We start from the raw sequence: 72,089 nt of genomic DNA, 5'->3' as shown, positions 1-72,089 counted from the left end.
ATTTGAAATATTATCATCATATTTATTTATAAAATACTATTACAACTAGAGAAGAGCTTCAAAACTCCAGAAACTAAACTTCAGAACCTCTTAACAATCCAAATTAGCTGTAATGTAATTATTGAGAAAAGAAAAAATGTAAAGTCACTTTGCTTTAGGGAATTAGGATGTTGACGCTTTCCATTTGTACAGTGTCTCATTGATCTCTCTACAAAAGAACCAGCAGTAGTCATCATTGAAGGGTCCTAGCATCCTTGATAGCGATTCTCCATTGTCAGACTATCTTGGTGAAAATGTTCCTCCTGTTCATCACTTACACTACCCAGTTTATCAGGGAAAAGTCTAGATGAGAATATAATAAGTGATTTGTAAGTGACCTTCTATAACCCATATTCTTGTAGTTGTCCAATAGTTCATTCACAATGGACATGTAGTTGGCTTTTTTCTGTTCTCTAAGAATACATGCACAGCAGCCTCGTAGGAGGACTCAATTTCCGTCAATTTAGCATTAAATATTTTATAAGTAAGTAGTCTTTTTGATTTGCTTCTCTTAACTTTGTAAACTTTTCCTTTAGATAACTGAAAACCCTGAGCTTTCACAAAATTATTCATTAGGCCCAACTTAATGTGACGCCAAAAGTAAAATGATTTTATGCGGCTCAACCAATGGATTGTACTTGACATTTTTCTCTCCAGCAAATTAAGTTTCTCTCTGGGCACTTCTTTGTTATACAGGAAACAGACAGCAATTCTGCCGCAAAGACCTATCTCGGCAATCCCGCCGCATAGACCTGTCTAAACCACTGGCTCAATCAATACCCTCCAGCTCCGCCCGGGACCGCTCGTCCTAGATGTATACACGGTAAATCATCTCGGCCAGCTCTCATCCACGATTGCGGTGCAGCGTCCCTGCAATGTCTTCTGACACAAGGGTGCTGCAACCGCTCTAACGTGGACAGCAGTACGGCCACCTTTACTTTTTTCTACAGACGATCCCTGATCTGCCCCTGTACACTCGTTCACCGTCCGCTGTATTGGTCCTGAGACCCCAATCCATGACGGGAAAGCGGCTGTTACGGAGTGGTTAGGTTGCTGTAACTACAGTCTATTCTCCCTCGCTAACACGAGTTCTTACAAACAACTTTTCTAATTGTTTAAAACCTTGTTATTTAGATTAGATAGAACTATAAAAATCATCATATTAACACTGCAACAAGGTTACAAGCAGGAACCTAGCTTTAATATGATATGATTCACACTTATTGGTTTCAATTAAAACAGTTTAAACAATTTACTGTGATTTAACGGCTTTCTTTAATAGAGATTGATGAAGAGTGTAGTCCTGTATACCAAGGATTTTATCCTATACTGCAATGTTATGGTATAATGTTCTATGAATTTTCTATACTATCAGGAATAAGAATTGTTTATGCAAATTATGCTAATCAATAGATCCAATTAATGGTACACTAATCAGCAATTACTGTGATTCAATATTCTTTCGGTCAACACTCATTCCTGAATCATGGCATAATGTTCTGCAATGTCTTTTGATATCAGGACACTGTGAACATCCTAACGGGAAAAGCAGTACGGCTTCTGTCTTTCTTCCAATCAGCTAAAAACTCAGACCGCTGCTCTCTCATCTACCGGCCGCTGTGTCGACAATTTTGTCCTAACTCATGACGGATAGACAGCAGAAGTAATTGTTTATGAGCTGCTGATTTTTCCTTTTAATCCTTACTTATTATATCTACGGAAAAGGATTAATATATAGGCACACAGTGTTTTATTGTTTGTTTGTTTAATTAGTGTGTAGAACTCGCCATGCAATACTGTTAGCAGAGTTATATTGCCTGTGTATACTGAGACGATAATTCCTTAAATTTAACCTTATTTTAGGTACAGTGCGGAACAAACCTTTATCACATTAATCCTGGGTGCAACCACAATTGTGATTTTCACAACAAATTATATGGTAGTGGTATACCCACAGAGGGTATTGATTTATTGATTTAATAATAAAAACCAAAGTGCTTGGTAATCAACACACAGACAAGTTGTGTTGCATCAATAATAGTTTTATATCAGTGTGTAGTTCTTTATGTTATGTATGTTATATTTTCATATTTTAATGGATAAATAAAAGTTATGTTTTATGACGACTTAGGACAATAATAACCCTGTCTTGGATTTCTAAGAGTGCCCCCAAAATAGAGTCTTCTTTTCTTTCTATTTGCACTTCTTTGTTATGTAGTGTTTTTTAGTGTCTCTGCTGTCACAATAACACAGAAAATAGGATTTTAATATACTTACCGGTAAATCATTTTCTCGTAGTACGTAGAGGATGCTGGGGTCCATTTAGTACCATGGGGTATAGACATGTCCGCAGGAGCCTTCGGCACTTTAAGACTTTTTTACAGTGTGAACTGGCTCCTCCCTCTATGCCCCTCCTCCAGACCTCAGTATAGGAACTGTGCCCGAGGAGACAGACACATTTGAGAGAAGGATTTACTTTAAGCTTGTGGCGAGATTCACACCAGCTCACACTGTTCAACCATGCCGCACAACATGGCATACAACTCAAAACATTCCAACGAGCATTAATATCTTTACAGCAACTGCTGAATAACAACTTAACATGTGATAACTTGTGTAAGAAGAAAAAATATAATGCAGGAAAAAAAAGAGCACTGGTGGGTGCCAAGCATCCTCTACAGACTACGAGAAAAGGATTTACCGGTAGGTATATTAAAATCCTATTTTCTCTAACGTCCCAGAGGATGCTGGGGTCCATTTAGTACCATGGGGATGTACCAAAGCTCCCAGTATGGGCGTGGAGAGTGCGAATGTTCCTGCAGAACTGACTGACCAAATTTAAGGTCGTCAGCAGCGAAGGTGTCAAACTTGTAAAACTTAGTGTTAGGCGCGGCGGTCTTCAGCCGTGCCCTGACTGAGCAGCGGTCAAGGCCGCCGCGCCTCTCTCCTTCCCTGTCACCCGCACGGCGCCTAGCAACGCCAGGACGCTGTGCGCACGATAGCCGCCGGGTCCCTGGCAACACAGGACGCCATGCGTGCAGGGCCGCCGGGTGCATAGCAACGGGGACGCCACAGGTGTACCTCGTTCCCCGTTGCTAAGAATAGTTAATTAGGTTGCTCGTGCAGCAGGGCAGCTGCACGGCAACTAGTAATTAGGGTCTGGGGGCTGGTCCTGCTGGCCCTCCTGTTATTGGCCAGCAGGGCCTTTTTATGTGAGCCAGCACACTGCAGCCCCGCCGGTGATAGCTTCTTGTATGCTGTTCCTGCCTTGCAGAACTCTGTTCCTGTCAGCCGTGTTTGGTGGATCTTGCTCCCTGCCCTTTGGTACTTTGGAGGTCCGAAGCCCGTCCTGGGAATCCTTCTAGTCCTTGCGAACCTGTTTGTCATCTGGGGTTCTCGCCCGGTTTCGTGAGTAGCGGCTTCTGCCGCGTGTTGCGGCCTATGCCGCTTAGTGTTTACTTTACTGTGAATTGGTGCATTTGCGGAGGTTTCCGCTTTCACTGTCCTCCCCGGAACTCGGCGGTGCCGTGTAGGGGAGTGGACAGTGGTTTCTTTGTAGTTCTTTTCCTTTGGCGGCGTGCCACACATACGTTTAGTTTTTAGGTAGTTTATAGTCCCTAGCGTGGTTGTTTCAGTTAGAGGTCCCCTTGTTATTACCCTGTCTCAGTTCACGCCTTGTCTCTCTTTAAGACCTGAGGGGGCATCGGAGTTGGGCAGACCTAATCCGCCCTTCAAACGCGGCTGCCATGGGCCCAAGAAACCATAGTCGTTCAGGCGTGAATTGATAACACGGGTAAGACAACGGAGGTAGGGTGCTAGGGGCTATTTCCTTCCCATTTCCCAATCCCAGCATTCCGTCTTGGTGCTCAAGACTCACTACATAAGATCTCCCGTGTCCTGAGCATCAGGATCATAACATTATCACCGGCCCACAAAAAAAAAAAAAAAAGGGGGTTTAATTTTTTCCGTTATATTGGTGGGCCTAGAAATTCGGCTTCATGAATCCGGCAGGTTTAGGGCCAAACCCCAGTCAGCTTTTGGTTAACCAAATACAGGAATTAACTCAGATGGTTCAGGACCTTACTCTTCGGGTGAGATCGCAGGAAGATCTTTTGCGAGCCTCCCCGAGTATGGTTCCAGAACCAAAGATGCATTTACCTGACCGTTTTTCGGGTAACCGAAAATATTTTTTTAATTGTAAGGAAGCTTGTAAGCTTTATTTTCGTTTAAGGCCCCGTTCCTCTGGTACTGAGTCTCAGCGGGTCGGGATTGTGATGTCTCTACTTCAGGGTGATCCACAGACCTGGGCATTTGGGCTAAGATGATGCTGCTTTGTTATCAGTAGACGCCTTTTTTAAATCCTTAGGCCTCTTATATGACGACCCAGATAGAGAAGCATCAGCTGAGAGTCACCTACGTGCCCTTAAGCAAGGGAAAAATCCAGCAGAGGTGTATTGTACCGAATTTCGCCGTTGGTCGAACGACTGTGGCTGGAATTACCCGGCCCTGCGCAGTCAGTTTCGCCTCGGTCTGTCGGAAGTGATTAAAGACAGTCTCCTTCAGTACCCCGCTCCTGAGACTCTAGACAAACTCATGGAGCTCGCTATTAAAATTGATCGTCGTCTCCGAGAGCGGAGGGCTGAAAGAGGAACAACTTTTAGGCCTAATCCATGTGTATATACTTTTCCTGAGGACGTCGAGGAGCCCATGCAAATGGGTCTCTCCCGGCTGTCCCCAGATGAAAAAACCAGAAGATTAAGTTCTGTACTTTGTTTGTATTGTGGTGGTAAGGGACATATTGCACGTAACTGCCCGAACAAGCCAGGAAACGCTCTGACCAAGTGAATTGTGAGGGGGTTCACTTGGGTCTGCAGTTAATCTCTTCTAATAATTCTCTATTAGTTCCGGTAAAGATTTCCTTTGGCAGCCTCAGTTCGTTGGTGTCGGCCTTCGTTGACAGTGGAGCTGCAGGAAATTTTATGGATTTAGCTTGGGCTAAGGCTTTAGGCGTTCCACTGATACCCTTAGATAGACGTATCACCATGCACGGCTTGGATGGGGGTCAGCTTTCCAATGGGGTTATTACTCACCACACACCTTCAGTATTGCTGACAGTGGGGGCCCTACATTCAGAAGAAATAGAATTTTACCTTACACATTGTCCGGCAGTTCCAGTAGTTTTGGGTCACCCCTGGCTTGGCTTTCATAATCCCATCATAGATTGGTGGTCTGGGGAGATTTCCCAATGGGGTCCTTTTTGTGTTAAGGAGTGTATTTCCCATCCTGTCCGGGTTGCGGCACTTACCCCAGAACTTATTCCTCTGGAATATCAGGATTTTGCTGATGTGTTCTCCAATGAAAAAAGGCTTCATTAGGCCTTCGAAATCTCCTTTGAGTGCAGGATTCTTTTTTGTTGAGAAAAAAGATGGGTCGCTCAGACCATGTATTGATTTTCGGGCTCTGAATAAAATTTCTGTTAAAAACACCTACCCTTTGCCTTTGATTTCAGTACTTTTTGATCAGTTACGCTCTGCCGTTATCTTCTCAAAAATCGATCTTAGAGGAGCTTACAATCTCATCCGAATAAGATCTGGGGATGAGTGGAAGACGGCTTTCAGCACACAGTCGGGTCATTATGAATACCTGGTGATGCCCTTTGGGCTGTCAAATGCTCCTGCGGTATTTCAAGACCTCATCAATGATGTTCTTTGTGACTTTCTTGGAAAGTTCGTTGTCGTTTATTTAGACGACATTTTGATTTATTCTGAGTCTATGGAACAACATATTACCCATGTGCATCTGGTTCTTCAAAAACTACGGGAGAATCATTTATACGCAAAACTAGAGAAATGTGATTTTCACATCACGGAAGTGTCCTTCTTGGGGTATATTATTTCTCCCCAGGGATTTTTCATGGAACCGAAAAAACTCCAGGCCATCCTTAATTGGGCGCAACCCACAAATTTAAAAGCAATTCAGCGCTTTTTAGGGTTTGCAAACTATTATAGGTGGTTCATTCATACCTTTTCTGATTTGGTCGCTCCTATAGTAGCATTGATTAAAAAAGGAGCGGACCCTTCCAATTGGTCGCCTGCAGCCGAGTCTGCCTTTCGGGCCTTAAAGCAGGCCTTTGTCTCGGCTCCTGTTCTCAGGCACCCTAACCCGGAGCTCCCCTTTGTAGTCGAGGTAGATGCCTCAGAGGTTGGAGTGGGGGCTATCCTATCTCAGGAAGATCCGGAGTCTCAGGAATTACACCCTTGTGCCTTCATGTCCAGGAAATTCTCCTCTGCAGAATCCAACTATGACGTTGGTAATCGAGAATTGCTGGCAGTTAAATGAGCTTTCGAGGAGTGGAGGCATTGGCTGGAGGGAGCTAGGCATACTATTACAGTGTTTACTGACCATAAGAACCTGCAATATATTGAGTCAGCTAAACGGCTTAATGCTCGGCAGGCATGTTGGGCATTGTTTTTTACTCGTTTCAGGTTTATTATCACTTTCAGGCCCGGTTCCAAAAATACTAAAGCTGATGCCCTGTCACGTTGTTTTCTTTCGGTTCACAATAACCATCCTGCTACTACCCCCATAGTTCCATCATCTGTCATCCGGGCAGGCCTCACACAGGATTTATTTACTCAGTTAGTCCAGCTTCAACAGCAGGCTCCTAAACCGACTCTTGCTGATCGTCTCTTTGTCCCTGAATTTCTGAGAGGCACTGTTTTAGCTGAGTTTCATGACAACAAAGTCTTTGGTCATCCAGGTATCACTAAGACCTTGGAGTTAGTGTCTCGCTCGGTGTGGTGGCCTAGTCTTTCTAAAGATGTAAGGGAATTTGTCCATTCCTGTCAGGTTTGTGCACGGCATTTGGTTCCTCGTTCATTGCCGATCGGGCAACTCGTACCTTTAGCCGTTCCTCTCAGGCCATGGTCACATATATCCATGGATCTCGTGGTGGACCTTCCTCTTTCAGCCGGATTTCGAGTCATTTGGGTGGTAGTAGATCGTTTTAGTAAGATGGCTCATTTCATTGCTCTTCCCCGATTACCCTCTGCTCAAGGGTTGGCAGTCTTGTTTCTCCGTCATGTGTTCAGGCTCCATGGGTTGCCCAGGGATATTGTCTCTGATCGGGGTACGCAATTCATTGCTCGTTTCTGGAAACGTTTTTGTGCCTCATTAAATATGAAACTCTCTTTAACATCTGGGTACCATCCACAATCTAACGGACAAACCGAACGAGTTAACCAGTCATTAAAACAGTATTTACGGTTGTATTCGGACAAACTCCAGAATGATTGGTCTGAATTTCTTCCGTTAGCCGAATTTGCTTATAATAACTCTTGTCATTCTTCCACCAAGGAGTCCCCATTCTTTTCAGTCTTTGGCTTTCATCCTAGAGCCAACTTTTTTTTCCTTCATTCTCCAGTCTCCTCGTTGACCTTAACCTCCCATCTCAGAACAATTTGGAGAAAGGTGCACCTTGCCTTGAGAAAAGCTGCCTTCCGAGAAAAGAAATTTTCTGATAGGCTCCGACGTCCTTGCACTTTTAAGGTGGGGGATAAGGTATGGTTGTCAACTCGCAGCATCAAGCTCAGACAACCTTCGGCTAGACTGGGACCCAAATTTATTGGACCATTCCTTATCATTAAGAAGGTCAACCCAGTTGCTTTCCGGCTACGCTTGCCGAGATCTCTCAAAATTGGCAATACTTTTCACTGTTCTCTTTTGAAACAGTATTTTTCTTCCAGGAGATTTCCTCGGAGGACTTCCCAGGGTAGATCTCCGGTGGGTGTTCAGGGGCAACAAGAGTTCTTGGTGGAGAAGGTTTTAGATTCTAAGCTTTCTCGGGGTCGGCTCTATTTTTTGGTCCACTGGAAAGGTTATGGCCCTGAAGAAAGATCTTGGGTGTTGGATAAAGATTTACATGCTCCCAAGCTGAAGAGGATTTTGTTTCAGGAGTTTCCAAAGAAACCTGGCTCTAGGGGTTCTTTAACCCCTCCTCAAGGGGGGGGGTACTGTTAGGCGCCGCGGTCTTCGGCCGTGCCCTGACTGAGCAGCGGTCACGGCCGCCGCGCCTCTCTCCTTCCCTGCCCCCCGCACGGTACCTAGCAACGCCAGGACGCCGTGCGCACTATAGCCGCCGGGTCCCTGGCAACGCAGGATGCCGTGCGTGCAGGGCCGCCGGGTGCATAGCAACGGGGACGCCACAGGTGGACCGCGTTCCCCGTTGCTAAGAATAGTTACTTAGGTTGCTCGTGCAGCAGGGCAGCTGCACGGCAACTAGTAATTAGGGTCTGGGGGCTGGTCCTGCTGGCCCTCCTGTTATTGGCCAACAGGGCCTTTTTATGTGAGCCAGCACACTGCAGCCCCGCCGGTGATAGCTTCTTGTATGCTGTTCCTGCCTTGCAGAACTCTGTTCCTGTCAGCCGTGTTTGGAGGATCTTGCTCCCTGCCCTTTGGTACTTTGGAGGTCCGAAGCCGGTCCTGGGAATCCTTCTAGTCCTTGCGAACCTGTTTGTCATCTGGGGTTCTCGCCTGGCTTCGTGAGTAGCGGCTTCTGCCGCGTGTTGCGGCCTATGCCGCTTAGTGTTTACTTTACTGTGAATTGGTGCATTTGCGGAGGTTTCCGCTTTCACTGTCCTCCCCGGAACTCGGCAGTGCCGTGTAGGGGAGTGGACAGTGGTTTCTTTGTAGTTCTTTTCCTTTGGCGGCGTGCCACACATACGTTTAGTTTTTAGGTAGTTTATAGCCCCTAGCTTGGTTGTTTCAGTTAGAGGTCCCCTTGTTATTACCCTGTCTCAGTTCACACCTTATCTCTCTTTAAGACCTGAGGGGGCATCGGAGTTGGGCAGACCTAATCCGCCCTTCAAACGCGGCTGCCATGGGCCCAAGAAACCATAGTCGTTCAGGCGTGAATTGATAACACGGGTAAGACAACGGAGGTAGGGTGCTAGGGGCTATTTCCTTCCCATTTCCCAATCCCAGCATTCCGTCTTGGTGCTCAGGACTCACTACATAAGATCTCCCCTGTCCTGAGCATCAGGATCATAACACTTAGCAAACGTGTTTGCCCCTGACCAAGTAGCTGCTCTGCAAAGCTGTAAAGCTGAGACACCCCGGGCAGCCGCCCAGGAAGAACCCACTTTCCTCGTAGAGTGGGCCTTGACCGAACTCGGCATCGGCAATCCTGCTGTGGAATGAGCATGCTGAATCGTACATCTGATCCAGCGTGCAATCGTCTGCTTAGAAGCAGGACACCCAATCTTGTTGGGATCATACAGGAGAAACAATGCTTCTGTTTTCCTTATATGAGCTGTTCTCGTGACATAAGTCTTCAAAGCTTTGACCACATCCAAGAACTTTGAAACAGCTGAGTTGTCAGTAGGCACTGGCACCAGAAATAGGTTGGTTCATATGGAAAGGAGACACAACCTTTGGAAGAAATTGCTGACGCATTCTTAGTTCAGCCCTATCTTCATGAAAGATCAAATAAGGGCTCTTGCGAGACAAGGCCCCTAACTCAGACACCCGCTTTGCAGATGCCAAGGCCAACAGCATGACCACTTTCCAAGTGAGAAACTTTAACTAAACCTCTTGCAGAGGTTCAAACCAATCTGATTGAAGGTACTGCAACATCACGTTAAGATCCCATGGTGCCGTTGGAGGCACAAATGGTGGTTGTATGCACAGAACCCCATTTACGAACGTTTGACCCTCAGGAAGGGAATCCAACTGTTTCTGAAAGAAAATGGACAAGGCCGAAATTTGGACCTTGATAGATCCCAATCGACAAGCCTGCATCCACACCAGCCTGTAGAAATAGGAGAAGACGTCCTAATTGAAACTCCACCATTGGAGAATTCTTGGATTCACACCAAGATACATATTTTCTCCAAATATCTTGGTAATGTCTAGACGTTACTCCTTTCCTGGCCTGAATAAGTGTGGGAATGACTTTGTTGGGAATACCCTTTTGGGCTAGGATCTGGCGCTCAACAGCCATGCCGTCAAACATAGCTGCGGTAAGTCTTGATAAACAAACGGCCCCTGCTGAAGCAGATCCTCGCGAAGAGGAAGAAGCCGAGGATCTTCTATCAGTAACTCCTGAAGATCTGGATACCAAGCCCTCCTTGGCCAGTCTGGGACAATGAGGATCATCCAAACTTTTGCTCTTCTTATGATCTTGAGAATTTTTGGTATTAGTGGAAATGGAGGGAACACATACACCGACTGAAACTCCCAGTGGGTCACCAGTGCATCCACTGCTATTGCTTGTGGGTCTCTCGACCTGGAACAATATTTCTGAAGCTTCTTGTCGAGACGAGATGCCATCATGTCTACTTGAGGAACGCCCCAACGACTTTCTACCTCTGCAAAGACTTCTTGGTGGAGGCCCCATTCTCCTGGATGGAGATCGTGTCTGCTGAGGAAGTCCGCTTCCCAGTTGTCCACTCCCGGAATGAAGATTGCTGACAGAGCTCTTGCATGTCTTTCTGCCCAGAGGGGTATTTTTGTCACCTCTGCCATTGCCACTCTGCTTTTCATTCTGCCCTGATGGTTTATGTAAGCTACTGCTGTTACATTGTCTGACTGGATCTGTATGGGACGATCTTGAAGAAGATGTGCCGCTTGTAGAAGGCTGTTGTAAACGGCTCTCAACTTCAGAATGTTTATGTGAAGAAGTGTTTCTTTACTTGACCATCTTCCTTTGAAGGTTTCCCCTTCCATGACTGCTCCCCAACCTCGGAGACTTGCATCTGTGGTCACTAGGATCCAGGCTTGAATCCCGAATCTGCGTCCCTCTAGGAGGTGAGAACTGCCTAGCCACCACAGGAGCGAGATTCTGGCTTTTGTCGACAGGAGTATCCTCTGGTGCATGTGTAGATGTGATCCAGACCACTTGTCCAGTAGATCCCACTGGAGCACCCTGGCATGGAATCGTCCATATGGTAGAGCCTCGTAGGCTGCTATCATCTTCCCCAGCAGGCAAATGCACTGATGAATAGACACACGTGCTGGTTTCAAATTTTGTTTGACCATCTTCTGAATTTACAGAGCCTTCTCCACTGGTATCTCGGTGTCCAGTATCATTCCCAGAAATGATAATCTCATCATCGGTTCCAACTGTGATTTTGGAAAGTTTATGATCCAACCGTGCTGTTAAAGCACCGTCAGGGATAGTGCCATGTTCTGCATTAATTCTCCCTGGATCTCGCTTTTATCAGGAGATCGTCCAGGTAAGGAATTATGTTGACTCCTTTCTTGCGAAGGAGAACCATCATCTATGCCATCACCTTGGTGAATCCTCTTGGTGCTGTGGAGAGCCCAAATGACAATGTCTGGAACTGGTAGTGGCAGTCCTGAAACGCAAACCTCAGGTATGCTTGATGTGGAGGGTAAATGGGAACATGCAAGTAAGCATCCTTGATGTCCACCGACACCATAAATTCCTTCTCCTCCAAGCTGGAGATTACTGCCATCTTGAATTTGAACCTTTTTAGGTAAAGATTCAACGATTTTAGGTTTAAAATCGGTCTGACCAAGCCGTCCGGCTACGGTACGACAAACAGGCTTGAATAAAATCCTTTTTCCTGTTGTAGCCAAGGGACTAAGGTAATTACCTCGTCTTGACATAATTTCTGTTTTGCTTTCATTATATTTCTTCTGTCTTGAACAGAAACTGGTAAGGCTGATTTGAAAAATCGGCATGGGGGAGATCTTGAAACTCTAACTTGTAACCTTGGGATACTATTTGTAGTATCCAAGGTTCCAGATCTGATTGTACTCAGATCTGGCTGAAGAGTTTTAGACGCGACCCCACCTGAACGGACTCCCACAGGGGAGCCCCAGCGTCATGCTGTAGTTTTAGCAGAAGCAGCGGCTGACTTCTGCTCCTGCGATTCTGATGCTGTTGTAGGTTTCCTACCTCTTCCCCACCCTCTTCCTGTGAAGAAGGGGGTACCTTTGGCTTTTTTGTGTTTGTTGGGCCGAAAGGACTGCATCGGATGCGAATGATATGCTTTCTTTGCAGGTGCCGCTGCATAAGGAAGAAATGCTAATTTACCTGAGGTAGTCATTGAAATCATGGCATCCAGCTGGTCCCCAAATAGCGCCTCACCCTTGTAGGGGAGTGCTTCAATATTCCTTTTTGATTCTGCATCTACATTCCATTGGTGAATCCACAGTGCTCTGCGAGCTGAAATCTCCATAGCTGAAGATTTTGATCCTAATAAACCAATATCCTTCATAGCTTCCACCAAGTATCCTGCAGAATCCTTTATGTGACCGAGAGTTAAGACCATATCATCCTTATCAACTGTGTCTATATTTGCTAGTAAGTTGACCATTATTCAATAGCGTTACCTACCCATACACAAGCAATGGTGGGCCGGAGTAACGTTCCAGTAGCCATATAAAGGGATTTTGAGGTCGTCTCTAACTTACGGTCAGCAGGCTCCTTTAATGAAGCCGACCATGGGGCAGGTAAAATTATTTTCTTAGACAACCTAGAAATTGAGGTGTCTACCATGGGGGTGGCTCTCATATTTTCCTGTCTTCTTCAGGAAAGGGGTATGCTAAACGTATTCTTCTAGGAATATGACATTTATTTTCTGGGTTAGACCAGGATATTTCAAAGAATGTATTCAATTGCTTTGAAGGAGGAAAAGTTATCAGTGGTTTCTTATTTAAATGAAAATAAGCCTTTTCCTCAGGTTCAGGTGTTGTTTCTGTAATCTATAACACCTCCCTAATAGCAATTATCATACATTGAATGCTTTTTGCTAACTTGGGGTCCACCCCTCTCAAATCCCCAGTGTTGACACCCGTGTCGGAATCTGTGTCTGCGTTACCTTGCATAATCTGCGCAAGTGACCTCTTTTGGGAACTTGAGGGGTCCCGTGTGGATGATGTGGAGGGATCAGTAAATAGTACATCCTCCACTGACTTTCTCCAGTATTTTGTCTGTTGTTCAGACTCAGAGAATTTTCTAGAAAGCTTTGACATATTACTTTAGAATTTTCTCACCCACTCTGGCTCTTTCTGTGAGGGAAGGGCCACCACATTACACTCCTGCGTATCTAAAATGGCTTCCTCAGGGGAAGAGCTCTCTCCATTGTCTGACATGTCACAAATGTGCACTTTCACACCACGATCACACAGGGGAGCTATCGGTGATAGACCCACACTAAAATCTGTCAGAGAAACGCAGATATATTTGCCAGTTCACACACTGCACCCTATATGAAGAGAATTGTATATGTATATTTATTATACAAAACCTTCAGTGCTTTATTTCAATATTAGGCATGCTCACCTAATGTAATAAACACTCCCCCCCCTCTCTATAACACCCTGGTACTTGTTTCAGCGTTGTTATGAGGAGGAAACAGTGTCTGTCAGCTTCTCTCTGTGATCTGCAGGAGAAAATGGCGCTGAGTGAGTGTATGGCAAGTCTGAGGAGAAGCCCTGCCCCCTGTAATGGCGTGATCCTGCCTCAGCAACAATGATTTTTATACTGGCTGGGGTTTGTAAATCAGAGGCTATACATGTATTTACCATTTTGCCAGTGAGAGTAAGGATTTTCCATGCAGCTCAGGGCGCCCCCCCTCTGCGCCCTTCACCCTGTGTTGTTAAGGGCTGTGTGTTTTGAGATGCATGCTCACGCAGCGTCCCGCCGCTGCGCTGTACCTTTTTGCCACCAACGATGACCGGAGGGCCCCTCTCTTGTAGGTCTCCGGTGATATACTCACCTCTTTTCCAGTAGAACTCTGTAGAGCTCCACTAGCGTGCGTCCAGTCTCACGGGCTCATTTTCTAAACTGAGGTCTGGAGGAGGGGCATAGAGGGAGGAGCCAGTTCACACTGTAAAAAAGTCTTAAAGTGCCAAAGGCTCCTGCGGACCCATCTATACCCCATGGTACTAAATGGACCCCAGCATCCTCTAGGACGTTAGAGAAAACAGCAGTACCTTGCGAACTACCTTTAAGGCACAATAAAGATTCTATTCATGACCCTCTACAGCAACACAGCCATACTTTCATATGTTTCTATCATGTCCACTACATAGACCAGAGACATTAAAGGAAGTTCGTTCCTATTATTGAGTAACTCTGCTTTCAGACTACTCTTCGAGGACCCAGTTAATGGTCGCCAATCACTAGTACTGTGCTGAGCACCAAATCCAAATGAAACTGTTAACATCAGTACGCATACTGTACATTGAATTTTCTTTTCAAAAAATGTGGCCAGAGAAAATTTTCGTGTTCTAAAACTTGAAATTGTCGTACCTTGAGATTTCCACTCAAATGTTTGGCTTGTTGTTTTGACAGTTTCAAGTCACAAGCCAAATCATTTAATTCTTCCTGTTCAATTATATAAGGTTATTTATCTTGAGTTTTGGGGTGATACTCTGCTGTAATTTCTGTATCTGCTGACTCGCTGTCCTCCAATTCACTGGTATACACACAAGGTACAGGAACAGGCAGCTCGTCTCCATGAGGCACAGGTTTTAGCACTGAAGACACTTTGGGATATTTGATAGTGTGCTCAGTTCTACTGGACTAACAGTTAGACTAAAATAACAGTCAGTACAGTGGTCCTAAGGCTCATGCCATACTATTGGGACAGCAAATGGTATCATACTGTGATTTCCTTTCAACCATTCTGTCAGGTTATGCAAGAAATATGAGATGCCAAGATATGATCCTGGTCACCAAGAGCACAGTCAAAGTATATTTTATAAGCTTTCCTTACCAAGGCGTTAATAGACTCTCTTTGACTTTTTTGTGTGAACTTACCGCATACATAGCAAAAGTTATCAGGATGGTTTACACACCCACAAATTTTAGCAGCTGCTATTACTTTGTATGTACTTACAAACAGCATAAAAATGTGCTCACCAATATATGAAATAATGAACACAAAAAGAAAATAACATTTAAAATATAGAAATGAAAACAACAGTAAAATCATCACTTGCACTGGTCACTTGCAGTGTCACTGTGTGGGGGCCATATATCTCCTTATAGTGATCAGCCATCAGGCAGAGTACTGGGACTCAGAGAGGGAGGTTCCATCATGAAGCAGCCCACTGTGAGAACACCCCTCAGTTACATATGGTCATGGTACAGTCCGGGAATAGTCCTGCTTACTTCCCCCTATGCACACCGGCCGGGAGCTGGCACAGGAGCCAGCAAGTAACATGGCATCCAGCACCAAGAGGAGGGTTCTTCCCCAGGACCAGCACATGGAGAATGAGGAAGATGAGGAAGGGGATTCTGATGACATAGAGGATGAGGAGTCTGGGCAGCAGGCTGAAGGCAATCTTGCCAAGCACTTACTGTGATCAAATACTTTAATTTTCAAATTTCAATATTTCAAACTATCTCATATTTTTGATGGTGTATTTCGATTCTATGTACAAAATTACATGGAGGTTGATATATATATTATATCAGATGAAAAATAACTGTTGAGTAGTGTTATTAATTACAGCTCGAATTTCAGGGCTGTCATTTATTTTGGAGAGACATGGAGAATAAATGTTCCTGTGATAGTTGATTCCAAGAAGTAAGCAAATAGAAGCATACAGTAGATTAGAAAGATTCAATATTGTTTGTAATTATTAAAGACTTTACTTTGATAACCTCTGATAGTGATTCAATGGAGTAACCTTTTGTTCTTGATCTTTAATACTATTTATTTTCCCTGATTGCCTTCCAAGTCCTCAAAAACACTGTACCTACTGTAATGCCTGATCAATCATCATCATAGCGCTTAGAATAAAAATAAGATAAGGAACTCATTACACATCTAGCTAATTATTCAGATGGTGTTACCTATACAATAAGATAGTCAGTTACTTCTATGTTGTTTGTGTAAAAGAAGTAAAGCAATTCAACTTCACTAATATTTTTGGTATTTGATAATTCAACATAATCACTGACAGAATAGGTTCTCATACACAGAGGAGGATTTACCACAAGGCAACCAAGGCGGCTGCTTAGGGCCCTGTGGGTCTCAGGGTGCCCTGTGGGTCCGAGGAGGGCCTGCTGATATGGCTGTATGGAGGGAATTTCCGGTAGACAAAGACTTCCGCTGACTGATGATACTGTATATTATCAATATGCCATTATACTCTATTTTCAGTACTACTGTGTATTGACGATGGGGGCCTGCCTGTTAAAGTCAGTGGCACTGATATTTAATCAATACAGTCACACTGACTGAAGAGGGTAATAATGGGTATTTTAAAATGCAGTCAGCGAGTGGACATGGTGCACTCAGTGTAGGGGGAAAGTAATATACTGTAATAGAGGTGGAAAAACAACAAATAATGTAAGAGGCATAAATCAGGAAGGGAAATATAGTGCTGTGGATTGTTTGGGGGTCGGGGTCCCCAAATCTGTATCTTGCTTATGGCCCCATGAGGTCTAAGTCCATCTCTGCTCATACTGTAAGCCTACCACTGAGAAAAGTGATGGCCCTGGTATAACCATTTGAATAGGTACACTGACCCCATATAAATTAATGTTAAAACTTCCCAAATACGGAGAGTTTATCAACTGCTGATAATATCATAACTTTTGGCAACAATTTTTAATTAGTTCTCAAACAATAAAGATTGATTTCTCTTGGAGGAGTTAGTTACATAGCTTATATCTACTACTGTATGGGGTCAGTTATTTAAAACAGTGGAAGAACAGGATAAACTGACCAAGAGCTGCAGTTCCACTGCTCTTTTGTCTTACTGGGCAAGAATGTGTCAATAAGAGCCATTTACAAAGTGTGAACTTAGAATGCTTCTTTAAATGCGCAAATGAATTGACTTGTTTTCATGGTCTTTGGAGATGCTCTTGAAAAGCAAGGGGGGAAAAGAATGGAAAAGCCACATCAAAAGGCCAACCTATAATCATTGTGGGATGACTCCACATGTTCATTTTGATTAGAATTAGGTTTAGAGTTAGTGTTAGGCTACGATTAGGATTAGAGTTAGTGTAAATCTGAAATTAGGGTTAGTTAGGCTGTGATTAGGTTTAATGTTAGAGTTAGTGTTAGGCTGCGATTAGGATTAGAGTTAGTGTAAGGCTGCAATTAGGGTTACAGTTAGTGTTAGGCTGCAGTTAGGTATAAGGTTAGAGATAGGCTGCTATTAGGGTTAAAGTTAGTGTTAGGTTGCGGTTAGGGTTAGTGTTGGTGTTAGGCTGTAATTAGGGTTAGTGTTAGAGTTAGTCTGTGATTAGGTTTAAGGCTAGAGTTAACCTGCAATTATGGTTAGAGTTAGTGTTAGGCTGCAATTAGGGTTAGAGTTAGTCTGCAATTAGGTTTAAAACTAAAGTTAAGCTGTAATTAGGGTTAGAGTTAGTGTTAGATTGCGATTAGGGTTAGAGTTAGGCTGCAATTAGGGTTAAAGTTAGGGTTAGTCTGTGATTAGGTTTAAGGCTAGAGTTAAGCTGCAATTAGGGTTAGAGTTAGTGTTAGGCTGCAATTAGGGTTAGAGTTAGTCTGCGATTAGGTTTAAAACTAAAGTTAAGCTGTAATTAGGGTTAGAGTTAGTGCTAGACTGCGATTAGGGTTAGAGTTAGGCTGCAATTAGGGTCAGAGTTAGGGTTAGTCTGTGATTAGGTTTAAGGTTAGAGTTAAGCTGCAATTAGGGTTAGAGTTAGTGTTAGGCTGTGATTAGGGTTAGAGTTAGGCTGCAATTAGGGTTAGAGTTAGTCTGTGATTAGGTTTAAAACTAAAGTTAAGATGTAATTAGGGTTAGAGTTAGTGTTAGACTGCAATTAGGGTTAGAGTTAGGCTGCAATTAGGGTTAGAGTTAGGGTTAGTCTGTGATTAGGTTTAGGCTAGAGTTAAGCTGCAATTAGGGTTAGAGTTAGTGTTAGGCTGTGATTAGGGTTAGAGTTAGGCTGCAATTAGGGTTAGAGTTAGTCTGTGATTAGGTTTAAAACTAAAGTTAAGATGTAATTAGGGTTAGAGTTAGTGTTAGACTGCAATTAGGGTTAGAGTTAGGCTGCAATTAGGGTTAGAGTTAGGGTTAGTCTGTGATTAGTTTAGGCTAGAGTTAAGCTGCAATTAAGGTTAGAGTTAGTGTTAGTCTGCGATTAGGGTTAGAGTTAGCCTGCAATTAGGGTTAGCGTTAGTGTTAGTCTGTGATTAGGTTTAAGCATAGAGTTAAAATGCAATTAGGATTAGAGTTAGTGTTAGACTGCGATTAAGGCTACAGTTAAACAGCAATTAGGGTTAGAGTTAGTGTTAGGCTGCGATTAGGGAGAGAGTAAGTGTTAGTCTGTGATTAGGTTTAGAGTTATGGTTAGGGGTATGATTAGGCATACTCACCTCCTGAATTATGCCAATATCGATATTGTAAATGGCAACATGTCAACCTCCCATCTATGTTGACATAATGCATCTACACCCAGCAATGCAGCAATGGGTTCCTTTTTCTCACATAAATGCCACAGATGTCAGGAAGATAATGCAGACATTTACCATTGTCTATGGTCTTGTCCAAGAGTTAGGCCCTTTTGGCTTAGATGTCCTTCTTCACAATAACAGATAATTTGTGATATCAGTCTCTGCTGAGTGTAATTATTCCAATTCTTTACTCAATATACGCTTAAGATGAAGGGATACGACAAGGAAACAACTGGGGTTCTCCTAAGTGAAAATTGTTGTGACACTGACCTCTAGTTAATGCCCTATGGGCACTCAAAGGTTTCTTTATGTATATGGACCATGACAGAGTCTTGACCAAACCCAAGATGACACACAGAACAAGTAATTAAAATCGAATTGACCTTAGTATACGTCCCTATGTTCCCATAACAGTTTCTTTGAACTTGTACTCATAGATCAAATTATTTAAATCTCCACCTTTATATAGGACCACGTCCATGTAGTTAAAAAAACGATTTTATTGGTTGTAACAGCCACAAGAATTCATAAAAGGTAGCACTACATATAAAAAATATACAAAATATATACAAGAGGAATAAAAGTAAATTCCTCAGCCAGGGGCATTTAGCTCAGAGGTTGGTTACAGGAAGTAAACTGGTGGTAATTAACCTCCTAGGTCTGGAACTAGAGGTGATGGTAAATACCACAAAGTTTTACAAAAATAAGATCTTACGTATCCTGGTCAACCAGAGAGGAGCCCGCAGCTATATCTCCACCACTGACGCATTTCGTGTATAGATTCTTCCAAGTGTGGAGCTTCCCTTCACCAGAGGCCATATTTATACCCCTTAAGGTCACATGATTACTGACCCAACATGATTGACAGCTGACATTCAATAACATGTTTAAAAACATATAATAGAACCTATCGCTTATACAATACAGAACTATTCTACTTACCATCCTTAGAGGAGCTTAAATACCCACTTTGAGTAATATACACAATCGATAGTATTGACAATGATGTCATCAAGGGGCGGGGAACATCACATCCTCATTTTTTACACGGGTCTGAGGCGGCTCGAATGTTCCCTCCTGACTCAGAAAACCCGAACGAGGCAAAACGGCATCATCCCGCTGTGAGATTCTCGTGAGATTCGGATTTCATATAAAGAGCCGCGCATCGCTGCCATTTTCACTCGTGCATTGTAGAGAGAGCAGAGAGGACGTGGCTTTGTTCTCTCAGTGGAAAGCTCAATATCAGTGCTTACTTATTGCTGCTCAGTAATATTGTAGTGTGTCTCTCCTGCTCAGTGTCAGTTCTAGTATCCTCAGCAGTGCTCAGTATCACTGCTCATTGTCTTGTGCTGCACTGTGGTGACCAGTATAATACAGTACAATAGTCCAGTGCTGCATCTTGCTGCCCAGTGTGAGTTCTAGTATCCTCATCAGTGCTCAGTATCACTGCTCATTGTCTTGTGCTGCATTGTGGTGACCAGTATACTACTCAGTTCTGGACGTGTCTGGACGTGTCTGCAGGAGCTCCTGGGCTCCATCTGGTTACCTGAGGGATCCCGCCCCCTCTCCCAGCTGTGGGAGCTTGGGAGCGGGCAGCTGTGCTAGGGGATTCCCCTGCCTGGAAGGGCCGGCTGGGGTCTCTATCTCTAATTATTAGGGGGTGCCTGGAGGTACCCTTTTACCATGAGGAGATCCCGGAGGATTTTACAGGCTTCCCCAGTAAAAGTTAAAAAGAAAATAAATGAAAAAACATCTGGAAGGACTGCAATGGCGGCTGCCGCAAAGGAGCAGAAGGGAAAGCAGCTGGAGTCAAGATCGGATTGCCCAGGACCTGAGGGGGCTAGAGGTATGCAATATAACCCCTCCGTGCAAAGGGGGGGTACCTCGGAACAAGCAGCGCTGAATGCGGAGATCCCCAAAGTCAAAGCCGCAAAAGGTCCTCTTGCTGAAGGGGAAATTGTGCCTGCAGGTCCGTCTAAAGAAGGGGAGCGGCGAACGGAGCCGCAAGGAGCGGAGAAAACCCAAGAAGGGTCCCTGTCCGTGGTAGCCCCCCTTCCAGTGCTAATAGCAGGTACTCCTGGAGGTGGTGTAGCCTCTGGGGGGTATGCTGTGGTGGCCGGGAGTCCCTGTAAAGGGGGATGGGGGAAGCTGCAGAACGGAGGAGAGCGGCTGGTGCCGCTGGTTGAAAAAATAAAATAAAAATAAATGGAAAAAGTATCCTGGTATGAAGCCTCCCCCGAGCCTCCTGAGCAGGCAGATAGTACCTTTGGGGGCAAGCTAGCTCCTAGGGGGGGATCTGCGGATGCTGGGGGATTAGGGGTTAAAGAAAAGGAGGAGTGCAGTATGGAGGAGAGTTCGGCATCGGAGGGGTTAAACTCAGAATCGGAGGAAGATTCAAGTACAGAAGAGATCCTGGCAGGAATGTCATTACAAGAGTTAATATATGAATCCAAGAAAGTTAATAACCACATCACAGAGGCAAGGAAGAAAAGGAACAAGTGTCAGGTATGGGAAAGACAACGGTACAGGGACCAAATAGAAGATCTTACCCTGTATCAGGCACGTATAAAGGAGAAAATGGTGGCTGCCCAGGAAGACTTTAGCAAGAAGGGAAATGAAGAAAATCCTCCGGCACGGCAAGGGTTAACAGCATTGCCAGCTGCTAAGGATTTCCCTGTAGTGATGCAAGGTCCAGCGGAGAAGGGGGAGCGGCCCCAGAACGGAGTCCCGGGTGACGGGGAAGTGGAGGAGGAGCCAGCAGTAGCACAGTACCAAGGGAGTAGAGGGAACCCTGATGACGCGGCCAGTGGAAAGGAGAGTCCAGTTTCTATGGAGGCAGAGGGGAAGTCTGTGGCAGAAGTTGAAACTACTCCGGCTGGCGGAAAAAAAAATGAGACGGAGCGCCCAGCACAGCGGCAGCAGGGGGATCCTGGAGATGTGGCAGGTAAAGGAAAGAGTGGAAAGGTGAATGGAGCTGCAAGTGCCAGGACCAAGGTATCAGAGAGGAGTGGTGCGGGGATCCTGGTGGTAAAGCAGAAGATGTCAGAGGATGGCCCGACCAGAATGAGTAGTGGCAAAACAGCTGCGCAGAATGGAAAGGAGCTTACAGGAGACAGTAAGCTGGAGGTGAGTGACCTTAGCAAAGAAAGAAAGGAGGCAACTGGGGGAGCACCAGAATTTTTTCTGGGTGGAGGGGGCCAGTTGGGCTTTTCAGGGGGGAGGGGGGCCAAGGTGGAAGCAAAGAGAACTTAAAAGAAAGTATAAAAATTAAGAAAAATGAAAGTGAGAAGTCTAGCAAAGTCCAAGGTCAACCAAGGCTGGACAAAAGACTACTTTCAGAACATGAAAGGGAAGTTGTGGAAACTGTGTATGGAAATTTGCAGGCACCTGAGAGGATGCGGGCCGCTGCAAAGCTGATAAGTGCAGTAACTCTGAAACATAAAGTCAAAAGCAAGAACTTGGTGCCTGGTAAAGAAAAAATAAATGTGATACCTATTCTTGTTCCACCCCCAGGCCCTACCCCTGTCTTTGGTGCTGCTACAGGTACTGATGGTGTATTGAGGGAAGTGGAAACTTCTTATGCCAAGGTACTGAGCAATCCAATTGTTTCAGGGCAGGGTGGAGATGCGGGGGGAGGTAATGCAGAAGCGGGAGGGTTCGGTAGAAGAAAAATAATACATTTTAAGTGGGTGGGTGAAGGGGGCGCCCCTTCAAAAGTAGATTTCTTAAGGAATTTTTTGATTTGGGTTTTGTGGCCAGGCAGTTGTACTCCTGCATTCACCCTGTGAACTCAAATGAGTTTGATGTGGCCTGTCACGATCCGGGTATCTGGACGCCATTTCTTACCCATCAGATGCCTCCTAAGGCTGGCTCAGCGCTCCAGGACCGGATTCCATCTGTTATCCTGATGTGTACATTCCTGTATCCTCTCCTGTCACTCTGGGACGCTGTCACAGTAAACGCCATATTACACCTGGCATGGCGTCTCCCGCGGCCTCCGCCGCCGTCCCTGAACTTCTGCATGCAGAGTGTCTGAGTGGCGATTACGTCAGCCGCGGCCTCCGCTGTGTCCGCGTGGTTGGATGTGCATCTGTCAGCCTGGCGCCTCCTGTCTCCGGTGGCCGGCGCCGCCATTACTGTTTTCATTACCATATGGATTACAAACCAAACTTCCCTCCAAGTGTCTGCATGGGCGCAGCCATCTTGGATTCTGTCAGCTGATCATTTTCCACCAATCTGTTGTCTGTATTAATTATTTGCATAATTGCCTAGCCAATCCCTTCCTTGCTGCAGGTATAAATACACTGTGCCTGAGCAAGGAAGGCGTCAGTGCTTTGGTTGTCAAACCTAGTTCCTGTTTGTCTCTCTCCTGTGATTGTCTTCCAGGTTCCAGCTCCTGTCTCAAGACTTCCACCATAGAGACCCGCACCAGCATTCCACCTGCGGTGTAGCCTGACTCTCCGATCCATTTTGGATTCATCTGTTTCCAGCTACAACTTTACCTGCTTCCAGCCCAGCTTCCAGCAGAGTACAGCTTCTCTTAAAGGGCCGGTGTCCTTTCTACAGTTTACCACTCCCCACCGGTATTATAATTTCACCGCTCTCAAACTCCTAACTTTAGCTCATATTTCATCGCTCCCAAGTTCATTTATTATTTAACTGGTTCCAGCCAGTATCCACTCCGTGCCAACAACAGTCTGGTTCCAGCCAGTATCCACAGCAGCCGTTTTATCTACAGCAGCCCAGCTTTTCCTGGAACACCAGCTGGTACAATCCTGGGTTATCTCCATTTCTACAGTCGGGCCTGGTAAGGACTTTCCATCTAGAAGATTATAAGAACTATCTCACACTACCAGTGCCCTGTGGCTCCTGCCACCCTGTAGTCCCCAGGAACTGTATTTATTCTTTGCTGACTTTTATGTTTCTTTTACTGCTACTGTGATGCATGGAGTTTGTCATAAATAAACATCATTGACTTTTATTCAAGTTGTCGTGGTCACGCCTTCGGGCGGTTATTCTTCATGTTACTTACATGTCCAGGGGTCTGATACAACCTCCCAGGTTCCGGTACATCTCAGCCCCTACAACTGAGGCTGCCTCCCGTCAGCTCAGGCCCTCAGTTGTGACAGTAAGCACTGACCTAATGAATCCAGCCGGAGACCAGGATCAAGCGGCCAGGCCGATGCAAGAACTGGCAGCCCGACTAGAACATCAGGAGGCTGCACAGGGCCACATCATCCGCTATCTCCAGGATCTCTCTACTCGGCTGGATGGGATTCAGACAACTCTCCGTGGATCAGGCGCGTCTGGTGCGTCAACCACAGTGACTCCAGCTATAACCCCACCCACCTTACCCATTTCTGCTCCACGTCTTCATCTTCCAACGCCAGCAAAATTTGACGGATCTCCAAGATTCTGCAGGGGATTTCTCAACCAGTGTGAGATTCAGTTTGAGCTACAACCTGGCAATTTTCCCAGTGACCGTACAAAAATTGCCTACATTATTTCTCTTCTCAGTGGCTCAGCCCTTGATTGGGCATCACCGTTATGGGAGAGGTCCGACACCCTGCTATCTTCTTACACTGCATTCGTCTCAACATTCAGGCGCATCTTCGACGAGCCAGGCCGGGTAACCTCAGCTTCATCCGAGATTCTCCGTTTACGCCAGGGGTCATGTACTGTAGGACAATATCTGATACAGTTCCAGATCCTGGCATCCGAACTGGCATGGAACGACGAGGCCCTGTATGCTGCATTCTGGCATGGCTTATCTGAGCGTATTAAAGATGAGTTAGCTACCAGAGACTTACCCTCTAAGTTAGATGAGCTAATCTCACTCTGCACGAAAGTTGATTTACGTTTCAGAGAGAGAGCAACTGAGCGTGGAAGATCATCTGCTCCAAAATCTTCTGCTCCTCCTCCTCGCCAACTGTCACCATCTGAAGACGAGCCCATGCAAATTGGCCGTTCCCGTTTAACTCCTGCTGAGCGCCGAAGATGTCTCTCTGAGTCTCTTTGTCTTTACTGTGCAGCTCCGTCTCACACCATCAATGCCTGTCCCGAACGTCCGGGAAAACTCCAAACCCTAGCTCGCCCAGGAGAGGGCCGGCTAGGAGTAATGATCTCCTCTCCATCTCCTCATGATTGTAATCTCCCAGTGTCGCTCCAAATTGCTCAACGTTATCGGAACGTCATTGCCCTCCTTGATTCCGGAGCAGCTGGGAACTTTATTACCGAAGCCTATGTTAAACGGTGGTCCCTACCCACCGAGAGACTTCCTTCGTCCATCTCCTTAACTGCCGTGGATGGCAGCAAGATTTTTGATGCAGTTATTTCCCTAAGGACTCTACCAGTTCGTCTGAGAGTGGGAGTTCTTCATTCCGAATTTATTTCTTTTTTAGTGATTCCAAGAGCCACACATCCTGTGGTCCTGGGCCTTCCATGGCTCCATCTTCACAATCCTACAATTGATTGGACGACTACGCAAATCCTGGCATGGGGTTCCTCCTGTGCTGAGACATGTTTGTTTAAAGTATTGCCTGTCTGTTCTTCCTCCCCCAGGTCGTCTGATGTTCCACCTCCTCCATATCAAGATTTCACGGATGTGTTCAGTAAAGCTTCTGCTGATATCCTTCCTCCTCATAGAGAATGGGACTGCCCGATTGATCTCGTTCCAGGGAAGGTTCCACCTCGAGGCCGAACTTATCCGTTGTCTCTGCCTGAGACGCATTCTATGGAGGAATACATTAAAGAGAACCTAGCAAAGGGGTTCATTCGACCTTCTTCTTCTCCAGCCGGCGCAGGCTTCTTTTTTGTAAAAAAGAAAGATGGTGGTCTGCGGCCGTGCATCGACTACAGAGGTTTGAACGACATTACCATCAAGAACCGTTATCCTTTACCCCTGATTACTGAGCTCTTTGACAGAGTTAGCGGAGCTACCATCTTTACAAAGCTGGACTTGAGAGGTGCATACAATCTGATCCGGATCCGTGAGGGTGACGAGTGGAAGACCGCCTTTAACACCCGTGACGGACATTATGAGTACCTCGTCATGCCCTTCGGATTGAGCAATGCTCCAGCTGTCTTCCAGCATTTTGTCAATGAGATCTTCAGAGACATTCTATACCGTCATGTCGTGGTCTATCTAGACGATATCCTCATTTTTGCCAACGATTTAGAGGAACATCGTTTTTGGGTTAAAGAGGTTCTGTCCCGTCTCCGTGTCAATCATCTCTATTGCAAATTAGAGAAATGCGTCTTTGAAGTCAAGTCCATTCCGTTTCTAGGGTACATTGTGTCCGGTTCCGGACTAGAGATGGATCCTGAGAAACTACAAACAATCCAAAATTGGCCGGTACCCTTAACCCTCAAAGGGGTCCAGAGGTTCTTAGGGTTCGCCAACTATTACCGAAAGTTTATACGAGACTTTTCCACCATTGTGGCGCCTATTACTGCTTTCACTAAGAAGGGTGCTAACCCGTCCAAGTGGTCTGAAGAAGCCATGCAAGCATTTCATCTTTTAAAACAAAGGTTCATCTCTGCGCCTGTTCTGAAACAGCCTGACATCGACTCTCCTTTCATCTTAGAGGTGGATGCCTCCTCCGTTGGAGTAGGAGCGGTGTTATCTCAGAGGGCTAAAGATGGCCATTTACACCCTTGCAGTTTCTTCTCCCGGAAGTTCTCCCCAGCTGAGCGCAACTATGCCATTGGCGACCAGGAGTTGCTAGCCATCAAGCTCACTCTAGAAGAGTGGAGGTATCTGTTGGAGGGAGCTTCTCATTCAATCACCATACTTACAGACCACAAGAACCTTTTATATCTGAAAGGCGCACAATGTCTCAACCCTCGTCAGGCCAGATGGGCACTTTTCTTTTCTAGGTTCGACTTTAAACTCCAGTTCTGTCCGGGCTCTCAGAATCGCAAGGCCGATGCCCTTTCCCGCTCATGGGAGCAAGAAAATGACTCAGAGTCTTCAGACAAGCATCCTATTATAAATCCGTTGGCATTCTCCACGGTAGGGATGGACTCTACGCCCCCATCAGGGAAAAGTTTTGTGAAACCGATGCTAAGGAAGAAGCTCATGCATTGGGCCCATGCTTCCCGTTTTGCCGGACATACAGGTATCCAAAAAACCCTGGAGTTTATCTCTAGGTCCTATTGGTGGCCAACTCTGAAAAAGGACGTCTTGGAGTTTATTGCATCTTGCCCAAAGTGTGCTCAACATAAGGTATCCCGCCAGTCGCCTGCGGGACAACTGGTTCCACTATCTGTTCCCCGTCGACCTTGGACCCATTTGTCGATGGATTTTATTACAGATTTACCCATGTGCAACAAGTTCAATACCATCTGGGTGGTAGTTGACCGGTTCACCAAGATGGCACACTTCATTCCTCTCACCGGTCTTCCGTCAGCTTCCAAGTTGGCTCTAGTATTCATACAAGAGATCTTCCGACTCCACGGTCTTCCTGAAGAAATTATCTCAGATCGAGGAGTTCAATTCACAGCCAAATTCTGGCGAAGTTTATGTCAAGTCCTCCAAGTCAAGCTAAAGTTTTCCACGGCTTACCATCCTCAGACCAATGGTCAAACCAAGAGGGTGAATCAGGACTTGGAGGCCTTCCTCCGCATCTATGTGTCCTCCTCTCAAGATGACTGGGTTCAATTACTTCCCTGGGCCGAGTTCTGTCATAACAACCAGTATGATTCTTCATCTGCTTCAACACCATTCTTCACTAACTTTGGATTCCACCCTAAAGTCCCTGAGTTCCAACCGCTTCCAGCAACTTCTGTTCCCGCAGTGGATATCACCTTGCATCAGTTTGCCAATATCTGGAAGAGCGTACGATCAGCTCTGCTCAAGGCATCGTTCAGGTACAAGAAGTTTGCGGATAAGAAGCGTCGAGCAGTTCCTGCTCTCAAGGTGGGTGATCGGGTATGGTTATCCACGAAGAATTTGAAGTTAAGAGTTCCCAGTATGAAGTTTGCACCTCGCTATATCGGTCCTTTCAAGATTGAACAAGTCATCAATCCTGTTGCTTACAGACTCCAGTTGCCTCCCTTCTTAAAAATACCCAGGACATTCCATGTTTCCCTGTTGAAACCGCTGATCTTGAATCGGTTTCATTCCTCACTTCCTCCAACTCCGAAAGTCCAAACTCAACGAGGCGTTGAGTATGAAGTGGCCAAGATCCTGGACTCACGTCACCGTTACGGTCAACTACAATATCTTATTGACTGGAAGGGTTATGGTCCTGAGGAACGTTCATGGACCAATGCTTCTGATGTCCATGCTCCTGCCTTGGTCCGGAGATTCCATTCCAAGTTTCCTCAAAAGCCAAAGAAGTGTCCTGGGGCCACTCCTAAAGGGGGGGGGGGGTGCTGTCACGATCCGGGTATCTGGACGCCATTTCTTACCCATCAGATGCCTCCTAAGGCTGGCTCAGCGCTCCAGGACCGGATTCCATCTGTTATCCTGATGTGTACATTCCTGTATCCTCTCCTGTCACTCTGGGACGCTGTCACAGTAAACGCCATATTACACCTGGCATGGCGTCTCCCGCGGCCTCCGCCGCCGTCCCTGAACTTCTGCATGCAGAGTGTCTGAGTGGCGATTACGTCAGCCGCGGCCTCCGCTGTGTCCGCGTGGTTGGATGTGCATCTGTCAGCCTGGCGCCTCCTGTCTCCGGTGGCCGGCGCCGCCATTACTGTTTTCATTACCATATGGATTACAAACCAAACTTCCCTCCAAGTGTCTGCATGGGCGCAGCCATCTTGGATTCTGTCAGCTGATCATTTTCCACCAATCTGTTGTCTGTATTAATTATTTGCATAATTGCCTAGCCAATCCCTTCCTTGCTGCAGGTATAAATACACTGTGCCTGAGCAAGGAAGGCGTCAGTGCTTTGGTTGTCAAACCTAGTTCCTGTTTGTCTCTCTCCTGTGATTGTCTTCCAGGTTCCAGCTCCTGTCTCAAGACTTCCACCATAGAGACCCGCACCAGCATTCCACCTGCGGTGTAGCCTGACTCTCCGATCCATTTTGGATTCATCTGTTTCCAGCTACAACTTTACCTGCTTCCAGCCCAGCTTCCAGCAGAGTACAGCTTCTCTTAAAGGGCCGGTGTCCTTTCTACAGTTTACCACTCTCCACCGGTATTATAATTTCACCGCTCTCAAACTCCTAACTTCAGCTCATATTTCATCGCTCCCAAGTTCATTTATTATTTAACTGGTTCCAGCCAGTATCCACTCCGTGCCAACAACAGTCTGGTTCCAGCCAGTATCCACAGCAGCCGTTTTATCTACAGCAGCCCAGCTTTTCCTGGAACACCAGCTGGTACAATCCTGGGTTATCTCCATTTCTACAGTCGGGCCTGGTAAGGACTTTCCATCTAGAAGATTATAAGAACTATCTCACACTACCAGTGCCCTGTGGCTCCTGCCACCCTGTAGTCCCCAGGAACTGTATTTATTCTTTGCTGACTTTTATGTTTCTTTTACTGCTACTGTGATGCATGGAGTTTGTCATAAATAAACATCATTGACTTTTATTCAAGTTGTCGTGGTCACGCCTTCGGGCGGTTATTCTTCATGTTACTTACATGTCCAGGGGTCTGATACAACCTCCCAGGTTCCGGTACATCTCAGCCCCTACAACTGAGGCTGCCTCCCGTCAGCTCAGGCCCTCAGTTGTGACATGGCCTTTATGGCAAACAGGGTGATGCAGGAGTGTTTCTCAAAGTTGTCTGATCTGGAAGAGGGGAGTTTTTTTCAATAATTTTACTTTCTTCATGACGGGGAAGGTGGATAGCACAAGAGTGTCTATTCTTGTGCAAAATGAGACAATTCCAGAGAACGACATAAAATATTGGTTGAGCAGGCATTGTGAGAAAATACTAAGCCTTGAGAAGTCGGACTATACGTTGGGGGTGTGGGGTGGAGCATGGTCTGCAAATGTGTGTTTGACGAAAAGCTGTGAGGGGGTGAAACATCTGCCGTCCGCCGCGTATATTGGCCGCGATCGCATTCAGGTGTTCTACCAGGGCCAGCCGAAGACTTGCTTCAAGTGTGGTGGCCCTGGGCATTTGAGCCATGAATGCGACGCGGTTAAATGCAATTTATGCGGTGGAATGGGCCACACCTCAAGGTAATGCAATAATATTTGTTGTAATTTATGTGGTCGTGAAGGGCACCCTTACAGTAGGTGTCCGGAGGCGGAAAAAACAAAGGAATGGAGAAGTAGGAGGGAGAGTATTGAAGAATTAGGGACGAAGAATAAGGCAAGAGTGGTGGAAGAAAGGGGAAAAGAAGTGTGAAGAGGGTCAGTGAAACTGAGGGAAGGAAAGACGGAGTGGAGTTTGGCGGGAGGAAGGGTGAAGGGGAAAGAAGATGAGGAAGAAGGTTTTCAGCTAGTGATAAAAGGTGGGAAAAGCAAGAAAACAGTAATTAAGGAGGACTTATTATTATTTAATAGGTTTGAGGGAGTTCCCACTGATGAAGAGGAGGGGGAGGTGGTAAAGGAAAAGGGTGGGTTGGTGCTGAGGAGAAAGAAGGTAAGGAAAAGTAGGCAGAGAGAGAGGGGAAGTGGGGAAGGAGGAAAGAAGAAGAAGGAGAGGAAGGACAGTTGTAGGGAAAGTTCAGGCAGGGAATCAGAAAGTGAACTAGAATGGGACCCAGCAGGTTCATCCCTAGTGGGAAAAGAAAAAGTAGAATCAGAGATAGAGGAACTGAAGATGGAAGAAACAGAGGAGTCGCAAGAGGGGAATGGACAGCAGGTCTTGATAGAAAAGGAACCTCCTGTAAAGGATTCTATCCGGAAACCCCCGGATCCTGGTTCGGGTGTGGAGGGAGCCGGGATGAAAGAAGGAGAGGCTGTTGTAAGAATGGAATGTGGTGTTGGTGGTGGTGATGGTGATGGTGGTGGAGGGGAGAAGTGAATAAGGATAATGGGTAGTGAAACTCAATCACCAAAGAAACATGGATCTCCACCCTATACGATGTGCCACGATTAATGTAGCTTCCGTTCTTTCCGATAAGGCTCGATTTATGGCTTTTGATTTTTTTAACAACCAGGATTTTGATATTTTGTTTTTGCAGGAGACCCGGGTTAACAGGTTGGCGGCTCTCCACAAAGCCAAAAAAGAGTGGAGAGGTGGGCCCTCCTATTGGTCTCTTGCGGCTGAGCCTTATGGTGGGGTGGCGGTACTTTTTGCCGGCATAGTAACTGTGCACAAGGTTATTGAGTTACAAATTGGTAGGTGTATGATCTTAGATGTCACCTTGAGAGGGCATGACCTGAGGCTGATCAATATTTATGGGCCCCAGAATGCCTGGGATAGGAAATGCCTTTTCAAGAGGATCAAGCCATTTCTTTTTACGGCCCAGCAGGTTGTTTTTGGTGGCGATTTTAACGCCGTAGTTAGGCCAAAAGACAGGGGAGGAGCCAAAAAAGCCATGGGCTATGATTCAAATTATTTAGTATCAATGGTTAGACAGGTTGGTTTGGTTGATGTCCATATTCGGCACCATCCAGACCTCACGGGTTACACATATTTTAGTGGTCAGAGTAGGACTAGAATAGATAGATTTTTTGTTAAAGAAACTTCCAAGACTTTGCCTTCACAGGTAAGGTTGGTAGAATTTTCGGATCACGGGTTCTTGACTTTTTCTTTGAATGCCTCACAGTCGATCTCGAAAGGAAGGGGCCTATGGAGGCTGAACTCAGAGCTCTTAAAGGAAGAGAAGGTAAGACAATCTTTTAGGGAATTCTTCCAAGCACAGGAAACACTGTTGGAGGCAGGATGGAGTAGATCGGAGTGGTGGGAGGAGGTCAAAGAGAGGACCCGAAGGTTTTTCAAGTTGCTGGTAGTAAGGAAAAACTTGGTAAAAAAAAAATGCCTACTATGCTCTGAGGAGGAAATTAGAATTCCTGATCTCTGAAAGAGGAGATGATGGGGAAATCTCCCGGGTGAAATCTCAGATGCAGCAGTTGCAGTATAGTCGACTTTCGTCTTTGATTCAGGAGAGGGATTATGGCAAGTACCACTCCCCGGATCCCTACCAGAATTGTAGGCGAAAGATCGAGTTAAAAGAAATCAGAGGTCTGATTGATGGAAAGGGTGTCGTGCAGGAGGGAAGAGAGTGCATCCTGGAAGTCATTAGAACCTATTACACTGATCTGCTGTCTGAGAAGGCACTTAGCAGAGAGAGGATGGAGGAATTTCTGGGGAGGATACCAGGGCTTGTGGAACCGGATGCCTCAATTGATTGCTTAGAGAGTGAGATATCTGTGGAGGAGGTCAGAGAAGCAATTGGCGGTTTAACATCAAAAAAGACACCTGGGCCAGATGGTTTGACAGCTGAATTCTATAAAGAATTCTCAGACGTCCTGGCACCTCGTCTCGTGGAGGTTTTTAACAGTGGCCTGGCAGAGGGAGAACTCCCTCCCTCCATGAGGCTTTCTGCGCTTATTTTACTCTCTAAGGGAAAGGACCCGGCTCGCATTGAGAATTGGCGCCCCATAGCACTTCTCAATACGGATAGGAAGGTGTTGGCAAAAATCATATTTAATAGGCTGATGGAATTTTCCGGGCAGTTGCTCTCGACTTCTCAGCATTGTACTGTGAAAGGTCGAAGCACATTTAGTGCTGTCCTTGGTGTCCGGGAGGCCATAGAGCGGTGCAGGGTTGAGAAGTGGGGGAAATACTTACTGGCATTGGATCAGTCCAAAGCTTTTGACCGAGTCAACCATGAGTACCTCTGGACTTTGCTGGAAAGGTATGGCATTCCAGTTAAACTAGTCAATTGGCTACGTATATTGTACAACAAGGCCAAGAGCTTCCCGCTTGTTAATGGTTGGGTAGGGCCTGCCTTTGTGGTGAACTCTGGTGTCCGTCAGGGTTGCCCCCTGAGCCCTCTTCTTTACGTGTTTGCGATCGATCCTTTTATTCGGAGGATTGAGGACAGCATGGTGGGAGGGGTGCAGCTGGGCCAGGGAGAACCACTAAGGGTAATTGCCTATGCTGATGATGTCACAGTGGTTCTGTCTTCAAATACAGAGGCCTGTGATGTGGACCAACTGATAGGTGAATACTCTGGAGCCTCGGGCTCCATGATAAATCAGGACAAGTGTGAAGCTTTCTGGATGGGGGAGGAAGGTAGAGAATTTGACCTTCCGGACAGCCTCCCCGTGGCCAGCCATCCAATTAAGATTCTAGGAATAAGATTCGACCAGGGCGATTATGCCACAGCAAATTGGGAAAGGATACTGGAAGAGGCGACCCGGAAAGTAAAAAGTTGGAGAGGATGGAAATTCTCCCTGAAGGAAAGGGTTGATTTGTGTAAAACCTATCTGATTACATTGTTTTTATATGTCAGTTATGTATGTTTTTTGCCAGAACCACTGTGGTCTAAAATTGGCTCTTTGTTTTTCTTGCTGTTGTGGGGAAACAAAATGAATATGGTCAAGAGAGGCATTGCATGCAAACCGAGGACCAAGGGGGGACTGGATATGGTCAACCCGGTGGTGTTTTTTATAACAGCTTTTTTAAAAATGAATTTTGGGGTCTGTTTTCAGAGAACCCCCCTCGGTGGGCAGACGGTTACAGAGAATGGATATCTCCCTTCCTTACAGTATGGATAGAAGGAGGTCACTTGAGAAACTCTCGGCGTAGAAGAGGCCACCTCCCGATCTATGTGATCCAGTGCTTGAAAGTGATTGGGCGATGGGGCTTGGGAGTGGGGGAGTTAAGAGATCTCAGTAGGAAGGAGTTGGGGAAGAGGGTCTTGCAAACTCACTTCCATGTCCCATTGGCCCTGAAGGATTGCTCAGAAACTGTATGTTCAGAAGGGATTTCTCTGATAAATTCTCAGAGGATCCCGTTGAAATTTAGGGACATCGCCTGGTTCTCATTCCAAGGGAAGCTCTATGTTAAGGGGAACCTGAAGTTTAGAAGATCCAATGATCGTGATTGTCCACGGGAGGAGTGTCAGGGTCAGGAGGAGAGTATGGACCATTTCTTGCTTCAGTGTCCTTTTAATATAAACATTTACAAAAGAGTGTCAAGAGCTCTAGGAATACCTTGTCTTTCTGGTTTGGATTACCAGGGATGGGCATATGGGGCATTCAAAGGGTATGAGGATTTTGATTTATGCACAATTTTTATGATAAGTCTAGCTGTCAGGTATCACTTATGGAATGCACGGTGTCAGGTTTCATTGAGAAATAAAATCCTTCCCTGTGAAATGGTGGAGGGCTTAATACTACATGAGGTGAAGCGGATGATGGAAATGGAGGAAGAGAGATTGGATGTCATCAGTTGGTCCCACTTGTGGCGCCAGCTGAAGCCCCCTTAGTGGGTGACGGAAAATTTCTAGCCTCCAGGTACTGGGAAAAACTTTTCTATAACTATCTCAATTTTAAGTTGAAATAGAATTTTGAGACTGGTTTTCTTTTATAAATGGTTGCATACACTGGAAGTGCTGCCCAGATTATTATTGACTTCTCGTTTAAATGTTGGTTTGTTCGGGATGAAAGTAGAGTAAATGGTATAAAAGGTGAGAGGATGGGTGGAATGAGAGTGGAGTGAATGGTGGTGGTGGGGAATGAAAGGAGGAGCGAGAGAGGAATGTATGGGCTCAAGAACAGGTGAAGGGGAAGCATGGCGGAAGAGGAGGAGGCAAATTGTGGTAAAAGAAAGTTTCTAAAGGAAATTGTTAGAGTTAAGGGAAAGTGTGAAGGGAATATGTAAAATGGGGGAAAATGTTAAAAATAAATGGAAATTTTCTGTTATTGTTCAATTTTTTTACTTTATTTATATGTTGTAAATTTGTAAATATGTAAATTAGATGTATGAAGGTTGCAATATTCAAATAAAAAAACATTACCAGTATACTACAGTACAATAGTCCAGTGCTGCATCTTGCTGCCCAGTGGCAGTTTTAGTATCCTCATCAGTGCTCAGTATCACTGCTCATTGTCTTGTGCTGCATTGTGGTGACCAGTATACTACAGTACAATAGTCCAGTGCTGCATCTTGCTGCCCAGTGTGAGTTCTAGTATCTTCATCAGTGCTCAGTATCACTGCTTATTGTCTTGTGCTGCACTGTGGTGACCAGTATACTATAGTACAATAGTCCAGTGCTGCATCTTGCTTCCCAGTGTGAGTTCTAGTATCCTCAACAGTGCTCAGTATCACTGCTCATTGTCTTGTGCTGCATTGTGGTGACCAGAATACTACAGCACAATAGTCCAGTGCTGCATCTTGCTGCCCAGTGTCAGTTCTAGTATCCTCATCAGTGCTCAGCATCACTGCTCATTGTCTTGTGCTGCATTGTGGTGACCAGTATACTACAGTACAATAGTCCAGTGCTGCATCTTGCTGCCCAGTGTCAGTTCTAGTATCCTCATCAGTGCTCAGTATCACTGCTCATTGTCTTGTGCTGCATTGTGGTGACCAGTATACTACGATACAATAGTCCAGTGCTGCATCTTTCTGCTCAGTGTGAGTTCTAGTATCCTCATCAGTGCTCAGTATCACTGCTCATTGTCTTGTGCTGCATTGTGGTGACCAGTATACTAGAATACAATAGTCCAGTGCTGCATCTTGCTGCTCAGTGTGAGTTCTGGTATCCTCATCAGTGCTCAGTATCACTGCTCATTGTCTTGTGCTGCATTATGGTGCTCAGTATACTACAGTACATTACTAAAAGTCCAGTGTCTTGCGCTGCATCTTGCTGCTGTAGGGTGCTGTGGTAGTGTCCTGTCACTGTGCATAGGTCATCATCATTCCAGTCACAGTGGTATATGGTATCTATACAGTGGTATCTAATTCCAGACATTACTCCCGTCTAATTCCAGATATATTACTGGCATATAATTCCACACATTAAAAAATGGAGAACAAAAATGTGGAGGGTAAAATAGGGAAAGATCAAGATCCACTTCCACCTAGTGCTGAAGCTGTTGCCACTAGTCATGGCAGAGATGATTAAATGCCATCAACATTGTCTGCCAAGGCCGATGCCCAATGTCATAGTAGAGAGCATGTAAAATACAAAAAACAAAAGTTCAGTAAAATTACCCAAAAATCTAAATTAAAATCGTCTGAGGAGTAGCGTAAACTTGCCAATATGCCATTTACGACACGGAATGGCAAGGAACGGCTGAGGCCCTGGCCTATGTTCATGGCTAGTGGTTCAGCTTTACATGAGGATAAAAGCACTCATCCTGCCGATAGAAAAATGAAAAGAGTTAAGCTGGCAAAAGCACAGCAAAGAACTGTACATTCTTCTCAATCACAAATCCCCAAGGAGAGTCCAAATGTGTCAGCAGATGCGATGCCTGACCTTCCCAACACTGGACAGGAAGAGGTGGCTCCTTCCACCATTTGCATGCCCCCTGCAAGTGCTGGAAGGAGCACCCACAGTCCAGTTTCTGAAATTCAAATTGAAGATGTCACTGTTGAAGTACACCAGGATGAGGATATGGGTTTTGCTGGTGCTGAGGAGGAAATTGACAAGGAGGATTCTGATGGTGAGGTGGTTTTGTTTAAGTCAGGCACCCGGGGAGACACCTGTTGTCCGTGGGATGAATAAGGCCATTGACATGCCTGGTCAAAATACAAAAAAAAAATCACCTCTTCAATGTGGAATTATTTTAACAGAAATGCGGACAACAGGTGTCAAGCCATGTGTTGCCTTTGTCAAGCTGTAATAAGTAGGGGTAAGGATGTTAACCACCTCGGTACATCCTCCCTTATATGTCACTTGGAGCGCATTCATCAGAAGTCATTGACAAGTTCAAACTTTGGGTGACAGCGGAAGCAGTCCACTGACAACTAAATCCCTTCTTCCTCTTGTACCCAAGCTCCTGCAAACCACTCCACCAACTCCCTCAGTGTCAATTTCCTCCTTAGAAACGCCAATAGTCCTGCAGGCCATGTAGTCCTGCAGGCCATGTCACTGGCAAGTCTGACGAGTCCTCTCCTAACTGGGATTCCTCCGATGGATCCTTGAGTGGAACGCCTACTGCTGCTGTTGCTGCTGGCGCTGCTGTTGTTGCTGCTGGGAGTCGATCATCATCCCAGAGGGGAAGTTGGAAGACCACTTGTATACTTCCAGTAAGCAATTGACTGTCCAGCAGTCATTTGCGAGGAAGATGAAATATCACAGCAGTCATCCTGTTGCAAAGCGGATAACTCAGGCCTTGACAACTATGTTGGTGTTAGATGTGCATCCGTTATCTGCCATTAGTTCACATGGACTTAGAGAATTGCTTGAGGTAGTGTGTCCCCGGTACCAAATCCCATCTAGGTTCCACTTTTCTAGGCAGGCGATACCGAGAATATACACAGACGTCAGAAAAAGAGTCACCAGTGTCCTAAAAAAATGCAGTTGTACCCACTGTCCACTTAACCACGGACATGTGGACAAGTGGAGCAGGGCAGACTAAGGACTATATGACTGTGACAGCCCACTGGGTAGATGTATTGCCTCCCGCAGCAACAACAGCAACAGTGGCACCAGTAGCAGCATCTCGCAAATGCCAACTCGTTCCTAGGCAGGCTACGCTTTGTATCACCGCTTTCCATAAGAGGCACACAGCTGACAACCTCTTACGGAAACTGAGGAACATCATCGCAGAATGGCTTACCCCAATTGGACTCTCCTGGGGATTTGTGACATCGGACAACGCCACCAATATTGTGCGTGCATTACATGTGGGCAAATTCCAGCATGTCCCATGTTTTGCACATACAATGAATTTGGTGGTGCAGACTTTTTTAATAAAATGACAGGGGCATGCAGGAGATTCTGTCGGTGGCCCGAAGAATTGCGGGCCACTTTCGGCATTCAGCCACCGCATGCCGAATACTGGAGCACCAGCAAACACTCCTGAACATGCCCTGCCATCAACTGAAGCATGAGGTGGTAACAAGGTAGAATTCAACCCTCTATATGCTTCAGAGGATGGAGGAGCAGCAAAAGGCCATTCTAGCCAATACATCTGCCTATGATATAGGTAAAGGAGGGGGAATGCATCTGACTCAAGCGTAGTGGAGAATGATTTCCATGTTGTGCAAGGTTCTCCAACCCTTTGAACTTGCCACATGGGAAGTCAGTTCAGACACTGCCACCCTCATCAGGCTTTTGCAGAAGCAGCTGGAGAGATTGAAGGAGGTGCTAAAATGGAGCGATTCCGCTAGGCTTGTTAGACTTGTGGATGGAGCCCTTCATTCACTTAACCAGGATTCACGGGTGGTAAATATGTTGAAATCAGAGTACTACATTTTGGCCACCATGCTCAATCCTAGGTTTAAAGCCTGCATTGTATCTCTCTTTCTGGCAGACACAAGTCTGCAGATGTTCAAAGACCTGCTGGTGAGACACTTGTCAAGTCAAGCGGAACGTGACCCGCCAACAGCTCCTCCTTCATTTTCTACCGCCACTGGAGTTGCCAGGAAAAGGAAAACATTTCCAAAACCACCCACTGGCAGTGATGCAGGGCAGTAAGGAGCAAGTGCTGACATCTGGTCCGGACTGAAGGACCTGCAAATGATTACTGACATGTCGTCTACTGTCACTGCATATGATTCTGTCACCATTGAAAGAATGGAGAAGGATTATATGAGTGACAGCATCACTGTAGGCATGTCAGACAGTCCGTACGTATACTGGCAGGAAAAAGAGGCAATTTGGAGGCCCTTGCACAAACTGGCTTTATTTTACCTAAGTTGCCCCCCCCCCTCCAGTGTGTACTCTGAAACAGTGTTTAGTGCAGCCAGTAATTTTGTCAGCGATTGGTGTAGGAGGTTACTTCCACAAAATGTGGAGAAGATGATGTTCATCAAAATGAATTATAATAAATTCCTCAGTGGAGACATTTATCAGCAATTGCCTCCAGAAAGTACACAGGGACCTGTGATGGTGGATTTTAGTGGGGACAAATTAATACTCTGAGGAGGAGGATGTACACAGTGAAAGGGGTGAGGAACTGGACGATGAGGAGGAGGTGGACATTTTGCCTCTGTAGAGCCAGTTTGTGCAAGGAGAGATTGATTGCTTCTTTTTTGGTGGGGGCCCAAACCAACCAATCATTTCAGCCACAGTCATGTGGCAGACCCTGTCGCTGAAATTATGGGTTTGTTAAAGTGTGCATGTCCTGTTTATACAACATAAGGGTGGGTGGGAGGGCCCAAGGACAATTCCATCTTGCATCTCTTTTTTTTTTAATTATCTTTGCATCATGTGCTGTTTGGGGATTATTTTCTTAAGTGCCATCCTGTCTGACACTGCTTTGCACTCCTAGATGGGCCAGGTGTTTGTGCCGCCCACTTGGGTCGCTTAGCTTAGTCATCCAGCGACCTTGGTGCAAATTTTAGGACTAAAAATAATATTGTGAGGTGTGAGGTGTTCAGAATAGACTGGAAATGAGTGGTAATAATGGTTATTGAGGTTAATAATACTATAGGATCAAAATGACCCCCAAATTCTATGATTTAAGCTGCTTTCTAGGGTTTTTTGAGAAAAAACCCCACCCAAATACAAAACGCACCCTAATCCGACAAAAATTCTTAAGGGAGGTTTTGCCAAAACGTGTCCGAATCCAAAACACGACCGCGGAACCCAATCCAAAACCAAAACCAAAAACCCAAAAAATGACCGCTGCACATCTCTATTCTAAATACATTAAAGCTCTCATATAAATGTCTCAGGAACACAAGAACACATCCTTTACCGTGTATCTAGCTGAATCGCTAGTATACACAAATGAGGCTTTATTATTTAGAACCTTTTTTACAAACAGGATCTGATGTGTCAAAGTCGAAAATATTACACCTACACTCAACACGTGCAAACACCACACAGAGTGGCCTCTGTGTGGGTGCGTACTCACCGTGCGTGCGCATACCCGCATGCTGCGTGCATTGGCTCGGACCTTGGACTGAGGGAATGTCTAAATACTGTTGTTTGCACCAATTGTTTGGGAGTTGTATACTGAGTCAACAGATACTGGACTGTCATTGTTACACTAGAGGTCAGAACACACAAGAACACAATATAACATACTCATACACAAGCCAGACTATTGTTTCCTTAATACCTTTCAAGATTACCAAAAAAGGTGACATGACATTGATGTATGATATATCAAATGTATAACATTGATATTCTCGTACACATAGTTTAAACACATCTAACCCATGGTTATATATATATTTCATAACTAACTGTAATAGCAGGAAACTATATATAAATATATATATATATATATATATATATATAAATATCCATGAAGAACGGCACTGGCAGCATATATGAGATGCAAAAGAAGCTGTATTAGTAGGTAGACGTTTCGAGGCTCACGCCCCGTCCTCAGTACCAAATACAATTGTATCGCAGAGCGGCTACAAAATCATTTTGTGCCATTTCAGAGTAGCTCCAGACCTACTCAGCGCTTGCGATCACTTCAGACTATTCAGTTCCTGTTTTGATGTCATGAACACGTCCTGCGTTCGGCCAGCCATGCCTACGTTTCCCCAGCCACGCCTGCGTTTTTATCTGGCACGCCTGTGTTTTTAGGCTCACTCCCAGAAAACGGTCAGTTGACACCCAGAAACGCCCATGGCATGTCAATCACTCTGCGGCCAGCAGTGTAACTGAAAAGCTTTGCTAGACCTTGTGTGAAACTACATCATTCATTGTAATAGTACGATGCGCGTGTGCAGAAGTGCCGTTTTTTTGCCTGATCGCTGCGCTGTGACCGAAATCTGCTAGCGAACAACTCGGAATGACCCCCATTGTCTCATATTGTGGCAATAAGTTATTAGCAATACCGGATTCATGTATGATAATTTGGTGGGTTTAACTGGTCTCGGGGCGGGAACTCAGATGTAAACAACAGTAATCACATCTCAGGACTTAGTCATCGCCCACCGGTTGAGCTGACCAAAGATCCCCAGTGCACTGGATATGTCCCACCCCCGGACCAATGGAAGAAGAGCTTACATTTCCCATTGTATTGTTTTTGGACCCATTGTTTAAAAGAGGCTTCCTGGCCAGGCTCAGTGCTAATTCTCTGAAGGTCATCTTGCTAAGACAGACTGAGTCCTAGGTCCAGGAGTGCTCACGAACAAACGTATGTATTATTGGTTGTAGCTCTTCTCTGTGATATTGTTGCATTTCTGTGTATATCCCTTTTATTTGTTGCTGCGATGGACCACAACATAACATATACAACTGGTGTCGCATTCCATTCTTGTTTGGGTATAGAAGTGTATCCAGCCACACGTGTCGCTGTATAGTGCGCATACTGTGTCGGAATGCATACACTACGTGCATTCGTGTCGTAGGGGTATTATCTGCATTCAGCGGCCGCAGCGGCCCGCACCATAGTATTATAAGGTACTGCTTTTTCCCTGGAAGTTAAATGAACTTAACAGATGTTCCCCCGCTCCCTGATGACATCATTGTCAATGCTATCGATTGGGTATATTACTCAAAGTGGGTATTTAAGCCCCTCTAGGGATGGTATATAGAATAGTTCTGTATTGTATTAGCGATAGGTTCTATTATATGTTTTTAAACATGTTATTGATTGTCAGCTGTCAATCATGTTGGGTCATTAATCATGTGACCTTAAGGGGTATAAATATGGCCTCTGGTGAAGCTCCACACTTGGACAAAGGATCTATATCCAAAACACGTCAATGGTGGAGATATAGCTGCGGGCTCCTCTCTGGTTGGCCAGGATACGTAAGATTTTTTTTTGTAAAACTTTGTGGTGTTTACCATCACCTCTAGTTCTGAACCTAGGAGGTTAATTACCACCAGTGTACTTCCTGTAACCAACCTCTGAGCTAAATGCCCCCTGATAAGGAATTTACTTTTATTCCTCTTGTATATATTTTGTATATTTTTTATATATAGTGCTACCTTTTATGAATTCTTGTGGCTATTACAACTAATAAAACCGTTTTTTTAACTACATGGACTTGAGAAGTGTTCGTGGTCCTATATAAAGCTGGATATTGAAATAATTGGATCTATGAGTACCAGCCCAAATAAACTTATGGGAACATAAGGACCTATACTAAAGTCAGTGCGGTTTGAATTACTTGTTCTGTGTGTCATCCTGGGTTTGGTCAAGACTCTGTCGTGGTCCATATACATAAAGAAACCTTTGAGTGCGCATATGGCAGTCCCTAGAGGTCAGTGTCACAACAATTTTTGCTTAGGAGAACCCCTTTTGTTTCCTTGTGGTATACCTTCACCTCAAGCCTATATTTAGTAAAGATTTGGAATAATTACACTCATTTCCTGTCTACAAGTAAGCAGAGACTGATTTCACAAATTATCTGTTATTGTGAAGAAGGACATTTGAGACTCTATTTCCTTCAAACAGAGCCTGAGTTCTATTTCGTTTTACATTGAGTTAGAGAGGAGTGTGGCTCTGAAGTGTAACTGGGCAGCAGTTGTTTTTGGGTGCAAGTGAATAACCATTGTATGTTTTTCTTTTGGTTTAGAGTTTATAGATATGCCATAGAAAATCTGGTCAATTACATACCATTTACCCCTGAATGGGCTAATCTAGGTATCTTGCCCCAAGCTCAACGAGTGTTCTGAGGTTGCAGCAAACTACTATTACATTTGAGCTCTGCAGCTAAAGAAGACTATCCTACAAGTCTGGAACCACTGAGAAACACCCTCACTCTCTTTATTTAAAGAAAAAAAATATATATTTTTTTCGAATGGATTGGATTGAGGCACCCTTAGATAAAGAATCTAGAGTAGCTAAATTCTTCGATCTTTGGGAAAGTAATATTTAATTTCTTCCCACCCAGACTAAGAACTTGCTTATCAAAAAGTTTTTCAACAACTACAGTACTGGCAGTCAATGATCCGCCAATACAGAGTGATTGATTTTGGGGTTTCGCGCGGCATGTCCTACATCTTAGGTTCTATTTGGATTGATATATATTTTGTACTATACATGGTGCATAATTGTAAGATTTGTATACGTTTTATTGTACCTGGTCATATTTCATTGTGATTCATTCGTGAGACAAAGGTCATTGGAAACACATGTTTTAAGCTACAGAATCACTAATAAAAATGTTTTGAAAAGAAAGAAAAAACATTCAAATGTCCTACAGGTGTTGTATAAACCTGAAGGTTAAATACATTGTATATTAAATGATGGAAAATGGCACTTTGATATCACTTAATAAAAGCTCTTATCTTAAGCAACCCAACATTTTGCCAAATGGCGGTGATGTTGACTTGGCATAATTATGCTTGGCACGAAGGTAAACAAACACAGTACAGCGACTGTGTAGGGTGATATTTGCTGATAATGTAACTAGTTTCACTATATAAACGTAGATCCCACGAATCAAACACTAGCTGGGTTCTACTGGTGAGGTTGGAGGAAAACTGCAGTCATGAAAATTTTAATCTTCGCTCTCGTTTGTTTGCAGCTCTCAGAGGGGCTTGTGAGGTAAGTCCATCAGACGGGGCATACTTCTAATAAAAAGAAAATTATCTTGTTTAATACTTTTGTTATATGTTGCTTTAAAACTAACACACAAAAAATTAATTATGTTGTTGGTCATTTTGTTCAATTCAATCAAATTAACTGTTCTTTGTGTAGTATGTAGCCCATCCTAATCAAGCCGAATCAGATGAGATGGGATGCTAGCAGTGTGGGTTTTATGAGGCAGGATTGAAGATTTGGTGTGATCACCTCACACAGGAGTTTCTTGTGTCAGCTGGCATTGGTCATTCCTTAGATAATGAGGCCAATTTACTTTTTATGATCATACTGGATAAAAGCAATAAAGTGTTATCTGTGCCTTCCACACATGCTGCCAAACATGAGCGGCCAGTATTATTGATGTAATAGCAAAATGCAACTAATGGACACACTACTGTGAAAATCTGTTCTCCTGTTTATTGTAAGATCAGGCTCCCTATCATAGATATTTAACTTTTGCGCAGATCTGCATTTCATTGGGAATTGTAAATAGCTCCTAAATATACAAAACATTCTATGATAGTGCTCATCAGCAATTATATTTATGATTTTTATGCTCATTTTCAGAGTTCCTCTGACCAAGGGAAAGTCCATCCGACAGAACATGAGGGAAGCTGGAGTGCTGGGAAAGTACCTGCAGTCTCACAAGATTGATCTGTCTCATAGATACATGGGTTATGCTGTTGCTTCTGAATCCATGTACTTTGATGTATGTCAGATATAGCTCTGTCTATTTTTTGTACATGTATTTATTAAGGCTTCTTTAGAGCCAAGGCACTATTTTCATAATAAAGGCACTTTTTTGGTTATATGTGTAAAATACACCCAAAGAGTCTATTTTGCAAATATGACTTTTATTATTATTATTATTATTATTATTATTATCATCATCATTTTTAGTATTATCTGCTTAAATTCATAATACATTGAAGAGATCATGACATGATACAAACCATTACATACAAAGAAATGAAGCAGAAGATAGAAAGACTGACTTAACGAAATGTACTTACACTGTAAGGAACATGGGTTACACATGATAAATAAGGTAGTAAGCTGGGACGTGCAGTGAGGTAAATGGCTCAGGAGACACCGGCTAGCACCAGAGCTAGATTTACACATAATATATATATGCCAAAGGGTTCATGTGGGCACTATACACATGTGCAGCAGTATAAACGCCTGGAAATTTGGTGAGTTTTGATAAGAGAAGTGCAGAAAAGATAGGCAGTGGAGGCATTGCCACACCTGCCATAGACTTTTTACTTCACAGTTTTAACTATAAAAATGATTAGAATAATACAAAGAAGATGTTTCTAACATATTCTTTGTAGTTTTTTTATATACTTTATACAGTCAAACCTCTGGTGCAACTGCCTCACCCCATTGCACATCACTGGTAGTAAGATAACATTGCATTGCTGGTGGGGAAAGTGCAGATGGCTGTTGTTAGACAGTAGCATTATTGGCCTCCAATAATAAAGCAGTTATTATCTAGCACTTGCCCTCCTTGCTGCAATTCCATTGTTGATATATTGGGCATATGGAGACCTCTCCCTACCACCACCAGTGCGCTGTAAACCTGAGAAACTGATCAGCACAAATACCACTTACATAGAGGGACCTGGTATACAGTGTGGGACTGGGGCATGAAGGGCCCACCAGGAGAATGCCGTGATACGGGCCCATACTACAAGGGGTGTAGTCATCCACCAATGTGGGTGTGGTTAGCCACCTTAGATGGACTTGGTCAACCAAAATAGAGGATACAGCTGGCAAAGAACAGGGCCACTCTATAAAAGAGAGGCCACCCATTTTGATTGGCAGGAGTGCTAATCTTGGTGTAGTTCCCATAGAAACCCAAGTTCACCCATGGCACTGCCCCTCCTAGGTAGTGAGCATATAGTAGAGAAACAATATATAATTTAAGTATATGATCCGGAACCTGGCCCCCAGAGGAGGGGGAGGGCCCTCGGTAATTGGACCCACTGGGGATTTTCTCATGATATTTATCTATATGTCATTCCAACCCTGCTGCTATAGAAAAACAATTGCATATACCTTATTGCATTTTTGATATAAGCATACCATAAATACAAACATACAGTACACCCCATATAACATAAGAAATCCTCATTTGCAAATTGCATTGTATAACAATTATATAGTTTTCATGGAAGATATGCTTGTAACTGGTACTAACAATTTACTAATTTTCTTAGCATTAGGACAATATTTTCTGGTGGGCACTTGTAGTCTGTGCGCCCAAACACACTGATATGTATTAAAAACACGAGTTTCATTAAGAGGTTACATTTAATCTAATTACATGACATATCTTTGTACTGCAGACATATTACTATGGGCCAATAAGCATTGGTACTCCTCCCCAGAACTTCTTGGTTCTTTTTGATACAGGATCTTCCAACCTCTGGGTTCCTTCAACATACTGTACAAGTACAGCTTGCAGTGAGTATCTGACATGTTCAATAATTTTCTACAGGAGCATTGCCTTACCAATCTCTGGATTTATATGATGAAATAACTGTAACTATTTTATTAGCTGTTTGATTAAGAGCTTAAAATGAGAAAATACGCTTTTGACTTTTTTAACCAGTTTTTGTTCAATTTTTGATTCTTCATATTTTTGGCTTGGGCGGAGGGAGTTCAATAATAAGAGAAGTTTGTAAATAATTTGCAGAAGGGAAAAGAGTGCACATTTCAGGGGCTGACTATATTATGTGGAAACATCTACAACCTTCTCTACTCTTCAGAAAGGTTTGAGGTTTGCACCAGCTCTTAGCTACCCATTGGGGGTAATTCTGAGTTGTTCGCTCGCTAGCTGCTTTTAGCAGCATTGCACACGCTAGGCCGCCGCCCTCTGGGAGTGTATCTTAGCTTAGCAGAAGTGCGAACGAAAGATTAGCAGAATTGCGAATAGAAAATTCTTAGCAGTTTCTGAGTAGCTCCAGACTTACTCAGCCATTGCGACCAGCTCAGTCCTTTTCGCTCCTGGTTTGACGTCACAAACACACCCAGCGTTTGCCCAACCACTCCCCCGTTTCTCCAGCCACTCCTGCGTTTTGCAACTCGAACGCCTGCGTTTTTCCGCACACTCCCATAAAACGGCAAGTTACCGCCCAGAAACACCCACTTCCTGTCAATCACACTACGATCTGCACAGCGATGAAAAAGCTTTGTTATGCCGTGAGTAAAATACCTAACTTTTGTGTAAAATAACTAAGTGCATGTGCTCTGCGAGCCTTGCGCATGCGCAGTAAGCGACTAATCGCAGTATAGCGAAAATCGGCAACGAGCGAACAACTCGGAATGACCCCCCATTATTCGATCTTGTCCTATGCATGTAATGCAAAGCAATTTCCACGTTCCTCTTGCACTACAGAAACATTTCAACTCTGTAGGCTGTTAGAGATTTAAAAAAGGGGGATAATACTTGGAGTTAATCGTGTAGTCTAGGAAAAGGAGGCTAATTGTAAGAAAAAGTAGCAATTCCTGTAAATATCATTTTCTTGCACATTTTAATATTTCTAGTTAATTAAAAAAACTCTACTACTTTCAATGTTGCAAGAATACATTGCCTATTCCGGAGGTTCTCACACATGGCACCCAAGGCACCCCAACAGTCCAGGTTTTAGGTATATCCATGGCTCAGCACAGATGGTTAAATCAAACCGACTGAGGTGCTAATTAAGTCACCTGTGGCCAAGCATGGATATACTTAAAACCTGGACCATTGGTGTGCCTTGAGGACAGCATTTGAGAACCTCTGTCCTACTCAATAGAAGCTTCTAAAATGAAAGGATCATAAAAGGAGCATTTCTACAAATATGACATTTAACATGTAATATGCTCCCTTTTTTTTTTTTCTTCAGCAAATCACCATACATTTAACCCAAGCCAGTCCTCCACTTACACTTCCAATGGACAACGCTTTAACATGGGATATGGCGGTGGAAATGTTGCCAGCAGTGTCACTGGCGTGTTTGGATATGATACTGTCTATGTAAGTAGTGTTATATGGGTGTCTCTGGATTATACCCGCAACAGCAAAGAGCAGTGAAACACCCTTACAGATATTCTTTTATGAAGCTGGCCACACATGTCAGATTAAAGGGTTTAACCACTACTCTAGTAAAATGTCCAATTTGGGCACACAACTATATCTCTCCTGGCATCACTGGTGCCTTTTTATTGTGGCCGGAAGACAACTGAGTACACACACACACACACTCACGCACAAGCCCATAATTGCCACCTACTGAACACAACTATTTTGATAAACATATTAATTTATCAGTTACTGAGGTTATGTTTTAAGTCCCTTAAACAGCCCTATACTGCCGCCTATACTGCAGGTTTTGTCTGCCTTAACCTACTGTATGTATAGCAGCATTTCCAAATTTAATTACCAATTTATTTATTTTGATTCCATTTGCCTAGATTCAAGGTCTTACTATAACAAACCAAGAATTTGGATTGACCATTACAGAACCCAGTGGCAACTTCTATTACTCTCCATTTGATGGTATACTGGGATTGGCTTATCCTGGCCTGTCAGTGGATGGTGCTGGCACTGTTATGCAAGGAATACTGCAGGAGAATCTCCTGAACCAGCCCATGTTCAGTGTCTACCTTGGCAGGTATGCGGTTTGTCTCTGTTTATATGCTATAAATTTATAGATGTAGTAGCGTCTGCTGCAGTGAACAGAAAGTTCAAGGATAATGGGAAATCCCTGGCATTTAATTTCAGATATGGCATTCATTTGTCATGGTGTACTTTCACAGCAATAAACTCTGCTATATCTGAAGAGATTCAATCAAGAGAATATAAATGTATTTCTGCTATAAACATGATTAGTACCTAGGTACCTGCATTACCATTTTGCTGAACAAACATGAAGGGTTGTGCTCATTACCATTGGAAGCTGTTACTCACATTGGGCTCTTGATAGCACCTGGCCATAAGCAGGACAATGCACTTACATGAAAAAGTGCATTTACATGCATATGCGCAGTTACATACATCTCAAGATGCACCCAGCTGTAAATCGCTACTATATGTACCATGTGTACATTTGATGAGTGTTTATATTAATACCCCACAATAGCATAGAGAAAGAGTAGTGGTAGTGTACAGGTGTCGAATGATAATATTAATACTAAGGAGGTGATGTATCAAACCTTCTAAAAAGGACAAGAGAAGAAGTTGCCAATAGTAACCAATCGGTTTCTAGTTATCATTTTATAGTATGCACGTTATAAATGATAGCTATAAACTGCTTGGTTGCTATGGGCACAGGTCCTTTTCAGAAGGTTTAATACATCTCCCTCTATCTCCCTCTATATGTGGAAGTCACATTAAACTATTTTTATACAGTATATTAATGTAATTGAATGTCTTGACAATTATTGCATATATTAATATACTATACTAGTTTTCAAAATGACGCAACAACATAACAGTATTGTCAGCGCCATTGGCTGTGCACATCCGAGCGGAGCAACACTAGAATTGCTCTGTTGGGCGCCATCTAGTGGCCGCCAGCGTGCAAAACACTTGAATTCCCTCCATAGAGGTGAGGAGCAGCGTCAGCCTCTTATTATATAGGATTATTATCATTAAACACAAATGTCCAACATCTGCTGACAATAACTGATAAATATTTAAGTATGTATTTGTGCAGATTAATTAATTAATTAATCAATCCAATGGCCCAGTAATTGAGAAATACATTCAGAACATAGAGATGCTTATTTAGTTCCAAAATAAAAACAGGTCTGGGTTTTTTCTTTTGGCAGTATTTTTGAAAAGTGCTTGCCATAATTTAGTTTCTTATATTGTGCCTTTTTGCCCATCCCATTATTTACTTATACAATATTGTGTGTAAACGAGAATTCAACTCAAACATTATTTGTACTTTATTATGGGAGTAGTAAACTATGTCCTTTTTTATCATGGCTGCAAGCAGAGATATACTCAAATATTTAGCCCCCTGGGCTGTTGTTACTGTTTGCTCCCTCCCACCACATCTTCCTTACCTCAATCTCTGCCACATGCTATAAAATAAATACGTCTACACACATAATTAAGATAATCAGAGATTTATTTATGCTGGCAGGCATGTAGATGTTAGCATACCTCTTTGCCAACACCCAGAAGAATTACAAAAATGAAACAAAAAATATCTTGAACTAGAAGCCTCCATCCTAATATCCCTACATAAACACTGCCTGGGGATCAGACTTGAAATCTGTCCCTGGCTGAACTGTTCATTCATGTCACCCTATAGTTGCACTGTATGTATATGGCTTGAAACAGTTTCAACACTTGAGCTCAGACATCTTGCTGACTGCAATTGTCTGCGCACATGTTTAGCATTCATGAATGATGCCAGCATGGAGTGTGTGAGCAGGGTAAATACCTGTCACTGGAACAAGGAAGGACAAGCTAGATAATTCTATGGCATATGAGGGAATATGTACAATGTTGGTTCCCAAAAGTGGTGTTGTTCAAACCATTTCCCTGTACCTTGCAGCCCCATGCCCCCAACTGTATAAGAAAGCAGGGCCGGTTCTACACCTTGTGCGCCCAGTGCAAAAGTGTCCACTGGCGTCCCCCCACCGGTGGCAAAACAGTTAGTGCGCGCCAAAAAACAGGAGCATGGCCTCATAGAGGAGTGGCATGGCCACAGTTATGCCCCTAGATTTGCCCCAAGTAGTTGTGCCCCCTGTTGCTGTGCCCCCAGTAGTTGTGCCCCCTGTCACTGTCAAACACACACAAAAATAAAAAAACAATACTTACCACTGCCCCGCTCCTGCTTCCCGGCTGCAGCGGACACCCACACAGCCCACGGCGTCTGCTGCAGCCGGGGAGTGAGGAGCGGGGTGAGGGTAGGTGGCGGTGCCTGCGAGGTGACTGCGGCCTCGCCCCCAGGCCGCAGCGCCCCAGGGCGCAGGCACTGCTTGCCCGCACCAAGAACCGCTCCTGTACGAAAGCCCAATGATAAAAGTGGTCTGAAATACGTTGTCTTATGGCCCATACACACGGTGAGATTCGGGCTATGCCCGATTCTCACTATGCGACAGTGGCTAGGTCGGCATCGCACGCACATAATGAGTGTGCTTCCGATACTGACTACGTGCGATTTTGGCTAAGTGTCAATTTTGACTATCTCTTCTATAGAGATAGTCAAAATTGACTTGCCAGCACAGTCTATCTAGGCTTGCGATGCCGACCGCGGCATCGAATCGGGATCGCATAGTGACTTTCACCTTGCGATATGCACTAACTTTTCTTACGATTTTGACTATATAGTCAAAATCGTAAAAAAATATCTCACCGTGTGTACACACCATTAGCTTTGACTTTAAAAAACATAAAAGATACCCAAGACTTGCTATTTATATTATACAGACACATGGAAAAAGGTCAGAAGTGTACCCCTATTCCCACAGCCACTCACCAATTTTTCTGTAAGCATTTGTATTTTTTTTTAAATATGTGTTTTTATTCATACTTCTATGATACCAGCTAACTTAACATTAATATGGCATACTTTTGCTATCATACTAAACTAATGTACTTACACTTCTCTTTTTCTGCAGCCAATCAGGTGAAGTTACTTTTGGAGGCGTGAATACCAACCTCTACACTGGCCAGATCAGCTGGGTGCCACTCTCAAACCAACTCTACTGGCAGATTGCTCTTCAGGAGTAAGTTTCCTGTAATTCCCTAATTTGACTTTAACAAACCACCCTATGCATCATACAGTAGTTTCAACTGTTTCAGAATTATACGATTGAAATTATAGCAGAGCTGACATGGGGTCTGATTCTGAGTCATATCATGTAGACAATATCATTGGTAGGGCCCCCCCAGAAGTTAGTTGCCCTGGGGCCCCCACAAACTTTAATCCAGCTCTGCCTTGATGTCAGACAATAATTGTAATGGTGACTAGTTAGATGACATCACATGATTTCTTTGCTACAATGTACTCCCCAGTAAGAGGGACAGTGCATTTTAGTGCATTGTCTGGGAGAAATGGAGACTTACAGCATACATGTTTTATTCATGATGGTGAACTAGCAACTGGCATTTGTCCAAGTCTGAAATGGATGTACCGCACATGTCACATACCCTCCAACGTGACCCATTCCATTAGGTACAAAATGCTCTGATGCTGGACTTCCTTGCCAGTGGCATTTGCAGAGCTGAGGTTGCAGTGTAGCCCAATATTCATGTATTTTGCCTTTTTTACTAAAATAGAGTTTATTTCTCCAGATTTTCCATCAATGGACAAGCTACCGGCTGGTGTAGCAATGGTTGCCAGGCCATTGTAGATACTGGAACAACCCAGCTCAACATCCCTTCACCATACATGCAACAGCTCCTGCCATACCTTGGCATTCAACAGACTCAGAATGGAGGAGTAAGAATAAAATATTATTATACAACATTTTACTTAGGTCTTGTAACATGTACACATAGGTGTGCGCAGCACATTTTATAAGGGGGTGCACCATTGGATGGGCGTGACAAGCACCGCCCATTGGGCATGTCTAGTGCCACCCATCAGGCGTGTCTAGCGCCGCCCATCAGGAATGTCTCTCGCCGCCTATTGGCATTCACTGCATATAGGAAATTTTATTAAATAGAGTCAGGGCCGGTGCAAGGTCTCACTGCACCCTAGGCAAAGCTTCAACCTAGCGCCCCCTATCCTGCAAACCCCACCACCACCACCTCTCGGAGGGAAGATGCAGGTGGTCACTAGGTGGGCTGGGGTGAATTGCATCATTATACATATACAGAGAGAAGCAACAACAATTTTAAAGTGAAAAAGTATATTGTAACCATAGTCACAAAATGTTGTGACTTTGTTCAGCAGCAGTCAGTGCGGTGTAAATGGAGGAGGCTGCATAGATTTCCTTCACTTTTTTGCTAGATTAATACAGTGGTGCCCTCCAGGGGCCGGCGCCCATAGGCAACCGCCTAAAGCTGCCTAATGGTAGAGCCGGCCCTGAATAGAGTACAGTGAGGGCTGGCAGATGGTTATGTCAGTAATGGTGCTGGACTGGTGTGTGCTAATCCTGCCTAGCTGTGGATCCATCCTGTCATGCCTGTTCCTCCTATAGCTGCTCCTCTTTGGTGGACAATCCTACACATAGCTCGCAAAACCCCCTCCCGCCCACAATTTCACCTCTTGTTGCTCCCCTGATGCTCCGCATCACCTCACACCCTCTCCTGGTGCTCTGCTTCACCTCACACCCTCCCCAGATTCTCCGTATCATCTCTCCCTCTCCCCTGATGCTCCGCATCACCTCTCTCCAGATGCTCCACATCACCTCTCCCCCTCCCCTGATTCTCTGCATTGCCTCTCACTGTCATGACAGCCAGTGGCGGAACTTGCGCCAATGCAACCAGTGCACTGCACTGGGGCCAAACGCAGTGAAGGGGCCCAAAGCTGCTGGGTTCATAATGTGTCACACTGACTCATTATGACGCTGCCCGAACCTTCTCCACAGGCTGCCATTAACATCGCACAGCACGCCACCACATATTTTGTGCCATGCTGCAGGTGAAGGGTGAGGAGGGACGATCTCCCATCTCCTTCCTTCGCCTCTCGTATACCCATAGGTATCGAAACAGGGAAGAGGTGTGTGGGGGGGCAAATGAGAAGAGGCACAGGCGTGGGTTAGGGGGACGCTTACCCCCGGATTCCCGCGGGTGACTACTGCTGTAAAAATCAATGTGCTGCTGCTGCCTGCTGTTCCCCATGTCCTCCTGGCCGGCTGTTCACTGATACATTACTGGGAGAAGGCGTGGTCATGCTGAGCCTGCTGGGACATCCCCGCCTCCTTCCAGTAATGTATCAGTGAAGAGCCGGCTAGGAAGACATGGGGCATAAAAGGCTGTGGCAGCACATTGATTTTTACAGCAAGAGTCGCCCGGAGGTAAGCACCGCTTACCTTCACTGGGGAGGTGGGGAGGTTTGGGGGGAGCTCCAAAATGATTTTTTTCTACGCCCCCCCACCTCAAAACATTCCGGTGCCCCTGCGTATACCTCCTCCTCTACTTAGATATTGTGCTGCTGCCGGAGTGATGCTGAGTGCCTGGCCAAAGGGGGATGAGGGGCCGCTCTCCCTGCTCCTCCCCACATACTCAATAATACAGACTGTGTGGGACAGCGTGGATACAGCGGGAGGAGGGGCTGCTCTCTCAGCTCCTCACTGCCTTTTCATACTTACATTCCACCCCCATCGCCTGACATCCTCAGCGCCAAAAGTGATTGCGAGGGAAGCAGAGGCACTCACTGCCCATCTCCACGCTCAGCATCAGCCCCGGATTGTACAAGCCAGAGGCCAGGTAGAAAAAAAAACAATGCTATAGTACTACAAGTGACAAGTGCTGTGCAGCCTCTCTCTTTGTCTGTCCTCTCTCCCCTCCTTGGCCCCCTCTCATTCCCTCTGTCCTCTTAAGTGAGCACTCTCTCTCCTATGGCCCCCTCTCTCTCATCTCTCTCCCCCTCCTCCTCTCCCTGTACCCCCCCCCTCTCTCTGTCCCCCATCTCTCTCCATCCCTCCCTTCTCTCTCCATCCCTCCGTTCTCTCTGTCTCTCTCTCCATCTTCCCCCTCTCCATCTCCCCAACTCTCTGTTTCCCTGTTACCCCCCTCACTTTCTCAGTCTCTCCCTCTCCTCTCTCTCCCACCTTCTTCCCCTCCTTCCACTCTCTCTCATCCCCCCCCCTCTCTCTCCATCTCCGCACTTCTCTCTCTCCCCCCATCTCCCATCTCTCTTTCTACTCCCCTGCACCTCTCTTCATTCTTCTTCAACCCTCTCTCTCTCCATCTCCCCCTTTATTGTTTCCCATTCACCCCTCTCTCTCCATCCCAGCATCCCCCCTCTCTTTCTCTGTCAGCCTCTCTGCTCATCTATCCCCTCTCTCTCTTTCTCAGTCTCCCCCTCTCTCTGTCTCCAACTCCCTCTCTCCATCTCTGCCCTTCTCTCCATCTCTGCCTCTCTCTCTTTCCCTCCGTCTCTCATCTCTCTCTCTGTTCTCCTGCACCTCTCTCTCTCTTCATTCCTCTTCACCCATCTCTCTCTCCATCTCCCCCTATCTCTCTGTCTCCCCCTCTTTATCTGTCACTCCCTCTTTATGTCACTCCCTTCTCTGTCTCTCTGACTCCCTCACTTTGTCTTCCCCTCACTCTCTCTGCCCCCCCTCTCCCTCCGTCTCTCATCTCTCTTTCTGTGTCCCTCTTTTCTTTCATCTTCACACCCCCTCTCTATCTCCCTCCCTCTGTATCTCCTACCCTCCTTCCCTCTCCTCTTCCCTAACATAATTCCTCCTTTACCCTAACATAAGTATTGTCTCTCATCAGCGCTCATGTTACAGCTGCTTGTTTTTTTTATTTCTGCCTATCTCCCAGACTGATACCTTCATTTCATGTCTCAGTGGACCCTGCCAACTCAGTTTACCACCTTTACTCCTTCCTACAGAAACCTCTCATACCCTCTGCCTCTCCTCTTCACTTTCTCCCAGTCACCCTTTGCATCCTCCAATGCCTCTCCCTGGCACCCACTTCTACTCCCTCTCACCCTCTCCCTGTCACCTTTTTCCTATCACCCATTGGCTCTCCCTTTCACCAACTTTCCATATCCCTGTCACCTCCCCATCACCTCTGCTTCATCTCCGTCATCCTATACCTCTCCCTGACACCCACTGTCATGTGGCATATTGTGAACTTGGAGTGGGGTAGAGGAGGGGGGCCCAAAGCATAGTTTTGCACCTGGGCCCACCACTCACAAGTTCAGCCACTGATGACAGCAATATGACAGACCTCTGTAGTTTGCAGAGATATGTTGCATATAGATTGCATGTTGGCACTGTACACATATTTTACATAGCATAGACTATACTTACTGTACATAACGATACTTCTTGATAAACATGTTTGTTTTTGTACCTCAAGTTTACACTGTTTTCTTTTTTAGTATTATGTTAACTGCAACAATCTTCAAAATATGCCAACTCTGAGCTTCACTATGAATGGTGTATCTTTCCCATTGCCGCCATCTGCTTACATCGTTCAGGTAAAGTCATTGTGATATTTCATACTTATTCTATCTGCTATCTACATCTTAACATGGTTTGTCTAGGTGCAAATTTCTGCCTTTTAGCTGGATTGTTCCTAAACCTACAGTATAGTAACTGAGGCTCACAATGTGCTGTTAACTGTCAGGGGCTCTGCAGCAGTTGCTTAAAGATCCGAAATGCGAACCCTTACGCCAGGCATTCCCAACCACGGTCCTCAAGGCATACCAACAGTGCAGGTTTTAGGGATATCTAGGCTGTAGCACAGATGTTTAAATCAAAATAACTGAGCTACTAATTAAGTCAGAAAAAAAGCAATTGGTTTCCCCAGAACCCTGAATGATAACAGTAACCAGATATAAATCCCACATGATAATAGAATTCAGAGATCTTCGTTACACATATTTGCGCAAATGTGTGGTTAAGCCCCAAAGCCAGTTTTTTACACTGGTATGCCACGCTGGGCTTTCTGGCTCATTCTGGTGTTTTGGGGTGCCACACCCTGCACCTAGATATAGTGCTAGGGACCCCAAATATACAGAGAGGCCTTGATGTGGCTTTGGGGCTTAACCACACATTTGCGCAAATATGTGTAACGAAGATCTCTGAATTCTATTATCATGTGGGATTTATATCTGGTTACTGTTATCATTCAGGGTGCTGGGGAAACCAATTGCTTTTTTTCTTGCTCAGAAATACCCCTTCCTTTTGAGCACCTGAATGATATCACTAAGCTAATTGAGCATTTACCAATCTATATGTCTACTAATTAAGTCACCTGTGCTGAAGCCTGGATATCACTAAAAGCTGCACTGTTGGTGTGCCTTGAGGACCGTGGTTGGGAATGCCTGCCTTAGGCAATAGTACCATAAATGTGGCCTTTCTTGGAAAAATGCATTTGTTGTATGTTCTAAATCCAATTCCAAACTGAAAACAGGAAATATCCACATACGCCTTATCGTTCACTATATTACAGATGCTGGACATATAGTACATATACTGTATTTTCTTTAGATACTCAGATAGTTGACTTTTCTTAGTTAGGCATACAGACTGATATACCTATGTACATAACAGTATGTTAAATAAAATAATATCAAGCAAAAAATGATGGTTACCTATATTACTCATTGTAGGAGAAAGGATACTGCTCTGCCAACTTCCTGAGTATCAGCCTTCCAGCTCAGAATGGAGACCCACTGTGGATTCTGGGAGATGTTTTCCTGAGGCAGTATTATTCAGTTTACGACTTTGGAAACAACCAGGTTGGCTTTGCTCCTGTGGCATAGGTCGCCTACTGTTAACACCAGGGTGTGAAACAGGATATGACATAATTACTGTATATCTGAAAAGATACATCAATCTACTACATCACAATTTTCTTTTGAGGATTTCTTTTCTTTCTAAACTGTTTCTGACAATAAACTGACTGCAAAATTGAAATTTTTGAATTGTTTTGTTTTTTTAATCTTTGTTTCCTGTAGTCATTGATTGAGGAAGCACTAATTACAGGATATGAACACAGGATTGTAGTCCATTATCTATTCTATGCTAACATTTTCCAAATTACTTTTGTTCTGCATTTGAGCAAAATGCAGAGATTTTGTCACTATTGCTCTTATTCTTATAGCACAGACATCGTAATCCAAATTGTGTGGGAGGAAAGTTGATTCTGTTATAGGCCCTACACACTGGCCGACATTACTCAAAGATATGAACGATCTTGTTCATTAATGAACGAGATACCGTTCATATCTTTGAGTGTGGAGGCACCAGCGATGAACGATGCACGGCCCCGCGCTCGTTCATCGCTGGTGACCCATCGGCTGGGCATGCAGGCCAATATGTACGATCCCGTCCATATTTGCCTGCACTGCTACGGAGCCGGGTGACGGGGGGAGTGAAGAAACGTCACTCCCCCCATCACTGCTCCCCGCCGCCGGGTCGCCCGTCGGCCGTATCCGCTGTCGGGCAGCTTGGCGGCAGATTGGCCAATATGTAGGGCCCTTTACAATTCCCTCTCGTTATGCAGCCAGTTAGAAAAAGTCCAAAAAAAAAACTTCCCACTTGTGAGATTTTTCCACACCCCAGTATACTTAGAAAGTGTACCCTTATTGTTTTGGTTACTAACATTGCTTATTTTCTTAATATCATATAAAGAAAGAATCATTGTCCAAATTTCTTTAGTGGACTTGGTGATTCTAACATATTGCTATGACATTTTTATTATGTGTTTTAGTATGTGCAAGGGCCATAACATATTATATTATGCCCCAGTTCAGATTTCAGCTCCACTGTCATTATGTTTAATTATTAAGAATTATCTCAGTGGAAATGAAATTCATCTGCATTGTACAGCATTGTACTGTGTTGTCTATCATGGACACTGCACCTGATTCTACTGCACCAGCATGGACACCACACCTGCATTCAACTGCACCAGCATGGACACCACACCTGCATTCTACTGCACCAGCATGGACACCACACCTGCATTCTACTGCACCAGCATGGACACCACACCTGCATTCAACTGCACCAGCATGGACACCACACCTGCATTCTACTGCACCAGCATGGACACCACACCTGCATTCAACTGCACCAGCATGGACACCACACCTGCATTCAACTGCACCAGCATGGGCACCACACCTGCATTCTACTGCACCAGCATGGACACCACACCTGCATTCAACTGCACCAGCATGGGCACCCGCACCTGCATTCTATTGCACCAGCATGGCCACCTGCACTTGCATTCTATTGCACGAGCATGGACACCTGCACCTGCTCATAAGAGCATGCAGGTATGTACAGTAGCTCTGGCCTGAGAATAGCCATACATGCTGCTGCGGCTGTAGTTACACCCCAGCTTGAGACATTTATTGTATTACAAATGAAGATCTGTAACAGAATCAATTTTCCTCACACATAATTTGGATTGTAATGCATGTGCTGTATTCTTTTGGTGAGGGGGTAGTTTTAAAATGTCAGGGTCTTTTGGTCCACAGAACTTTCCAGGATTTTTAGAAGTAAATTATCTTGTCAGTAAAAGACCTCAAACACAGCTTTAGAACTGCTCATAAATAGAGATGAGCGCCTGAAATTTTTCGGGTTTTGTGTTTTGGTTTTGGGTTCGGTTCCGCGGCCGTGTTTTGGGTTCGAACGCGTTTTGGCAAAACCTCACCGAATTATTTTTGTCGGATTCGGGTGTGTTTTGGATTCGGGTGTTTTTTTCCAAAAACACTAAAAAACAGCTTAAATCATAGAATTTGGGGGTCATTTTGATCCCAAAGTATTATTAACCTCAAAAACCATAATTTACACTCATTTTCAGTCTATTCTGAATACCTCACACCTCACAATATTATTTTTAGTCCTAAAATTTGCACCGAGGTCGCTGTGTGAGTAAGATAAGCGACCCTAGTGGCCGACACAAACACCGGGCCCATCTAGGAGTGGCACTGCAGTGTCACGCAGGATGTCCCTTCCAAAAAACCCTCCCCAAACAGCACATGACGCAAAGAAAAAAAGAGGCGCAATGAGGTAGCTGTGTGAGTAAGATTAGCGACCCTAGTGGCCGACACAAACACCGGGCCCATCTAGGAGTGGCACTGCAGTGTCACGCAGGATGGCCCTTCCAAAAAACCCTCCCCAAACAGCACATGACGCAAAGAAAAAAAGAGGCGCAATGAGGTAGCTGACTGTGTGAGTAAGATTAGCGACCCTAGTGGCCGACACAAACACCGGGCACATCTAGGAGTGGCACTGCAGTGTCACGCAGGATGTCCCTTCCAAAAAACCCTCCCCAAACAGCACATGACGCAAAGAAAAAAAGAGGCGCAATGAGGTAGCTGTGTGAGTAAGATTAGCGACCCTAGTGGCCGACACAAACACCGGGCACATCTAGGAGTGGCACTGCAGTGTCACGCAGGATGTCCCTTCCAAAAAACCCTCCCCAAACAGCACATGACGCAAAGAAAAAAAGAGGCGCAATGAGGTAGCTGTGTGAGTAAGATTAGCGACCCTAGTGGCCGACACAAACACCGGGCCCATCTAGGAGTGGCACTGCAGTGTCACGCAGGATGTCCCTTCCAAAAAACCCTCCCCAATCAGCACATGATGCAAAGAAAAAGAAAAGAAAAAAGAGGTGCAAGATGGAATTATCCTTGGGCCCTCCCACCCACCCTTATGTTGTATAAACAAAACAGGACATGCACACTTTAACCAACCCATCATTTCAGTGACAGGGTCTGCCACACGACTGTGACTGATATGACGGGTTGGTTTGGACCCCCCCCAAAAAAGAAGCAATTAATCTCTCCTTGCACAAACTGGCTCTACAGAGGCAAGATGTCCACCTCATCTTCACCCTCCGATATATCACCGTGTACATCCCCCTCCTCACAGATTATCAATTCGTCCCCACTGGAATCCACCATCTCAGCTCCCTGTGTACTTTGTGGAGGCAATTGCTGCTGGTCAATGTCTCCGCGGAGGAATTGATTATAATTCATTTTAATGAACATCATCTTCTCCACATTTTCTGGATGTAACCTCGTACGCCGATTGCTGACAAGGTGAGCGGCGGCACTAAACACTCTTTCGGAGTACACACTTGTGGGAGGGCAACTTAGGTAGAATAAAGCCAGTTTGTGCAAGGGCCTCCAAATTGCCTCTTTTTCCTGCCAGTATAAGTACGGACTGTGTGACGTGCCTACTTGGATGCAGTCACTCATATAATCCTCCACCATTCTATCAATGTTGAGAGAATCATATGCAGTGACAGTAGACGACATGTCCGTAATCGTTGTCAGGTCCTTCAGTCCGGACCAGATGTCAGCATCAGCAGTCGCTCCAGACTGCCCTGCATCACCGCCAGCGGGTGGGCTCGAATTCTGAGCCTTTTCCTCGCACCCCCAGTTGCGGGAGAATGTGAAGGAGGAGATGTTGACAGGTCGCGTTCCGCTTGACTTGACAATTTTGTCACCAGCAGGTCTTTCAACCCCAGCAGACCTGTGTCTGCCGGAAAGAGAGATCCAAGGTAGGCTTTAAATCTAGGATCGAGCACGGTGGCCAAAATGTAGTGCTCTGATTTCAACAGATTGACCACCCGTGAATCCTTGTTAAGCGAATTAAGGGCTGCATCCACAAGTCCCACATGCCTAGCGGAATCGCTCCGTGTTAGCTCCTTCTTCAATGCCTCCAGCTTCTTCTGCAAAAGCCTGATGAGGGGAATGACCTGACTCAGGCTGGCAGTGTCTGAACTGACTTCACGTGTGGCAAGTTCAAAGGGCATCAGAACCTTGCACAACGTTGAAATCATTCTCCACTGCACTTGAGACAGGTGCATTCCATCTCCTATATCGTGCTCAATTGTATAGGCTTGAATGGCCTTTTGCTGCTCCTCCAACCTCTGAAGCATATAGAGGGTTGAATTCCACCTCGTTACCACTTCTTGCTTCAGATGATGGCAGGGCAGGTTCAGTAGTTTTTGGTGGTGCTCCAGTCTTCTGTACGTGGTGCCTGTACGCCGAAAGTGTCCCGCAATTTTTCTGGCCACCGACAGCATCTCTTGCACGCCCCTGTCGTTTTTTAAAAAATTCTGCACCACCAAATTCAAGGTATGTGCAAAACATGGGACGTGCTGGAATTTGCCCATATTTAATGCACACACAATATTGCTGGCGTTGTCCGATGCCACAAATCCACAGGAGAGTCCAATTGGGGTAAGCCATTCCGCGATGATCTTCCTCAGTTGCCGTAAGAGGTTTTCAGCTGTGTGCGTATTCTGGAAAGCGGTGATACAAAGCGTAGCCTGCCTAGGAAAGAGTTGGCGTTTGCGAGATGCTGCTACTGGTGCCGCCGCTGCTGTTCTTGCGGCGGGAGTCCATACATCTACCCAGTGGGCTGTCACAGTCATATAGTCCTGACCCTGCCCTGCTCCACTTGTCCACATGTCCGTGGTTAAGTGGACATTGGGTACAACTGCATTTTTTAGGACACTGGTGAGTCTTTTTCTGACGTCCGTGTACATTCTCGGTATCGCCTGCCTAGAGAAGTGGAACCTAGATGGTATTTGGTAACGGGGGCACACTGCCTCAATAAATTGTCTAGTTCCCTGTGAACTAACGGCGGATACCGGACGCACGTCTAACACCAACATAGTTGTCAAGGACTCAGTTATCCGCTTTGCAGTAGGATGACTGCTGTGATATTTCATCTTCCTCGCAAAGGACTGTTGAACAGTCAATTGCTTACTGGAAGTAGTACAAGTGGGCTTACGACTTCCCCTCTGGGATGACCATCGACTCCCAGCGGCAACAACAGCAGCGCCAGCAGCAGTAGGCGTTACACGCAAGGATGCATCGGAGGAATCCCAGGCAGGAGAGGACTCGTCAGACTTGCCAGTGACATGGCCTGCAGGACTATTGGCATTCCTGGGGAAGGAGGAAATTGACACTGAGGGAGTTGGTGGGGTGGTTTGCGTGAGCTTGGTTACAAGAGGAAGGGATTTACTGGTCAGTGGACTGCTTCCGCTGTCACCCAAAGTTTTTGAACTTGTCACTGACTTATTATGAATGCGCTGCAGGTGACGTATAAGGGAGGATGTTCCGAGGTGGTTAACGTCCTTACCCCTACTTATTACAGCTTGACAAAGGGAACACACGGCTTGACACCTGTTGTCCGCATTTCTGGTGAAATACCTCCACACCGAAGAGCTGATTTTTTTGGTATTATCACCTGGCATGTCAACGGCCATATTCCTCCCACGGACAACAGGTGTCTCCCCGGGTGCCTGACTTAAACAAACCACCTCACCATCAGAATCCTCCTGGTCAATTTCCTCCCCAGCGCCAGCAACACCCATATCCTCCTCATCCTGGTGTACTTCAACACTGACATCTTCAATCTGACTATCAGGAACTGGACTGCGGGTGCTCCTTCCAGCACTTGCAGGGGGCATGCAAATAGTGGAAGGCGCATGCTCTTCACGTCCAGTGTTGGGAAGGTCAGGCATCGCAAACGACACAATTGGACTCTCCTTGTGGATTTGGGATTTCAAAGAACGCACAGTTCTTTGCGGTGCTTTTGCCAGCTTGAGTCTTTTCAGTTTTCTAGCGAGAGGCTGAGTGCTTCCATCCTCATGTGAAGCTGAACCACTAGCCATGAACATAGGCCAGGGCCTCAGCCGTTCCTTGCCACTCCGTGTGGTAAATGGCATATTGGCAAGTTTACGCTTCTCCTCCGACAATTTTATTTTAGGTTTTGGAGTCCTTTTTTTTCTGATATTTGGTGTTTTGGATTTGACATGCTCTGTACTATGACATTGGGCATCGGCCTTGGCAGACGACGTTGCTGGCATTTCATCGTCTCGGCCATGACTAGTGGCAGCAGCTTCAGCACGAGGTGGAAGTGGATCTTGATCTTTCCCTAATTTTGGAACCTCAACTTTTTTGTTCTCCATATTTTATAGGCAGAACTAAAAGGCACCTCAGGTAAACAATGGAGATGGATGGATTGGATACTAGTATACAATTATGGACGGACTGCCACGGTTAGGTGGTATAAAAAAACCACGGTTAGGTGGTATATAATACAATTATGGATGGACGGACTGCCTGCCGAGTGCCGACACAGAGGTAGCCACAGCCGTGAACTACCGCACTGTACACTGGTTGATAAAGAGATAGTAGTATACTCGTAACAACTAGTATGACGACGGTATAAAGAATGAAAAAAAAACCACGGTTAGGTGGTATATATTATAATACAATTATGGTTGGACGGACTGCCTGCCGAGTGCCGACACAGAGGTAGCCACAGCCGTGAACTACCGCACTGTACACTGGTTGATAAAGAGATAGTAGTATACTCGTAACAACTAGTATGACGACGGTATAAAGAATGAAAAAAAAACCACGGTTAGGTGGTATATAATACAATTATGGTTGGACGGACTGCCTGCCGAGTGCCGACACAGAGGTAGCCACAGCCGTGAACTACCGCACTGTACACTGGTTGATAAAGAGATAGTAGTATACTCGTAACAACTAGTATGACGACGGTATAAAGAATGAAAAAAAAAACCACGGTTAGGTGGTATATATTATAATACAATTATGGATGGACGGACTGCCTGCCGAGTGCCGACACAGAGGTAGCCACAGCCGTGAACTACCGCACTGTACACTGGTTGATAAAGAGATAGTAGTATACTCGTAACAACTAGTATGACGACGGTATAAAGAATGAAAAAAAACCACGGTTAGGTGGTATATATTATAATACAATTATGGTTGGACGGACTGCCTGCCGAGTGCCGACACAGAGGTAGCCACAGCCGTGAACTACCGCACTGTACACTGGTTGATAAAGAGATAGTAGTATACTCGTAACAACTAGTATGACGACGGTATAAAGAATGAAAAAAAAAACACGGTTAGGTGGTATATAATACAATTATAGTTGGACGGACTGCCTGCCGAGTGCCGACACAGAGGTAGCCACAGCCGTGAACTACCACACTGTACACTGGTTGATAAAGAGATAGTAGTATACTCGTAACAACTAGTATGACGACGGTATAAAGAATGAAAAAAAAACCACGGTTAGGTGGTATATATTATAATACAATTATGGTTGGACGGACTGCCTGCCGAGTGCCGACACAGAGGTAGCCACAGCCGTGAACTACCGCACTGTACACTGGTTGATAAAGAGATAGTAGTATACTCGTAACAACTAGTATGACGACGGTAAAAGAATGAAAAAAAAACCACGGTTAGGTGGTATATATTATAATACAATTATGGATGGACGGACTGCCTGCCGAGTGCCGACACAGAGGTAGCCACAGCCGTGAACTACCGCACTGTACACTGGTTGATAAAGAGATAGTAGTATACTCGTAACAACTAGTATGACGACGGTATAAAGAATGAAAAAAAAACCACGGTTAGGTGGTATATAATACAATTATGGTTGGACGGACTGCCTGCCGAGTGCCGACACAGAGGTAGCCACAGCCGTGAACTACCGCACTGTACACTGGTTGATAAAGAGATAGTAGTATACTCGTAACAACAACTAGTATGACGACGGTATAAAGAATGAAAAAAAAACCACGGTTAGGTGGTATATATTATAATACAATTATGGATGGACGGACTGCCTACCGAGTGCCGACACAGAGGTAGCCACAGCCGTGAACTACCGCACTGTACTGTGTCTGCTGCTAATATAGACTGGTTGATAAAGAGATAGTATACAATACTACTAATATACTGGTGGTCAGGCACTGGTCACCACTAGTCACACTGGCAGTGGCACTCCTGCAGCAAAAGTGTGCACTGTTTAATTTTAATATAATATTATTTATCATGTACTCCTGGCTCCTGCTATAACAACCTGCAGTGCTCCCCAGTCTCCCCCACAATTATAAGCTTTATATACAATACATTGATGTGCAGCACACTGGGCTGAGCAGTGCACACAGACTGAGTCACTGTGTGACTGTGTATCGTTTTTTTCAGGCAGAGAACGGATATATTAAATAAAACAAACAACTGCACTGTCTCTGGTGGTCACTGGTCACTGTGGTCGTCAGTCACTAAACTCTGTCTGCACTCTCTTCTAATCTACAGTATCACAGCAATCTCTCTCTCTCTCTCTCTTCTAAATCTAATCTAAATGGAGAGGACGCCAGCCACGTCCTCTCCCTATCAATCTCAATGCACGTGTGAAAATGGCGGCGACGCGCGGCTCCTTATATAGAATCCGAGTCTCGCGAGAATCCGACAGCGTCATGATGACGTTCGGGCGCGCTCGGGTTAACCGAGCAAGGCGGGAAGATCCGAGTCGCTCGGACCCGTGAAAAAAAAAGTGAAGTTCGTGCGGGTTCGGATTCAAAGAAACCGAACCCGCTCATCTCTACTCATAAACCGTTCTGGGTCCTGGATCTGCTCCTCTGTGTTCCTGCAGAGACTCTCTGGTTCAAAAAGGTCCCAGGTCAGGGACCATAAACTGTTTTATACAAATAATTACCTTGATCTGGACAACAAATTATAGATCACCTGTATGTCACTTGGCTTGATAATTAGAACACATATTGATAAAACATACAAAAGGGTACATGTAATCTAATAGCTCATACAACAGAAGTATAGGTGAATAAGCAGATTTGTCAGGGTTCAGGTTTACAGACAATCCATACACCACAAAGTATTATGGAAATAGGTAAGCCTACACATTTCTCTTAATCAGCCTTGGGTAAGATCAACTTCTTTCTTAATGACACTACCTATATTGCAGTTAGGATATGCACACTTTTCTATGGTACCAGTTGCCATTTATTGCAGTGCAGCGATCAGGTCAGAAGTGTGCATGTGCTGGTGCTGCAGTGTGCCGGCGCACGGCTGTCATTGCCTAGCGATCGCCTCTGCCTGATTGACAGGCAGAGGTGGTCGCTCAGCAGGAGAGGGTGGCATGGCGGCATTTGGCCGCCATTTTATTGGCATTGTCCGGCCAATGCAGGCGTGGCCGGACCGTGAGCAGGGCGGGCTGCAGCAGCTGCGTGATGTCACATGCAGCCACTGCGACCCAGCAGCGATGAGTAGCTCCCGGCCAACAAGCAAAAGGTGCGCTGGCCGGGAGATACTCCTGAAGTGTAAAAATATCGCCACTGTGCGATGCTTTTGTTTTTCTGCAGGGGGGGCTGACATGCGGGGTGGACTAACCCTGTGCTGGGCATTCCCCCGCATGTCAGTGTGCCTGATCGTAGCCCTGCAAAATTTTGCAGGGCTACGATCAGGTCTAAATTAGGCCGCATGACCACTAACAGAATGAGAAGCAGTAATCTGCAGCCAGCACTGGAGGATTTCAACTATTTTCAGACTGTTGGGTATACTACTAAATCCTACTAAAGGTCCTAAATAATACTGGTGGTCAGCAAAATTCTGCACTGTCCTCCTACTATATACTACAATGCAGCACAGATATGGAGCGTTTTTCAGACAGAAAACGTAGATATTTGCAGCACACTGAGCAGATATTTGCAGCACACTGAACACAGAAACTGAGAGAACGCTGCACGTCCTCTCGCTATCATCTCCAATGCACGAGTGAAAATGGCGGCGACACGCGGCTCCTTATGTAGAATACGAATCTCGCGAGAATCCGACAGCGGGATGATGACGTTTGGGCGCGCTCGGGTTAACCGAGCAAGGCGGGAAGATCCAAGGCTGCCTCGGAACCGTGTAAAATGGGTGAAGTTCGGGGGGGTTCGGATCCCGAGGAACCGAACCCATTCATCACTAGTTATATGTGACAGGAGAAATTTGTAATTTTAAAGAATTTATGCTGTTGATACTAAACTCCCCATCGTCTGATATGTGCTCTCTCTTACCAGTGCCAAGTAAAACTTCTTAAACATAACAATACATAAATAATGACAAATAGACATGTACAGTATAAGGGGAGAAGAAAGGTCAGCTTTACTTCCATTTTACTATTTACTAAGCTGGGACTAACTAACTTAAGAAGAATGAAAGAATAGATAAAGTATGGTGGAGCAGAAAGAACGACACCACATAGCAATATCTCCATTTGCATACTCTGACCGATTTTCTACCTGTGGGGAACCAGATCCACACCCATTACTACACTTGAGGTATCAACCTCCCACCCCAATGACACAAGATGAGGCCCACAATAATACAAAAATATCCCAGTGCACAACTTGCAGTATTAATAAGAAATGGCAAATACAGATGTGTACTCACCAGCATCGGATCTTGCTTTGTGCACGCAGGATTTTTGCCCGGGGCGCCGCCAGCCGGAGGGTGCCGCCGCCATAGCAAGATCTTCTACTGGTGCCCCCCGGTCCTCGGTAGATGCGGTGCAGTGCGGTGCGTGATGAAGTCATCGCGCACCGCACGGCATTGTGGGAGTGGCACATAGACACTAGGGGTCATGATTGACCTCTAGTATACTATCTATGCAGTGCTATGGGAGAGATGTCATGACGTCTCTCCCACAGATCAGAGGAGCGGTGCCAGCGGCCAGAGATGGTGGGCAGCAGCGGTCGGGAATCAGGAGCAAGGATGGTGAGTATTAATTTATTTTTATTTTTTATTTTTTTGTAAGTGGCACAACTCTACTGGGGGCATAAACAGGGGCACAACTCTACTGGGGGCACAAATGGGGCACAACTCTACTGGGGGCACAACTCTACTGGGTTGCACAAATGGGGGCAAAACTCTACTGGGGGTACAAACGGGGGCACAATGCTACTGGGAGCACAAACGAGGGCACATTTCTACAGGGGGCATAACTGACCATGCCCCTTTGTGATGCCATGCCCCTATTTTTGCCCGGGGTGCCACAAGGGCTAGAACCGGCCCTGGTCCTCACACATCCTTGCTGGAAATAGCAGCATGGTGTGGCGAGGAAGCGCGCACTGCTACTTTCCCTTTGTTCCGTTATTATTGGCGGGTGAGTGTGTACACACGCCCCGCAAATACCACTGTGGAAAACTGCACTCAACTACAGGCAGCGGGAGCATACCTTCCCGCTGCCTGTGCTCATAGTGTGCTGCTGACTCTCCCGTCACTATGCAGGGCAGCGGCTGCATCTTAGTCCCAATGACTACGAACACAAGACGGTTTTCTGCATTCATTTGCAGGTGCATGCGCGCATGCACCCCGCGAACGCCACATTGTGCCTGGAATCCTTGCCTGGCAAGGAGGTATGGGGACACATCTGTAATAAGGTTAAAACGTACCATAAATATTTATTTTGGACTACAAACAATGAAAAAATTTGAATGTATGAAATAAATCCATACCACAGGCATGATATTTTTATACCAGTATGCAACACAAGAAAAAGGGGGGGGGGGATAAAAATAGTAAAAGGCCTCCAATTACTGTAGGTAGTTATGGTTTACCTTATAATCCACGAGGGATATGTCAAAGTGGGGTTTGCTGGTAAATTTGGGTGTAGAGTGACTATCAAAGAGCAATTCCTCCCTCCAATGCATTTCTCCTTTTCAAGGTAAGGTAACCCATGATTACCTCATTGGAGGCCTTTCAGAACTATTGTTTCCCTTTGAAATTGTGCCACTGATTTTACACAATTGTTATTTCCTAATTTACTCATTGGAGTACTTTACCATCAGGATTATGGACTTTCATTTTTTAGAGTATTTGATATGATTCAAATAATTTTTACATTTTTTTTCTCTTTTTATTTTCCCCTCCCCCCTTCTTCTTGTGTTGCATACCGGTATTAGATTATCATGGCTATGGTATGGACCTGTTCCAAATATTCACATTTTTTCATTGTTTATAGTCCAAAATAAATATTTACATCTATTTTAACCTTATTATTTGACTTTTCTTCTTTATACTGTAAATTGTGCGATGGGATATTTAGATTTGGGCGGGTTTTATTTTTTCTGTGGAGGATAAATACTGGCCTTTATTTGATCAATTGAAAAATCTAACACCTCAGCTGGTAGCTACCCAGATACTGAAAGAATGGATCCCAGAATTGGTCAGTGGCAGACCAACTGCCCGCAATGCTTAAGACCCAACCAAACTAAAAACAGGTCATGAGTGAAGCATCAGCGTGTAGCAACCACGTCCCCTTGACAGCAGGCTAATGCCCCAGGCATCTCCTTACCCAAGCTATCAATGCAGGCCTGAAACCCATTCCCAACTGATCTGTCTTAGACCACCAAAATCCAACACAGGGCCGCCAAATCATCCACAAGAACGTGAATAGATAGCAGAGATGGAGGGCCATGCTTAGAATTCACCACCAACTCATCAATATGAAAGCCTCTTACCTCTATTCCTGCTGCGAGGCACAAAATGTCGCCACTCTGACAAAGCAGCTCAACAGCTCCATGAGGTTCTGAGTGCACAGGACCGATGTGACAGCCCCTCCATTCTGGCTCTATAACCTTCCAGACAAAAGAAAGGCATAACTTACCAATCCTACATGATAACAGAGCCAACTCCCGAAAAAGCTGCTAGTCAAAAGAGACAATGCATCTACAATCTAGTTCCTGATTCCCAGAACATGCTGGGCCAAAAATAAAATATGAAATTGCAGGCAATGCATGACAAACTGGGACAACAGACAAATAACTGGGAGAAAAGACACATGCTGCCAATTGACAGCGTGAACCACACTGAGATCATCGCACCAAAACAGTACACTGTGATTACTTAATGCAGGACCCCAGGTTCTAGGGAAAGATGTCAAGAAAGAGAAGTTTCCTTGTCAAGCTTCCTGGTATTTCACTTATAAGGCCAAGGGGCGCCACACCAACAAACCTAAAAAATAAGCCCCGAAGTCAGACAAGCCTGCTGCATCCAAAACAGCTGCAGAATGCACAGGGGAAACCCAAATGAATTTCCCTTTAATGCAGATACAAATTCTACCCCAAACTCTAAGGTCCCTCCATCAATTCTGCTGAGTGAAAAATAAAATGGTGCAGTTTTTGAACTGCTGTGGCAACTCCCATTTCTGACTAAATACCCACCCCATGGAGATCACTAGAAATGCAAATTTCAAAAGCCCCAATAATGACTATGTAATAAAATGGCTTGGTCTCCCCTGTCGCTGGGTTACATACCACTAACCCCGCTCCAGATTCCAGCTCCAGAGCAGGCTTTCCGCTGCATCAGATGTCTTTGCCATCTTCCAGATACACAGATTGCATCCCTGGTCTTGCCAACGGGTCCCTGGCATTGCTGGGCCGCAATTCACGCTGGCGCTGGGTCCTGGGCACAACCAAGACAGTCCAGATCGGCTGGGAATTGACCAATCAGAGGCTAGCCTGAGCCACCTGATGCTGTCAGCCAATCCCAGGGCAGCCAGGAGTATAACACCACGGCACGGACACCCCCAAATTGTGAGTGCAATGTCTAACACTGTGTCAAGCTATCATGCACTCTTAAACAGTTTCTTATAGAGTATGTTTTCAACAGGGTGCAGTTTTGCTATATAATTGCACTTCCTATTTATTTTTTCTACAGCGACCATTTCAGAGTGATTTGCACATGCGCACTGGAGGTGTCCCCCCGGGAACAAGGCACGGACGCCGTGTTCCTGGAGCCCTGCGTATGTACAGTAGATGTAGTAGGAGAGGAGACCTGTGATGGAGGCGGCAGGCGGGTCCCCATCTCTCTTAAAATGCACCTGTGTCAAGCCACACCTCAACGTCTTTTCAGCAGAATTTCTGTGAAAAGCTGGGAATCTGGTGCAAATAGCAAACCATATTTATGCACTCATCCGGTCGAGACCAGAGTACCCGGAGGAAACCTAACCAAATATGAGTAGAATACTCATGGTGACCTCAGTACTGTTAGGCAGCAATGCTAACAATTACCCCGTACTCATTAAATCTTAAAATAGACCCAAATCCTCACCTTTTTCCAGTGATTTTGTTATTTTCTTCCAGTGATTTGGACCAATAATACCATTGATTAGAAGAACGAATAATTCCAGTGATTTTGTCATTTTTCTTCCAGTGATTTGGACCAATAATACCATTGATTAGAATGAATAATTCCAGTGATTTTGTCATTTTCTTCCAGTGATTTGGACCAATAATACCATTGATTAGAATTAATAATTCCTGTGATATTGAGGTGTTTGTGTCGCTTAGCTTAGCCGTCTAGCGACCACAGTGCACCTCTTTTTCTCTTTTCTTTGCATCATGTCCTGTTTGGGGCCAATTTTTTGAAGTGCCATCCTGTCTGACACTGCAGAGCTACTCCTAGATGGGCCAGGTGTTTGTGCCGCCCTCTTGGGTCGCTTTGCTTAGTCATCCAGCGACCTCGGTGCAAATTTTAGGACTAAAAATAGTATTGTGAGGTGTGAGGTGTTCAGAATAGACTGGAAAGGAGTGGAAATTGTGGTTATTGAGGTTAATAATACTATAGGATCAAAATGACCCCCAAATTCTATGATTTAAGCTGTTTTTGAGGGGTTTTTGAAAAAAACAACACCCGAATCCAAAACACACCCGAATCCGACAAAATGTTTTCAGGGAGGTTTTGCCAAAACGCGTCCGAATCCAAAACAAGGCCGCGGAACCGAATCCAAAACCAAAACACAAAACCCGAAAAATTTCCGGTGCACATAGCTAGTTTCAATATGTTACCAAGGCAGCAAGGAGTACAGCAAAGAACGAATTACATAATGACACAATTTCTAGGCTCTTGTTTGTTTTTCCAACAATTTCTTAATTTCTCTATAGCAATATATTAAATGTCCTAAGCTCATATGCTAAACATATAAACAAAGAAGTTGGAAAGGTAAGAGATAGCAAGTGTTGTTTTGCGGCATGACGATAAGAACAGGATTAGAGGCATAGTGAAAAATTACTCTGGTCCCCCTTTTTGCAGTGCCCCAGAACAGGTACTCTTGATCCTTCCCGTTGGCCTCTGACACATTGGATTTTCACTCATGTCTCTTACTCTCCCACAGACATGCAGAATGGATTCATGTGTACAGCATGTAACATGAGCAGGCACATGACATGAACCCAGAGTCTGTAACTTTACATCATGTACTTTTGGCTAACTGGCTAACTTAGGTGTACCGACAAACCCCCAAGCAATGGACAACATAGCAATTCTCCTTTAGAAACTAGCAATTGAACTGTACTTACACCATCCGGGCCATCATCAGAGTGTGCTGTGGGCAAAGTGTCCCAGGCCCAGCATCTCTGACAGAGAAGGGGGGGCCTGGGCTGCTCATAATGCCATCCACCCTCCTCAGCCATCTCCGTCCAAACACCCGCCATCATCTGCAGCAGTGTATATAAATGTCCCTTACAAAATGGCTACCGCCTCAGTGAAGAAAGTCATTAAAAATACTAGAGGAGGCACATATAGTATCTTTAATAACCGTCTCCTCTGAGATGGTGGCCATTTTGGGAGGGATGTTTTCTGTAGTTTTAATTTG

At 45.0% G+C, this 72,089-nt stretch overlaps 1 protein-coding gene across 1 annotated transcript; it reads left to right on the top strand.

Moving 5' to 3' along the window:
- Positions 1 to 42,894: 42,894 nt before the first annotated feature.
- Positions 42,895 to 56,451, top strand: LOC134935190 (gastricsin-like). The gene is made up of 9 exons (XM_063930409.1): positions 42,895 to 42,950; positions 43,554 to 43,695; positions 45,338 to 45,455; positions 46,880 to 47,010; positions 47,448 to 47,647; positions 50,613 to 50,720; positions 51,289 to 51,436; positions 55,001 to 55,099; positions 56,237 to 56,451. Exons 1-9 carry the CDS (start codon positions 42,895 to 42,897, stop codon positions 56,387 to 56,389), a joined length of 1,155 nt encoding a protein of 384 aa, XP_063786479.1. The 3' UTR covers positions 56,390 to 56,451.
- Positions 56,452 to 72,089: the final 15,638 nt, after the last annotated feature.

The sequence above is a fragment of the Pseudophryne corroboree genome, chromosome 6 (assembly GCF_028390025.1).
Source record: "Pseudophryne corroboree isolate aPseCor3 chromosome 6, aPseCor3.hap2, whole genome shotgun sequence".
Taxonomy (NCBI): domain Eukaryota; kingdom Metazoa; phylum Chordata; class Amphibia; order Anura; family Myobatrachidae; genus Pseudophryne; species Pseudophryne corroboree.
The sequence above is the reverse complement of the archived record's forward strand: the minus strand, read 5'-3'. Positions and strand labels throughout refer to the sequence as shown.

What these genes read in the sequence shown, in the direction of transcription:
- LOC134935190 (XM_063930409.1), top strand. Translation starts at nt 42,895, where the DNA reads ATGAAAATTTTAATCTTCGCTCTCGTTTGTTTGCAGCTCTCAGAGGGG. An exon ending in TTGGATATGATACTGTCTAT is followed by an intron (nt 47,011 to 47,447) that starts GTAAGTAGTGTT and finishes CCATTTGCCTAG; the next exon opens with ATTCAAGGTCTTACTATAAC. An exon ending in TTCAGTGTCTACCTTGGCAG is followed by an intron (nt 47,648 to 50,612) that starts GTATGCGGTTTG and finishes CTTTTTCTGCAG; the next exon opens with CCAATCAGGTGAAGTTACTT.